The sequence below is a fragment of the Styela clava genome, chromosome 2 (assembly GCF_964204865.1).
Source record: "Styela clava chromosome 2, kaStyClav1.hap1.2, whole genome shotgun sequence".
Classification (NCBI taxonomy): Eukaryota; Metazoa; Chordata; class Ascidiacea; order Stolidobranchia; family Styelidae; genus Styela; species Styela clava.
The window spans coordinates 26621722-26693810 of NC_135251.1; the positions used below are offsets into that span (position 1 = coordinate 26621722).

The 72089-nt window shown below is 33.9% G+C and overlaps 3 protein-coding genes across 10 annotated transcripts; 1 reads left to right on the top strand and 2 right to left on the bottom strand.

Annotated features, from left to right (window-relative positions):
* Nucleotides 1-2798: 2798 nt before the first annotated feature.
* On the bottom strand, nucleotides 2799-31227 carry LOC120335290 (uncharacterized). 8 transcript variants are annotated; one of them, XM_078110009.1, is made up of 46 exons: nucleotides 31158-31227; nucleotides 29158-29175; nucleotides 28598-28609; nucleotides 28180-28206; nucleotides 27757-27777; nucleotides 27454-27489; nucleotides 27223-27243; nucleotides 26786-26818; nucleotides 26532-26552; nucleotides 25782-25808; nucleotides 25335-25355; nucleotides 25032-25067; nucleotides 24784-24804; nucleotides 24347-24379; nucleotides 24095-24115; nucleotides 22205-22243; nucleotides 21771-21833; nucleotides 20692-20730; nucleotides 20263-20322; nucleotides 19322-19473; nucleotides 19136-19194; nucleotides 18951-19053; nucleotides 18390-18542; nucleotides 17635-17753; nucleotides 15682-15767; nucleotides 15041-15166; nucleotides 14649-14797; nucleotides 14133-14188; nucleotides 13782-13884; nucleotides 13321-13473; nucleotides 12869-12996; nucleotides 12400-12482; nucleotides 11122-11331; nucleotides 10173-10400; nucleotides 9731-9845; nucleotides 9262-9376; nucleotides 8730-8989; nucleotides 8087-8256; nucleotides 7824-7859; nucleotides 7272-7380; nucleotides 6402-6510; nucleotides 5790-6067; nucleotides 5311-5483; nucleotides 5035-5146; nucleotides 4170-4315; nucleotides 2799-3461 (listed from the first exon to the last, which is right to left on the bottom strand). In XM_078110009.1, exons 1-46 carry the CDS (start codon nucleotides 31210-31212, stop codon nucleotides 3352-3354), a joined length of 4245 nt encoding a protein of 1414 aa, XP_077966135.1. In that variant the 5' UTR covers nucleotides 31213-31227; the 3' UTR covers nucleotides 2799-3351. The 8 variants fall into 8 exon arrangements, with proteins under 8 accessions (XP_077966135.1, XP_077966136.1, XP_077966137.1 ...); XM_078110010.1 differs by lacking the exons at nucleotides 27223-27243; nucleotides 27454-27489; XM_078110011.1 differs by lacking the exons at nucleotides 24784-24804; nucleotides 25032-25067.
* A 6884-nt stretch (nucleotides 31228-38111) lies between these two features.
* On the top strand, nucleotides 38112-44607 carry LOC120335299 (serine-threonine kinase receptor-associated protein-like). Its single transcript, XM_039402791.2, has 8 exons — nucleotides 38112-38556; nucleotides 38698-38833; nucleotides 39393-39547; nucleotides 39993-40089; nucleotides 40469-40606; nucleotides 42382-42518; nucleotides 42877-43026; nucleotides 43815-44607. Exons 1-8 carry the CDS (start codon nucleotides 38448-38450, stop codon nucleotides 43871-43873), a joined length of 981 nt encoding a protein of 326 aa, XP_039258725.2. The 5' UTR covers nucleotides 38112-38447; the 3' UTR covers nucleotides 43874-44607.
* Nucleotides 44608-47830: 3223 nt separating this feature from the next.
* Nucleotides 47831-60452, bottom strand: LOC120335293 (frizzled-2-like). Its single transcript, XM_078110017.1, has 12 exons — nucleotides 59683-60452; nucleotides 57463-57632; nucleotides 55799-55960; nucleotides 55616-55727; nucleotides 55330-55435; nucleotides 52158-52340; nucleotides 51922-52023; nucleotides 51722-51840; nucleotides 51317-51455; nucleotides 49997-50135; nucleotides 49470-49555; nucleotides 47831-49241 (listed from the first exon to the last, which is right to left on the bottom strand). Exons 1-12 carry the CDS (start codon nucleotides 60328-60330, stop codon nucleotides 48556-48558), a joined length of 2652 nt encoding a protein of 883 aa, XP_077966143.1. The 5' UTR covers nucleotides 60331-60452; the 3' UTR covers nucleotides 47831-48555.
* Nucleotides 60453-72089: the final 11637 nt, after the last annotated feature.

Below are 72089 nucleotides of genomic sequence, written 5' to 3' on the forward strand. Positions count from 1 at the left end.
TGTATGACAACGCTTAAATGCCTTTATAAGCACACAGAATTGACGATACATATATATATGGAAGTGTCTGATTGGGTACACAATTTGAGTGGCTATGGTATATTACGTAGTCTCTATGGCAGTGGTTCTCAACCTGTGGTACGCGTACCACTAGTGGTACGCGGAACATGTTCAGGTGGTACGCGAGCAGTTTTGAATTATTGCAACAATTAAACTTTTGAGTTCGCTAAAATATGCCGACAACGCTTTATCTTCCATACCATATGTATTCGCTGTACGCCTTTATGCATCTTTTCCCGGGCATCAATTACCTTGTTTATTTCCATAACCATAACCAATCAACAAAAAGTCAACAAAGATGTAACAATTGCAATTTTTGCAGCCGTTCAGACACTTCTGTCCTCCAGGCAGATATTTAAGTATGGTTGTAAAGTAAACATTTGCCTCGTTTTTGTAGATTTGGGGGTTATTTGTCAGTTTTCAGTCGTGTTTCGAAAAAAAATTTGTGAATTAAATATCTTGATTATGTCTTCAAAGAAGCATTAATTTAGTTGCTGTAATCAAAAATGAGTCTCGCAAATGCTGCGATAGACTAGTCTAAACTATCAGTGCCTGTAAGTGTCACGTAATTGATTTATTTTAATGAAAGTGAGGGTTATAAACACGTAAACAAGCGCCAACACATCAAAACATTCTCAAAATAAGTATAAGATTTTTTGCAGTACAGAAAGAATTTGTCTGGGGTCAAGGATCGGAGAAACGTTCTATGGACCAGCCTAGTCTTTAAAAACCGCCTTCTATTGTTCACGAACGAATAGAGATGGGCATGTTTTCGTCGTCTTGCGAATTAGATCACAAAAATGTAGTGTCACATTAATAAATGCTCCCATAGAACGTGTCTTGTGCCATTGTTCCCCACGCCAAAAAGTTTTTTTTTTGATGGTACGCGGACAGAGTAAAATCAGTAAAGTGGTACGCGGTCAGTAAAAGGTTGAGAACCACTGCTCTATGGGCTTATTGCCTTGAGTGTGTATGTAAATTACTCGATTGGCTGTATATGTATAATTATTTGGCTGTATATGCATGTGATATTGACTTTTGTATGTGCATCACTTTCACATATATTTATGTGTAGTGTGGGGTTATGTACGTAATATGTATTGAATTGGGTGTATATGCATATGACATAGGCTGTAAATACATATTTAGTTGGCGCTATATGTATAGTTTTGGCTGTATATTATTATCACGTTACCAACCCCACTCGCAAGTGGGAGTGGAATTGATAACAATATATAAATATAGGCTACATCCAATTGCATATGCACATACAGCCAACCCAATGTAAACTTAGCAAATAGATTTTATATGTACGCATGAACGTGCGTTTGATGTGTAACGTTGCCTTTGGTGCTCATTTATACCTCAAGGTTATACGTACCAAGTGAGTAAATGCGCCTTACCTATAGTTTACAAATGCGTTTACTGTAACTTGGAATTTTGAAGAGGCGAGTGCTAGCATAGGTTTTGTCATGGTCATTGCGTTTCACACAACGCAAATCTATCAGTCGCTTGCTTGCTCGTTTCACTGATGTAAAGCAATAGGTCAGTGGTTCCCAAATTCTTTAATATTGTTATCCCTAAATCGAATTACCAAGAGCTCGATAACTACTTCCAAAATTTCTGGCGCGCAATTCATCTAATTCAATAGCAACAATAACATAGGAATCCATAAACACAAAGAAAACCCTCCTTATTAATTCTTTCTGGAAAGAGAGGCACTGTTTCTTCGATATCAAATCTGTTGAAGTTGATGACAAACGACATCACTCATATCATCGTTTGTCATATAGTTGCTGCTTTATTTTATTTTAATGGATGCCATTACGGAGAGTCCTACTCAATAGCAAAAAATTGAAGGAAATTGAATCAAAAATATTAAAGCATTATTGGGAAGGGGGGATATTCTCGATGAAGGCACGGACAGGGATTACAAAAAAATCTGTTAAAACAGTGAACATATGAATTAACCCCTAAATAGTTTCAAATAACCCCATTTAGGGGTATATAACAACCCCCAGTTTGTGAACCACTGCAATAGGTGTTTGCTGGAGGAGATGCAGTCAAAACATTGTAAGATTAGACGTGAGTACAAACAGAATGAATTCAAGTACTGAAATTGATGTACTGAACAGAGGGAATTAACATGTGTTTGTAGCATTCACGCCCGCACGAAAAAGTCCTTGAAGGTATCTCTCTACAAAACGTAATTCAAGCTATATATCAAGCGCTAGTCTTGGCGGCGCTAGAGTTTTATATTGACATAAATAATTTGGATGGGTTTGAGGCATATCTGAATATGTTTTTTTGCACGTTACATTCGAGTGCGGATAATACGTAGGTAACTACGATATTTGTTTCAGTCGACGATTCGGTATTTTCATTGATATTTTCGGAAATTATATTCATAAATTCAGCAGGGTCAAGTGGGCCGGATGAAGCACTTCGGTGGGTCGTATCCGGCCCGAAGGCCGTAATTCGCTCACCCCGGGGGCAGATGATCTCTATGACGAAATGCAGTCGTGTCCATGCTAAAATTTACCATCATTTTGAAATACCAGATTAACCTACAAACTTTATGTGGGGTTGTAATGCTCAGTATAGAGAACTCAAGAGAGAGGGTTTGGCGCCTATGTCGAATCGATAGAAGTTCACATTTGTAGTCCATGTATTCAATATTATGGTGTATGCATAATTTCATTAGTGGATCCCATGTAATTCCTCAGAACTCAAATAGATCTTTGCAGCTTATAATGTATTTTCAAATTTACCCACGAAAATGAAGAGGAAAACGTAATCGGGCAAACTACAAACCGAATCGTCTTTTACTAAACTACTCAGTCGCGTGCGCATCTCACAGCGGTATATTTGAAGAAATGGATTATCTACAAAGTGCAAATTTTTGGCTAAATATTTGAAGATTGAAGGCACTATTAAACATACTGCAAGTACAAACATTTGTGCGTACACACAAAGGCAACTGTTGAAATGATTTACAGTAAGGCAGAGTGGAATGTACAGGGATGTGTCATAATTTCACTGGCAAAACATTTCAGAAAACAATGATCGCATATCGATGTCGTAGTTCATAAATGTTCGTAGCATTCTCTAAAGTGATTTTGTTAATAGCTTAGCACATTAATACCCTTCTACAAATATGTCTTATTAGTTACTAAATACTTTTTGTTACTTGAAGAAAAATCATGATTACAATTTATGAAGTCAAAAGTCACTAATTAATCTTTCAATGCCAATCACATAAAATATCGATGTGCGAGCATGGTTCATCTTCTAGTAATTGTTGTCCTCCCAGTCAGTGTAACCGTCGTCCCACTGTGACTGGAAATCTTCCCAAATTTCATAGTCCTGTATATACGGCTGCATGAACTGACTTGTGAGTCCTGTGATAAATAATGCATGTAACAATGAATGTTCACGATATTTTGATTATTCTTGAAGTTAACAGTTTGATTTTAGAATAGTCGTAAACGTTCATGTAAACCACTGATGAATAAAATAGGTTTATTACTACAAATTATTACAAATATTTACCCTTTCTTCCCTGACATACCCGAGTAATGAGTGTGTATATAACTTCTATGCATGAAATATCTATATAATGATATTGATCTATATCAGGGTGGTCCAAGATTGGCAGCTCCGCGGGCCACAAAATTACTTTCGCATTGTCCGCGGGCCACAATAGTGCCAAGAACGTCGCTCGTTTAACTTCGGTGGTTGCCTCAGCAGGCCATAACACTAGTCAATCCAGTGACATTAGGGATGCAACAATATGTCAGAAGATTTTTTGGTTAATTTTATGACGAAACAACACGAAATGCAATTTTTTAATTCCTCTCCGAATGTGACGCGGGCCACAGATAATAGAGCAGCGGGCCACATGTGGCCCGCGGGCCTGAGTAAAAACTGAATAAATATAAGAGTAAATATGAGGTCATAAATACGATTTTATCCCGAAAGCAGTATCAGATAATACAAAGTTCCGGGAATCAACTAACGAGGGCTTATATAATTTCTTTTTAGAACAATTTTTACAGTTTAATACTTTTTTTATTTTCTTGACTTTTTATGCAACGTTCGGGGATTACCTAGATATTTGTGATCCAAACAAGAACAAAATCCACATCCGAAATAATCGCTCTCGCAGGTCATCATGGCAGGATTTCTGCAACGGATTCCAGTGAAATCAAGGCATTTTGGAAGTTCTATTGTCTCTCCTTGACCAGTTTCGGATCTAAAAATTACTTTATATATTAAAGATTTATTTTACCTCAACATCACACTTAACTTCGGAATGAAACGGTTCAACGAACGTTGCTTTGGGGGCCACGAGCAAAGACTTTCGCGAGGCACCATCCGCGATACCTTCATTTATTTAATGTATATTGATTTAGATTTGACTGTGTTATTTGACTTTAATGTATTTCATTATTTAAATATCGTTTGTTGACTTTTTATTATCCAACTTGGCAGACAAAATAACTGGTGGAAACTCTTCAATAGCAAGGCTACGTATCTTCATTCACGAGCAGTCTTTGGAAGTGACGAAAGTATCGTGGGACACAACACATTTGAAAAAAAACACGCACCTGCGACATACAGTCATAAAATAACTTGTATCATTATTGACGAATTTTAATCTCAAAAGCGTGGTTTTATGTGAAACGCGTCATTTGGTTAACATTCCATTTTTCTATTCAAACATTACTATTAATTATGCATAACTGACGTAGTGGGCTCTTTTATTGAGTTTGTTTAATGATACTCTTAGAGACCAAAAAAATTGCCACAAGGTCTCATATGTCACGCTGTTTTGCAAATATGCAACTTTATTAAATATTTTTTCGAATATATGATTAATTGTAACAAAGAACTTATCGCATTGTTTGTATATATTTTACGTTAATTTATTAATTAATATAATTACAAAATAAATAAATAAGATTTGCATACCTCCATTTGTCAAAGCCAGCTTGCCATTTAGGCAAAGTGTAAGATCTCCATTTTGCGTACATTTTCAACCATTTTGTCGCTGTAGATGTCTCATTTCCACTTGGCGGTAGCGCTGAAGTATAATTAACGATTAGCAAAACGGTCTTAAGGTCTATAATATATATCATATTCAATTTTAGTGAATCAATTCCTCATTTTGAAATAAGATATGAACACAATAATTTCAAAGCATTCAGTTTAACGTCTCGCTTTCTCTAGTTACAGTAAAAGACTAACCTTTTGGACATACAGATATTTCCAAGGTTGGAAGCACTTTCAAAATAATGTTCACCCCGATATCAAAAGCACGGCGAAGCGGAGAAGTTACAGGAAGAAAATACTTGATGAAAGTGATATCACATTGATTTTGGAATACGTCAACGATCGTATCTCTAGCAGAACGGAACGCCCTGTACATAACAAGATAATGTTTAATGATGACCACTGTCGTCAATTCGTCAAGTTGCTTAGTTACTTGACCAATTGGACGTCATTTTGTGTTTTCCTAACATGTAATAGTTAGTGAGAAAAAAATGATGATGAGCATTCCTCTCCTTTCATATTTTTCTCCAAATTGTTAGCGTACAAAAAAGTTCTCGGTAGCCTAAAATTCGTTTGATTCCTGATGTATTATCTCAAGTTCCACCAAGGATGTTGGAATAAATAATTGTAAATGCGATTTCAAGTTGTAGATAATATATTTTCAACCAACTTACATACAAACGTCTGCTGCGTTTCTAGCTCCCAAAAAGTTGTAGTATGCTTGAACTATTTTTTTGGCAATACCATAGGTACTGTTCGGTCTACAAATTCCTACGAAATTTCTCATGTAGTACTCAATCGAAGATGCAGATATCGGGCCACCGCTGCATATCATATCGTTAAAGTTGGGAGAAGGTCTGGCTCCATGATAACCATAATTGCCATAATTACCGTAATAAAAACCATCATTACGACGAGGTGTTGCAAGAAATCTAATGCCTTGGATTATGTCCTGAAAAAGACCAGGATATACTTGTTACAATTTTTACATGAATTACTAGAATATTGAAAAGATACTATATAGGTCAGATAATTTATGTTAATAAAATAATTCTTCTCGTATTTGATTTCATTCTGAATCAACTTCTGATGTTGTTTCTGTACGTTGTACATCAGTATATGACGTCACAATAGAAAAATATTTTTTAAATATATTTTAAAATATACCAATTAAATACCTTTGAAGTTGGCTAATTCAGTTACTTACTACGATGCAAGTCTATTTTGAACTGTACACAAATTAGTATAAATAAAAATAAAATATTTTATACAATAAAACGTCATACCTCAAAACGCGTATACGGACTTAAGGTATCAAATACATTTACTCCATCTCCCTTAGCGCATTCTTGAAGTCGATTTGCAACGCAATGTAAAACACGATTGACGTTGCTTCTGTAAGAAAATGATTTTAATGAAAAATTGATTTTGTTTCAATAAAAATCGAACAACACTATTCACAATACCAAAACGAATGGTCGGGATGGGCACTAGGTCGCCAATTCAAGACAAAAGTCTGTCACTGACAGCATAACATTTATTTTTTTACTTGTTTGATACCGTTTCACTTTGGCAACGAGTATCGGCAAATTATATTTTTATGACGTATTTTTACTCCAAATAACGCTCTGATCTAAACAAACGTACACTCTGCAATATGTACCAAGCAACTACTTTCAAAAAAAATGAAATGTTTCTGGATCGTAATTGCGTAATGGATTTATATAGATCGCTAACTTGCAATTCCAATCAACATGGTTAATCCCAAAGCTTTATCATTACGCACATGACCAGTTGTGTGGTAAGTATATCTATAATAATAATGGCGTTCCAGAAGTGTGTGTACCAATATGGAGGTAACTAATTTTGTTCGCCTATTTACATCAAGTTGTGTAAAGGGACTGAAAACTGTGGGCAAGGGGTATACTCACTTGGCTAACACAGACAGTCCCCGAACTCGTAATAGAACCAAAATAAGGAAAATCGGAATAAAATTATGCCCTACCCTAACCTGGTACACACACTACGAGAGTGCCATATAATAATAATATATAAACTCCATGCGTTAGTTATATAAGATTTTTCAACTTTGTAATTAACTGGGTATGTGCTCGCACACACACAAAATTTCACAGAAATCAATGAAAAACACTTACTTGCACATGTTTGAATCAGAATATGGAGTTTCTTTAGTAAAAATACTTTCACAGCTCCAAACCGCTTTAATAGTTTGACGAAGAGTACATGAAGGAAGGAAAGGAATGTCTGAAAATAACGGTGCTTTATTTAATTTTGCATTCGCTTTCAATCTCGATTTATATAAAAATATGATGCAAAAACAAAAGAGCTATGTTCAATATGTGGACACGGAACGCAAAACTAAATATTTTATCATCAATTGCCCGAAAATCATGTGCGGTAGCTTACCAGTAGTCGTATCGGGATACGGGCAACTCACAAATATTCGAAACAAATGAAAATATTAGCGTTCTAGCGGAAAATACAATCTTTCATCACAGAAAATTTCAAGCAATTGGTCGATTAATTGCAAAAAAATTTTTTTCCATAACGATAAAAAGAAAAATACCAAGAACATGAACAACATAATAACAAAACGATCCACGCATCCACTGCATGTCCAACTTCATATATTTCACATATAACTTTATGAAAAATGATAATTAAGCGATAAAAAAACGTAATCTTACCGTCTGGATGCTCAGGCTCGGTAGGTGGTTCCACTCCTGAAAACAGATATGAATATGTATTATATCTTTAAAAATAATTTTAATAAAATAATATAATACGCAATAAGAAATACAATGATGATAGTATCATATTGAAAAAGTCCAATAAGTTGTCAATGGCCGCGTATAGTTTTGGCGTATTGAGAAAAAAAATTCAGATAAACAAGTTCTGCAGAGCCAGATACATAATCGCCTTGTTTCTTGATATTTATTAAATACCTTACCCTCACAATAGTCAGGTGCAATCTTCGGTATCATCGCCTTGGCTTGAACAATGAGCGCACGAATTTGATTTCTCAAAACTGAATCACAAGGAAAATGTGAAGCAATCATTTCCAGATTACATCTACTATTTACTGCATCCAATACTTTATTTATCAACCCTTTCAATGAGCTAAGAACGAAAAAATAAAAGTTACAATTGATTGAAATCGTACGCAGATTCTGAATAAAGTATAAGCAGCAATTGGCAAAGGCATTGTCTGTGATATTTAATTTTCTCGTCAGGTATCATGTGGTGTTGTGATAATGAAATATAGGTACTCTCGTAGTGTGTGTACCAGGTTAGGGTTACCGTTAGACCATAATTTTATTCCGATTTTTCTTATCTTAGTTCTATCACAAGTTCTGGGACTGTCTGTGTTAGCCAAGTGAATATACCCCCTGCCCATAGGCTTCAGTCCCTTAACACAACTTGATATAAATTAGGCGAACAAAATTAGGTACCTCCATATTGGTACACACTTCTGGAGCGCCGAAATAGAAACCTGGGTTTCACTATGGACATATAGGTACATTATGCTTGGGGATGTAAGTGGGTAATTTCAGTTAAAAGGTAATTTTTTAAAATAGTCTTTCAAATCTCACCTGCACATTTCATTTCTGCTTGTTGATGATTTTAGAACAAGCAAATACTCCATTCCCCAGTCCAAAAGGCTATCGAGAATAAATCTATCACAATATGGATTTCCAAAGTGGATAGGCGCAGGAAGTTGATTTAGTCCGAATGAAAAATTGTATGAGTAAGGACCGGTATCCCAGAAATGGAACGAGGCGTTGAAAAGATCTCTTGTTGGTACACTACATAGCAAATCTAATATATTTGTTTGCTGTAGGTATATAAGCGACTGAAAAAAATATTATATATTTCATTAACCAGTAGAAAGATATGGAAAGTAACAATACGCACCCTCAAAATTATCGGGTGCTGCTGTCTAATTTTTTTACTTTTTGCACTAGGACGCTGAATCTCATCAAGTGAGATTATAAAATAGGAAGCAATAGATTAAGTTAATTCGATGACAAATTAAAAAAATGGCGTTACTGAGATGTGGTAAATGTAACGGAACTTAATTTAAAGTCAACCAAAACTGAAGATTTTCAACTACGAATGACTTACTATATTCAGATTAGTATTTGAAGGAAGTTGTATCATCGCTGAAGAAAATAATTCTGATGTCTTACATTGTCCAATCTTTTTCAGAGTACAGTGGAATGAAGACATTATTTTATTTCTGTGCAAAAATACAACAAAAATCATGTTAGGTACCTGAAGACACTATTTCGGATATACAAAATGTGCTGTAGGGCCTGGTATTAATATTTGTTGATTTGAGTCAATGGAGTGGATGTATATTATATATGTTAGAGTTCTTTGCCATTTGTTAGATTTCATGACATCGTAATAATAAAGTTGTTGGTGTTTATATTTTCATGGGGAGACCGTGTAAGATATAGGGATTGATTTATGGCACCTTCAAGCGTATGAATGAACTAATTAATACCTTGCTAATAACCAACATCACAATAACGAATATTTTCTTTATGAATTATACATACATTCTACATACTTTTATTTTTATGCTTACTTGCATTGTCCAGGACTGTCGAATGGCCAGGCATCAAATATCTGATCAACACACGTCTTTAGTTGGGGAGCAAACGTTTTAAACACACAGTTCGGCAAAACTTCCACTTGTGCATCTGTGAAATCGAGTAAAAAACACGAATTTGTCAGAACATAGAAATTCAAGATCATTTGCAATAACCTTGTTTACGGCCGACTGCAAAGCGATGGCAAAAGCATTGAAACGATGAAAAGCATATATATATTAAAGATATGCAAAATGTCAATATGATGACATTTATTACCATTTTCAATACACCGATAACACTGTAGGTATATCTACCACAGTGCCGAGTCAAAAACGTCTTTAATATTAGTAATATATATACATGAGACATATTGACATAACTAAAAGATATAATAAGAAATAATACAAATAAAAAGTTTCAGATAATATTCATTACCTGGCAGTTGAGATTCTGGCAACGTGATATTTGGTGGAGTATAATTCCCATAATTCCGAAAATAATTATAATCGTAATGGTATGAATAAAATGAGTTGCAATAGCTGTAAGAACAGCATGTCGTCTGACAGTCAAGTACTTTCAAATCCCCGACTAATTCTTTTGTGTTATTGCATCCAGAATAACATGTATTGCTGTCGTTACTGCAACTTGAAAAGGCTCCGACAGCTGCACAGATAAAAATATGCATGGATGAAGAAGTACAAAGAGCTGACTGACTGACTGACCCTCTAAGCCTGAGCAAACTATGGGCCGCGGCCAAAAACTGGGTAATTCAATCTGGCCCACGTGATGCTGCCACAACCAAAATAAAACCAAATTTCGATGTTTTATCTAAGGAATTTGTTGGAGTTACGATTAAATTAGTTTTTGCGCAAGGCTCGTTGTTTTTCTTATTTGCTTTTGTAACACTGTAAATAAAATGTAACATTTTACTTCACACTCACATGGCCCATCAGTCTAAGTTGGCAAAACTTTTGGCCACCGGTCCCTTGCCCTGCTCTAAGCCATGTTTATTATAACATTAAGACATAATAGCAAGGCTTTGATACCTGGTTAAACAATTGTATTTATTAGTCAATTCATTCCTTGCGTAGCGAAATATATCTGGTAAAAAATTACAAACATATTTGGTGCAGTCTTATTTGGCGCGCGGAGTTAAGATGGGGTTTTTAATTTTATAAATCAAAGTGGAAGGTTTTCGTGAATGTACAAATTTAATCCTGAGTTAAAAAAGATACTACCTGAACTAAATAAAATTTTATTTACTCACAGTGTGTTTTCTATTTTGTACGACATTTTTGAACAATTTTATTTCTACTCGTATAATTACTATATCCTACGAAATCTTTTTTATAATATTGCATTTGACTGTTGCTATATTACCTACCAGTGTTGTTGTATCCAAGCAATGATGGAAATTCCACAGTAACTTTCACGAGAGTTGGGGTTCGAATCCCACCGCATTGAGTTGTGTTTTGAGCATAATATTTCTGGTTGTTGCATACACGATATTGAAATCCCTCATAAGCATACCTGAAGTAATACGCTGTTGTCGTCTGAGGTATAACGGTGGGAGTAATGGCGAAATTGAACGGAACTGAAATACAATTGGAGCTGGTTAAAAATGAATATATAAATAGTTGATTTATTAAACCTGTGATGTGTATTATTATATACAAATGTCTAATTTTTTTTTAGTACATATTTCCTAACAAAAATGACGATTTTGTATTGAGTTTAAAACTGAGGTCCAGCTTGCGTTAAGAAATGATGTAAAAAAGAGCGATGAGAGGGTGGGATTAATTTTGAACTTTAAAAATTTCTAGTCTAAATCTATTTCTAAGCCCAAAATTGGAAAGACGATTATCTCCCATACAAGGTTAGTTTCACTTCCTTCGCCGCGTTAAAGTGCTCAAGTATATCAAACAATAAATTCCTACAGTTCAGTAGGAGTTTCATAAGTTATGCTTCATATCATTTTCAAAGTATTCCGCCTGAAACCAGAAATCTAAAGATAGCCGGTAAAGAAGCACAATTTATTCAGCAGAATTATATATGTGTCTGGTTAGACAGAAAGCATCCCACCAATTTGCTATTCTAGGGTGTGTATACAAGAGGCACTGTTACACAAACCGCATCATTCAGTCAATACAAACAATTTTGGGTGCTTGTGCACGTCAGTACGCATTCATCGATCCATCCGTCCTCATGGAGCAACATCACCATCCGGGCAATTTGCAATTACTGGGAGTGCGCGTACGGGCATATCGTTAGTATTCGTCCTGCGCTATTCTGAAATGTCTTGGTCACATTAAAATTGTCATCTATCACATGTTATTTTGAAAAGCGATTTTGCGTCATTTGCAGTTAGACACAAACTCGTACGTATATCTCAACACTATTTTCTTCCATTCGCTAGCAATTCACTAAAAACTGGTAACCCGGCGTTTTTGGCTTGTAAGCTTCATTCAAATGAATCAACGGATATAAATAAGGTGAGAGCGAGGTAAGTCTGGTAGAAATCATCATCAGGGTGCTTGTACCTAGACTTGGATTAAAGAAAATGGCCACCCCCCTCAAACATTTACGGCTGGCTACGCCCTTGCTATGTTAGTACCATAGAACCACTAAGCATCTCGAAAATTTAAAAATGGAAATAACTCACTGTAATTGTAGTTGAATAATGCGCTGACAATTGTCGTCACTGCTTGATTCACTTCATATTGAGATATGAATCTCCCTTGTGATCTAAAGTAATAAATAACAAAAACACATCAGCATTTCAAATTAAATAATTCTGTATATATATAAAGCTGAAACTAAGGAGGCTAAGCTAAAAAGTTTTCAGATGCTGTAAGACATAGACATAATTACAGAGGTCCAAGAAAGTTCAAGAAATTCTATGAGCTCTTTTCACCCACATCGAGCAGTGGTTACCCTTTCATTATGCATACCTATGAGAAAATAAGCTATACACCAATGTCATATTTTGAGTAATTCTGCTGCTTTTTTACTACTTAATGGTTATTGCTTTTCATGCAATTTGCAGCAGAAACTGATTCTTAATGCTACACTGCTAACTAATCGCTTCTAAATGTTATGCAAGTAAACTGTATTACGGATGGTAGATTTACCTGGACAGTAACATGTATCCGATCCATATATCACGCGGATAATTGCCTACGCTCACTCCAGAATCAAGATCGTTCGTGCTAGGCGATGTTCTTCGTGGTTCAAAATGGGATAACGATTCATTACCCGACTGCAAAAAATAGATGATTAAGGTATTAGAAACAAGACTTTAAATTATAGAGGTCCCTTAGTGCAAGGGTTCTTAAACGTTTGGTGTTATGGATAATGTGATTTTTGAATTACTGCTTCGTTGGCATATTTCGACGTTACCGCCGTTGTCAGATTTTATGGTGCCATTATCGCTTCTATGGGCAGTTATAAATTAGCCATGGCAATATTTTAATGAGTAAACAAATAGCTCGCGGAGTTTCCGGTTTTCTCTTATGTAGCCCTGGGTTCCCGTATGGAGCATTGAGAACATATGCCATAGTGTATGCAAAAGTTACGCACTAACCTTCGAACAAGCAAAGAACACTTCACATATTGTAGGATCGCTGGTCCCATAAACTTGTGTAACAGTATATTTCACCTCAATACCATCCATTGAGGCACTGCTATTGAAATAAACTTTGTTCCCGCGTCCATCCGCACCGGCATCACCTGTCACCTGCGTAATATTATTATCAATCAAGGTAAATTCATTAAACAAAATGTTTTTTAAATTCTATTTTGCAAATGTAGGTTCCCTGTGTTTCTGTGCACATTTTCATTTCAAACCTCATTTCAATTGATCGATGTACGTATAATTCATATTAAAAAACATTTTTAATAGTTGTTTTAGATTATTCACGACTCTTTATGAACCGATCATGTACTGTTTTAATTCATATGGTGTTTGTTAACACTGACTTTCCTATTTATTGCGTTGATAATTTAATTAAACATTACATTTTTACATTACATTATTCTACTTACACGGATTGAAAAAGAATTTTTCGCGTAATTCGTATTGTTCACATACATCAAAGCAATGAATGGCCATCCTTTGTAACTGACAAATTCATATTCATATTCTTTCCTGTATAATGTGACAATGAAGTATAATAATTGAAAAAAAAACATTACTGAAAACATTTAAAAGATATTTTGTTGCGTGTATTGGTAAAATGTGTGGTTGGTATATAGTTTATGGCATTGTTTCTCTCTGGCAGTTCTGTTTTATATAATTTTTTTATTGACAATATCATGAAATTGCCAGTGCTGTATAGACGGAAAATACCACTGTAGGTAAAATATTCATTTCTGGATAACATTAAGTATACTCACAAATAGTATTGATCATAGACAATCTGTGGCCCTCCTCCATTGGTATTGATAAACACCTAAAAATGATCGAAAATCATATTTAATAATTTATTATGAATATCCATATAGGGAAATCATAATGACACGTTGTAAGTAATATAGGGCAATGGCGCTGAAAACGAGCGAGATTCTGAAATGAATGACTTCCTGTAATGGCTCTAAAAAGCGAGTCTGTTAGTCTCTAGAATCTATAGAATTGGATACAAAGTATGCAAATTGGCGGAAACTATAGACATGATTATAAAAGGATGTGATGGCGTGGTCTCAAATCTAATTTCTGTAAATATTGTTCGAATTGATTCTATTTAGACTCGATTTGTTGCAATTGTTCATGAATTTACCAGAACACTCGCTGTCTAGTCCCTCAATGTTTCTAAAATTATGTATTATACAAGTCAATGCTATAATACAGAGGAAAAGACGACTTTTAATCTGTATATTAGATATAGATTATTATATGTAAACAAATTGTCGAACCATGTTTCCATTATCATACATGTCGTTTCCACCATCACCGATATACGTACTTCCATCATAATTGTAATAGTAGAAGTCATAGATTGTATTTCGTATTTCACTTATTCTGTCAACAATTCGGTTGATTGGTTGTCGAAGTTGACTGTGGACTGTAAATGGAATATTTGAATACTTAATATCGCTGGCTGTGCTATGTTGAGTAGGTCCTTTTAAACACACATATCTATGCGTTGATAATGGATTTTTCTTTAAAGTTTTTAAAGATCTTGCGATATGCTTTGTAAAGGGTTAAGTATTGTATCCGATTGGGAAGTTGATGAGAATCAGAAAATATAGGAATGTACGGAAAAGTAGTATTAATTAGTACATAATTATAGTCACTAACTATTTACCGGGTATTTCTGGAATTGATGCATTTCTTGATGTATTGTATGCCGTTGTATGAGGCGTAGGAATGGCTGTTGTGGAAACATTGGAATGGAGATATTCTATTGGTGCATATGGGAAGTTGAACGGAGCTGTGATAAATAAAAAATAAATTAGGACTTTAAAAATGTAATTTTGCATGTTTAATGTGGCGGATTGTTTTTTTGTTGCATTTATAAAAAAAAATAGGTTACATGTAGAAATGCGTTTGAATAAAATTTGCAGTAAGAATATTACGATTTAAATATTTTGTAATCTGTCTCAGTGTATGGCGATATTTATATATATATTTATTTATTTTCTATTCAAACTTGATCAATGAAAGACCATACCCCACCACTTTCAAATAAAAATAAATGCTAACAAAACACTATGAAAACAACTATTTTATTGTTCTACTCGAAACCGGTGGCGGTATTCAAAATTTTGACAATAGCTTCTCATTTTGTACTTTCTGCCTTTTTCCACAGTAGTAAATGACTCAATGAAGAAGCCATTTCCAACAGTTACTTCGAAAAGTGTTTATAAAACTGTATTTAGCTTATAAAGCTCGTATGCCATCAATACCACAACTAATAAAAACGAGAATAAACAGAAAATGACTTACGCGACTCGATCCTGCCATACAGTAAGCCGATCAACCTTTTCGTTGCTGTAAACACGTGGTATTGACTCATATACCTTCCGTCTCGACTATATGTTATGTTAAAAAAAGTTTCATTTTTTGTAAAGATTTGTGGTGGCCTTGAGGTGATATTAATAATTTCACTCAATGCCTTAGAAAACATTTCGCGGGTGGCAAGAAGCTACTATATGGAAGCTAAGCGATATTCCCGGTTAGGCTTAGTCCACCTACAGTAATAGAGCCTTTGTGTGAGGAGGTTATTGATCACAACGTCACTCACAAATAATAAAAGCGTTACGATTAAAATTACTAATATGAGATAAAGAATCACAATTGGTGGCTCATCAGAAAAAAAGGAAAGAAAACGTCAGAAAACCTGGTTTTTGAAAGAACGTCACTTTTTAATGCTGAATTTTGGAAACTGATCTTACACCTACTTAAAATATATGCCGATTTGATTGAGCACTCAAAAATATTCATAGTAATCATCTTTTTCTTGGATAACCACAAGCAATGAAGCAATACTGGTGTTAAATAGCGTGTTGGTTACTATTTGTTTCCTTGATATGACGGCTCGGTGATATGGAGCATTGTGCTAAGCGTTAGGAATACGCTTGCCAACGCATCTCTGACTACCCTGCGTGGGTTCGCAGTTTCAAATCCCATGCGGGGATGGTTATGTGCGGGAGGATTGCCGGACTCGTAATCGCTGGTCGGTTACGGCTTCCTCTACCATCAAGTCCATGTTCCGAAAACAAATAACTAACTAATCCCATACCCGACCTGGACTGGTAAACGGACGAGAGGCCGTGGTTCGCCATATGATTAATTCGTTTTATCAGCTTCCTTCTCCCCCGGGAGAAATCTGTAAATCCTATCCCATCCTATGAAAAGAGGAAACATAATCGGCCAATTTCACTCAGAATTTGACCGATAAAAAACGCCATGACGCATATCCATAGGAAACAACAATAATGATACTTTACATCAGGGTGGTCCAAGGTTGCGAGGTTGAAAGGCCGCAAATTTTTTTAAGGAGGTATCGCGGGCCGCAGTAGGAGAAAACCCCAAAGTGATCAAAACATCGCGAGTTTACTCATTTTATATATATTTAAGAATGAGAATTTATCGATCTAATCAGTTTTCCGAGGAAACTATATAAAGCGTTTAGTTATTTTAAAATTGCTTTTCGAGAAATATCGTGGTATTTTCGGCATCTTATCTTGTGTTTGGTTTTGTGATGTTGCTTAAAATTATATTCTTTTGTAACGGATATTACTTGAAACACACCAGGCACTATGGTTTAACAACATTGTTGTGGGCAAGGAAATACGTTTCCTCCCATTTACGGCGGTCACCTTTTTTCTACACTCATTGTATGATGAATTGTTATATTTGAAAAAATGTATTACTTGTAGCGTGAACAGGCCTAGTGCTTACATAAAAAAGCAACCCAGTCCGTCTGAGTTGGGACCTCGGACCTAAATAATAATAAAAAATGAATCGGGCGGCGCGGAGCCATCTCGGCGGTTCGTCACTGCTGTCACATGGCCAACGCTTGAAAATTTAGAGGTGTTTTGACTAAAATAAAGACACAAAAAGGTTTCTTCAAATGAGGAGTTATTTCTTAACGCGAGCTCATCTCATCGGCTTGGTCTCGTCTGCAAGACAATTAATTATTCTTCTACCGATCACAGTACGACATTCTCATATAGGCATCGTTTGACGTTTATAGATACAACAATAAAATTCCATGATTTAAAAAAAAAATTAATCCCGGGATTAGGAAAAGGAGTTGGAATAGTAAAAATAAATCAAAATTGTTTTGCTAATAAATACAATATCTGCCAATGGTTTAGTATTGTACGCTAAAATTGTTCTGCGGGCCGCGGTCCGCAATTTGGACCACCCTACTTTATATTATTCAAAAATTACCTCGACAGCAACATATATCCAATCCATGCATCTTTTGGAGAATTGTAAATTTTGATACCGGACGCCAAGGAATCAGAGTCGGAGGTTTCTCGAATCGGATACGTTTTTGGTGGACCGGACTAAAAAAAACATCAGTTTTACTACTGTAATTCAAAGTTAAACCACAAATCGGACAATGAATTATTAGGTAAAATAGGTAATTACTCTTTACCGGCTTCACTGGGTATTGCAAAACCTAGGATCCACTAAAAACAGCCCAAATGTATTAAAATGTAACGCAAATGGGTAGAAAAATGTTAATTCGGTCGGTGACCGTACATTTGAACCCATGTACATTTGAACCCATGTGTATATCCACGGGTTCAATCTATATGCGGGTGCTAAAACCCATGGGTTAGGGTTAGTATGGGTTTAACTATCCGTGAAACAAAAAAAATTCCATAGGTGCAATAGCATACTGGTGCAATTGTCATGGGTTCAAATGTACGTGGGTTCAAATGTAATGGAACCAATTCGGTCAATATACTGGATAAATGATAATATAGTCAATGAATATTATTTTCCCTGTTTTAATTGCGAAAATTATTCCAGGGTAATACATTCACGGGTAGCGTATCAATTGACAACGATTGGGGTTTAATAATTTATTTGGTTATAGCTAATTGGATGCAGAGGTATTTGACACACCTATAGTCACAATACATGATGTAATGCCAAGGTTACATATTAGTGTGATGAAAGTACAATATATTCACCTGACTTGCAGCAAAGTACACTTGACATATAGATGGATCTTCTGTACCGTAGACATGTTCAACATAAATTGTTACGTAAATACCGTATACGGAGGCACTGCTATTATAATAGGCCACTGTGCCTCCTCCATCGGCACCCGCATTACTGGCAACCTAGTACATATAAGATATAGAGAATGAATAAATGTTTGAATTCAGTGGATATAGTTTGTTCTAATTATATATAATATATTAGTCTGATTAATTTGCCTATCTGCTTTCAAACCCTGTTTTGTCAGACACCACTAGTTTCATAGCCCAATTCCGTCAATCATTTATCTCTTTAAAACAGAAATTAATACATTATAAAAATAAGAATTTTTGTTTTGTTTGTCATAGAAAAGTCCTCAAATAAAAATATCAATTTGAATGTAAATTTAACACAGTTACTTCAGACTAGTTGCATCTCCGTGATATATTTTTGTCTTAATTAACTGATTATTATTTCTTGAATCGTTCCAAGTAACATAAACTAACAATAGGTTCACACAGAGTAGGTATATAACAAGATAATATTTGTACCTTCAGACTATAAAAATCGTATGTTGAGAACGTGTTGTTCACATAAACGAGAGTGATGAAAGGATGTCCAGTTGAACTGCTAACTTCATAGTTATCTTCGGCACTGTACAAAAATATATAAATTATTGTGGTTTTGTTAAGTTTTGATGATTTAGTGTTATATCTATATAAACAAATTCACTTACCGGTAATATTGACCATATCTTATTTGGGTCGGTGTTGTTTCTCCGGATTGAAAGGAAACCTGAGATATATAAAAATATAATATGAATAAAAACGTAGAATTAAGTTATGAAAATTGGAGACAATCTCAAATGATTATATTCTAATGAGATTTTTAACAACGCCTAGAAAGTTGTAATGAGTCTCACCTGGTTTCCACCATCGTACATGTCGTTTCCTCCATCACTAATATAATAACCGTTGCCATCGTAGGAATAGTAATAGAAATCGGGGACATTTGCTGCTATCGCCCGCTTATTGGATAATACAAACGAATTTGCTCGTGCAATAGCAGATCCATCTTTAAATATAAAGTATATATGTTCCGTACAACTAAACATATCAATTATCCAGATGTTTTACTTGTGAAGAAGCGTTTCATGACATGTTTTATACATTTAGGGTAATTAATATTAGCTTACTCACATTATTAATTTAACCTTTATTTTATGGGGCACTTGACGAGTAAAGGCATTCCAGATGACATTGTTCATATTTTGTAAAATATGTGGAAAAAAGGATTTTAAATTTAAATTTGAAAGCGTTCAAATACATACAAATATTTATATAAATAATAGAACACTGAAAGGTGTTATCGAAATATCTTATATTTCATTAAGGCGAGTTGTCGCAGCTCAGTAATGAATTGAATACCCTGGAGGGAGTAGGTAAGAAAACGACTGATATAGTGCTCCATAGTTGTCTCGTGGAAAAGGAGTACAATTCACAAAGTGAAATGAGTTATTGATTAAATAGTTCTCTCACTATACTGATTCCTAATTTATTGCTCCCTATTACCAACTCTTAATATCGTTTTTAAATCTACATCACTACTTGTTTTAAATTTTTTTTTTTTTTTATATATAATAAATAATTTTCACTATTAATTCGCATGACAACAAAAGACCATCATATTTTTAACGACTACAGATCACATATTTTAAGAATCTCTTCATTTTGAGAATTTCATATTAAAAATGCCATCTTTTAGTGTTTAAGAAAAGTTACAGAAAGTAATGTATAAAAAGTAGGTTAGGTAAATAAGACAACTCGTTACATCAATACTAGTGGCATAGAATATATGTCTTACCTGGTGGTGTAGTGAAGTTTGTAAACAGGGGACCCGTTGAGTTCATGTAACTGTCAGTATCTTGATAAATAAAACAACAGTTACGTATGATTGTCACTTAGCATAACAGAAGTTTTCTTGGAGGAGTTTTATTATGTTTTACTCAATTAAATTGGAAATTTTAAGCATACTAAAACTGGAAAAGGCCTTCTTCCTACTTTACTTGAGTTTTTAGTTGTGAAACATTTTATTGCCACCATACATGGTGGACCGTAACAGACCAGCTCAGTCACAACTCATCTACGGCGTATTTGAAACTAATGTTATATAGCAGAGCCACAACGTGATAGTAAAAGTAGAATAAATCACTCAAAATTACATTTGTATTATATTTATTTTGATCCCCAGTTAATGATTTTTGAAATCTAGTGAATGATAAAAAATACTCACAATTTTGTGTATAAAGTATCGCTGTTGTATTCGAATGCCCTGAAATGCAAAAACCAAGTAAATAAATATTGAATTGCTCTTGATTTTTATTTACGATATTAGAGAATTTGTAGAATTTGAATTAAATTCGCTCAAATATGAACTTATTAAAAATGAGATGTATTGCATGTGTGAAATGTTTTCATATGGCAGCTCAGTAGTTTTCTACTGAGATGTTAATTAAAATGGCGATTGGGAAAAATAGCCATCTCTATGCCCAGGGGCTGAGAAGTGTCGAGTCAAATGACTCGCTTGATCAGAATCTCAATGTCAATGTGATTTATATTTATTCATTTTTAGCTGCGACTCGACTTGGGACTTAAAATTGCAATGACTCAACACGACTTGGAAAAAAGACCTTAATATTTTCTGCGATACGGACTTGACTCGAAATTCGAATGACCCGTGACTCGATTTGACACGAACCTCGAGGTTTAGGGCCTGTATACAACATTGTCAATTTTGAGCTGGAATTTGTTTATCGAAAATTTTAATACAAACAGGTGGGTGAGGATATATTGTCCCTAATTGATGATGAATCCCAAGGTGTGGTGTGTCCTAAGCCCGTGATGTTTATTTTGGCGCAACTCTTGCGGTAACACACCGTTATTTTGAAAGTCAACCCACGATAAACTCCAACTCTTTCCGTTTGAATGACTCACTTCACTTTGAGTCGTTGAACAATTCCCTCTTTCAATAAGAAATCGTTTTCTGACGAAACTTCATAATGTATTAAAAATTCTCATATATGTTTTGACAAGATCGTTCCTAAAGGCATTGTAAGCACCAATTGGATTACTTTGTTTTTATTTTTATGTGATTTACATTTTATACTTTCACAATCTAGTTAGTTGTTTTTTATTTCTATTTCTATATTATATATTAAATGTGCCAATGAATCCACATTGGGAAAACAAAAATGTTAGTCTTTGGCGAAAAACTTTACAATGAATAACGTTACAATAAATAACGTATGAATATCGGTTTGATATGTAGCGCAACTTGTTTGCACATCAATATATTTTCATATAAAGTCTTACCAGAGGGTTTGGTTGCGTTGAGAAATTGGGGTTTTGTAGTTGGCTTTGTGTAACTAGCAGTGTCTGAAGAAAAGAACAACAACAGTTAACTGTGCGTGTCGTTTTACATAACATATGTTGAACCAGCGTTTCTCATGTAAAACTATTCTATTGGACGAAATATACTAGAATTTATGAATATTCCATAACAAAAACAAACAGGTTTTTCCATTTCATTCATAATATCGTGAAAACATAATATTGCCTTTTTTTGTGGTTGCCTGGTACATACCAGCTAGGTGACTGCTCATCTATAACATAGAATAGAAATATCGATATCTGGTAAAAGCAAAACTATGGTAGTTGGAATAAAGTATAAACTACTCAACGTTATTGTTAGCATAGTTTTATTATATTCATTTTGATCGCTGGTATGAAGTTTAAAAAATACTTACAATTGTATTTATGCGGAGTCCCAGTTTTATTCAAATGCACTGAAAAGTGAAAACCAAGTGAAGATTTAATCGTTTTATATACACTATACCCGTAAAAGTACGACATTACAAAGAATTTTGTAGGAATAAAATTACATTTTGTAAAGTTATTCAAGTGTAACTTTTATTAAAAATCAGAAGCATACTGTCTATATGGCAGCACACAGGCAGAAACCTACAGTTAAAATATTTCGTAAGTGATGATGAATTTCAGGGTATGAATAATTAAATAATATGCATTTTGTGATTTCTATCACGGTGCCACTTCCAAGGGACACAAAAGATAGTATGCAATACCGTAAAGTACAGAAATTCATCTGGTTGAAGGAATAAATAATAATATCCGCTATTCACCGCGCGTGTTGTTGTTTTTGTCGCTATTAATTTTCTATTTCAATAAAGGAACATTTTATGACGTCGCCTACTAGTATATTAAAAACAGTAAATGTGAATTTATATCGCCGGTGTCGTTTTTAATAAGCTTTGAAATTAAAAGAACTCTGGCGGAATCTTCGTATCCAAACATTGTATTAACATCATAGTACTCGGATGAGACCACATGATATAGCTGAAAATTCTATGTAAGATTAACAACTCACCCCAATTAGGCGCAAATTAAGTACCTATCTATGGTTCATCCCTAATCCTCCTATGATTATTGCTGTTAGATACAAGCAATAGAGTTGGGGGGAAATGCACGTGATCTCATAACTAAGCTAAGCAAACACAAATAGGAAAGCACCCATGATAGAATAACAAATGTTTTGCGATAGATAGTGAGAAAGCTCCTAATTCATTGTGTCGTTGACTGAAAACAAGTTAGGATGACATTACCTAACACAATGAAATACTGACATAATAAAAACACGTCGTGATTATTTTATTGACGACAAAATATTTTTATACGAAGGAGGTTATGTCAGATATTTTGATCTTATTGCGCATATATTGAGTGTTTTCGAATGATTGTATTTAAAAAAATTTCAGTGTAATATTTTTGAAGTCCTTATTTAAGTAGCCTAACCGCTCCATGTGATTGCTGACGGATGAAAATACTTGAAGTTTATTTTCAACATCTGCGCATCTTTCCTATATATATATATCACGCTTCCTTGTTGTTTATAAGCGAGAACAAAAAGTACCAATACCAACCCACCAAAATGACTGAACAATATTTACAAATTCAAGTCTAGTTGAGAACTTTGGTAAAATTATTCATCTTTATTAAATTTCGAAATCGTATTCAACTTCTATCTGTTTTTTTTACAAGCGACACACACACGCAGGACTAAATAAAACAATTTTTCTTTGAGTAAATCACGCAAACTCACACAAACTTTTGAACAAAATATTTCGATTACCTCAATTGAAGTAAAACATGGTCACGTGTTTTTACCTCAGTTTTGCGCTCGGGTTGATGTGTTTATATTTAACATCTTATTTTTTCAAAGTCATGCACTCAGTGAAAGCGAAAAATTAAAAATACAGTAATAACAGGACCAACGAAACAAAATGTAAGAGATACTATTTTTAAAACATGGTTGAGATTGGCAGATTTAAAAATTAGACATCTTTCAAATGAATTATATTTTTTGTTGTTGTTGTTGTTTACATCATCGATTCAAACCAAGTCTCGTGATAAATTCAGTACTGATGTTCCGAAATATGATTTGTTTTCTCTGCAAACATAGCCCATATATTATGTACGCTGAACAAACTAAATTTTAAACCCTACATCTCTCATCTATGTTATTTTGTTATTTAGAACAAACAATTTTTCAAAGTCCCCCAGTACAGAAATTAAAATGAAACAAATGTTAGGAATGACAAAACTTCAAAATTATGACTTACTCGGTGGTGTCCATTCTGGGCCTGTTCAATGGAATAGAAAAAAACATATTTTTTTTTGGCACTTCTAATTCCAATATGACCGAAATTTAGTTAAGTTGAGTAATTATTCATTCAACAACATAATTCGTTGTTTCAAAAGTACTTTTGTCGCATTTTCTCAAACTTTGCATCAAAATGTTGTGATAGATAAAAGAAAAACACATAAAAATATATAAGAAGTAATTCAAGCAAATACAGCAAAAGTTAACAAACCTGGTGTACCAGTCGCTCCATCGGCATTGTTTGCTAAAAAAGTTGATGAATCATTATAATTACAGAAGTACGTAAATCATTAAAATGATATCAATGTAATTTTATCAGAAAAAATTTTTATGACCTGACACTGACGATCTGATCAATAACTGAACATCCTGCTTGTGCAATTACATTAAAAAATTCCCGGATAATTGTTAGCAATACCATGCGAGAAAGAAAGTGGTAGTTAAACTTTTCATTTACCAGGACTTGGCAAGCTTGTTTGGTATTTGGTATTTCTCTAAAACATCAACAAAACGGCAGCAATGTACAAATACATGTACTTAAAATTAAATGATCGTTTACCACGAAACGGTCAAAGTTATACTGAGAAAAATGAACGTGGTTTCATTTCGTTTTCAAATATTCAGAAACTTATACAAGTATCGACTTACGAGGTGGCGTCCATTCGGCCTCTAAAAATATCAAGAAAAATGAGAAATACATGTTGCTGAATATTATTATAATGCTTTGATTACTGACTACTGAATTCCATTTTTCTTTGACTCTTTATTGAACAAGTGATATTTTAATATTAAATTCACATTTAAAATTAAATACTCTATTTGGGTTTATTCATAAATGCGATTTATTAAAATAAAACTCTGAGACTGAGAGAGAATGAACATAAAATTTTTCTTACCGGGTATAGCAGTCGCTTCTTCGTTAATAACATGTGCTAGAGACAGAGCAAACAAATAAAATAATTGGTTTCAAGTCGAATTAATGAGGGTCGTATTAATAAATTACTTGGACAGAACTGAAATTCAAAATGGCCTCGAATTTTGTAAGTCTTCGAACAACCTCAAGTTTACAAGAAGAAAAGGTAAAAAAACCAACGTACGGGACGTTTTTAATTCGAAGCATGGAATAACTTTATTTGAATGAAACCACTTAGAAATGCTGATTTAATGACATATTTATTATATACAGTATAGAAACTTACGCGGCGGGCTCCATTCTGCTTCTGGAATAAAATTGCTTTATTTATTTATATACATTTGTTGTCGCCGACATGATTCTAGATTGATTAAAGATAGCTGTTCTATTCGTTTTTTTGAAAATCATATTAAAGTGTGAGGTAATCCAATATTTGAGCTTTTTGAAAATTCAGTTACCAAGCGATTCGTTTCCAACAGTTTTAATTTATTGTGATTCATTATGAACATTGGCAATGGCATGAAAGTTGGCATTTTCTGACTCTACCTCCATTTTCTATGACTTAAAAAGTCATAATTTTGATTTGAAAAGCTACTCTGAAGTTCTTAAATGAACCACAGAACCGCTAGCTGTAACGTTCTAATTTGGCAATTGAAAATTTCAGAACCCCCTTCCCTAGAAAATTCCCTGAGTACGATCAAACGAAATACCATTAATAAAACATTTTTCGTACCTGGTGTTCCTCCAGGTCCACCGATTGCTAAAACGACATTAAATAAAATTACACATAAAAATAGGTTCCCGATGGTGTAATAAACACCGTCTCGTAGAAGGAATGACTCTCCCCATTTACCCAGAAGAATATTTCGTGGCGTGTGATTAGGAAATAAAATTATTAATATATCGAGCATCAGTATCAGATTGTGTCTAAATTTTTCTTTGAGTAAATCACGCAAACTCATATTTCCTTTTGAACAAAATATTTCTATTACCTCAATTGAAGCAAAACATGGTCACGTGTTTTTACCTCAGTTTTGCACTCGGGTTGATGTGTTTAGATTTAACATCTTATTTTCCAAAGTCATGCACTCAGTGAAAGCGGAAAATTAAAAATACATTAATAACAGGACCAACGAAAACAAAATGTAAAAGCTATTATAATCAAAACATGGTTGAGATTGGCAGATTTGAAAATAAGACATCTTTCAAATGAATTATATATTTTGTTGTTGTTGTTGTTTACATCATCGATTCAAACCGAGTCTCGTGATAAATTCAGTACTAATGTTCCGAAATATGAATTTTTTTTCTCTGCAAACATAGCCCATATATTATGTACGCTGAACAAACTAAATTTTAAACTCTACATCTCTCATCTATGTTATTTTGTTATTCAGAACAAACAATTTTTTAAAGTCCTCCAGTACAGACATTAAAATGAAACAAATGTTAGGAATGACAAAACTTCCAAATTATGACTTACTCGGTGGTATCCATTCTGGGCCTGTTCAATGGAATAAAAAAAAAACATATTTTCTTTTTGCACTTCTAATTCGAATATGACCGAAATTTAGTAAAGTTGAGTAATTATTCATCCAACAACATAATTCGTTATTTCAAAAGTACTTTTGCCGCATTTTCTCAAACTTTGCATCAAAATGTTGTGATAGGTAAAAGACAAACCACACGAAAATATATAAGAAGTAATTCAAGCAAATACAGCAAAAGTTAACAAACCTGGTGTACCAGTCGCTCCATCGGCATTGTTTGCTAAAAAAGTTGATGAATCATTATAATTACAGAAGTACTTAAATCAGTAAAATGATATCAATGTAATTTTATCAGAAAACACTTTTATGACATGACACTGACGATCTGATCAATAACTGAACATCCTGCTTGTGTAATTACATTTAAAAATTCCCGGATAATTGTTAGCAATACCATGCGAGAAAGAAAATGGTAGTTAAACTTTTCATTTACCAGGACTTGGCAAGCTTGTTTGGTATTTGGTATTTCTCTAAAACATCAACAAAACGGCAGCAATGTACAAATACATATACTTAAAATTATATGATCGTTTACCACGACACGGTCAAAATTATACTGAGAAAAATGAACGTGATTTCATTTCGTTTTCAAATACTCAGAAACTTATACAAGTATCGACTTACGAGGTGGCGTCCATTCGGCCTCTAAAAATATCAAGAAAAATGAGAAATGAATGCTGCTGAAGATTTGATTACTGACTACTGAATTCCATTTTTCTTTAACTCTTTATTGAACAAGTGAAATTTTAAAATTCATATTGAAAATTAAATACTCTATTTGGGTTTATTTATAAATGCGATTTATTAAAATAAGACTCTGAGAGTGAGAGGGAATGAACATAACATATTTCTTACCTGGTATAGCAGTCGCTCCTTCGTTAATAACATGTGCTAGAGACAGAGCAAACAAATAAAATAATTGGTTTCAAGTCGAATTAACGAGGGTCGTATTAATAAATTACTTGGACATAACTGAAATTCAAAATGGCCTCGAATTTTGTAAGTCTTCGAACAACCTCAAGTTTACACGAAGAAAAGGTAAAAAAACCAACGTACGGGACGTTTTTAATTCGAAGCATGGAATAACTTTATTCGAATGAAACCACTTAGAAATGCTGATTTAATGACATATTTATTATATACAGTATATAAACTTACGCGGCGGGCTCCATTCTGCTTCTGGAATAAAATTGCTTTATTTATTTATATACATTTGTTGTCGCCTACATGATTCTAGATCAATTAAAGATAGCTGTTCTATTCGTTTATTTGAAAATCATAATAAAATGTGAGGTAATCCAATATTTGAGCTTTTTGGAAATTCAGTTACCAAGCGATTCATTTCCAACAGTTTTAATTTATTGTGATTCATTATGAACATTGGCATGGGCATGAAAGTTGGCATTTTCAGATTCTGGTTTCATTTTCTATGACTTAAAAAGTCATAATTTTGATTTGAAAAGCTACTCTAAAGTTCTTAAATTAACCACAGAACCGCTAGCTGTTACGTTCTAATTCGGCAATTAAAGTACCCCCTGAGTACGATCAAACGAAATACCAATAATAAAACATTTTCCGTACCTGATGTTCCTCCAGTTCCGTCGATTGCTAAAACGACATTAAATAAAATTACACATAAAAATAGGTTCCCGATGATGTAATAAACACCGTCTCGTAGATGGAATGTCTTTCCCCATTTACTCAGAAGAATCTTTCGTGGCGTGTGATTAAGAGATAAAACTATTAATATATCGATCATCAGTATCAGATTTTGTCTAAATATTACAAATACTATATTATGATGTTATGAAAAAGTTGAGTAAATGCGTACTATTTGATTTAAAATTTGTAGCAGACGGAAAGAAAAGTTCCGACAATTTTATTTAGGAAAAAACAGTGATATTTTGTTTCGTCGATGAATATATATATTTTCTAATATCCATGATCTAAAAAGAATACGGAACAGCCAAAATGAAAATATATTACTGAATGAACTTACGCGCTGTGGTCACTAAAAAAGAAGAATTAATACATAAATTATATATATGTTATGGGGTGATAAATCGAGGGATGATTCTTTATGTTGCACGCTATTTGAAGCTAACTTGCTCAAATTAATAAGTATATGAGTGCATAATTTAGCATAAATACGTATGACATGACATATATTTTGATACTTTAATACAACTACCCATCACTCCTTATGGAAAAATCAAAACGTACTTCAAGAGTCAACAATTAGCATACAAGACAGGAACCTTCAGACGAGTAACATATTTCACAAACAATGAAGATTCAGTTATTCAGAACAACAGGAATTTAGTATAGATAATTGAGAAAGTTTAGTTCATGTGCAATTATTATTTTTTTTTCGAATGAAAATTACAGTTCCATATATAGTTTCAACAGAAATGTCGAATCATGTTATGTTTAATCATGTTTTTTTTTGCTTGGAATTACTAAAGACATTGACAAATTTAATTTCTAAATATATGTTTACGTTAATTGGATCAACCGAAATATTTATAAATACTGTGCATATATATTAAATATTAAAACCTGGCTCACCATCGGCAGCTGTGAAAACAAAAACAAATCTTAAGTTGAAGAAGGTATTGATGTGGAATTATAAGTGTTTACGTGGATTTGTAAATGTGCTGAACAGGCTGAAGTAAATGCTGTTTATCAAAGTTATTTAATCTATAAAACAAAGTCGTCCTGATTAGAAATTGTCGTTAAATTCAACCAAATCATACCATCTATTGCCCGGTAAAACAGAAAAATAAATGTCAAATTCGAGTGCAATTGCTTATTGTACAGCGATTCGCAATACAATATCATACGCAAGAATCGTTTATTAAATCATTTATTAAATCATAACACAAATTTCAAATACTAAAATACTACCATTTTGACAAACAATATCGCGCTCCAGAATTATGTGTACCCATGTGGAAGTTACTAATTTTGTTCGCCTACTTTACATCAAGTTGTGTAAAGAGACTGGAACCTATGGGCATGGGGTATGTATATTCACTTTAGCTAACACAGGCAGTCCCTGAACTCGTAATAGAATTAAAATAGGGGAAATCGGAATAAAATTATGCATGGCCTAACTCGTAACCTGGTACTACGGGAGTACCAAAATATATGTATATATTCCAAGTAAAATTGAGATTTCAAAGCCGAAAATTTATTTTATATATATATTGATCTTATATATACTTGGAATTATCGAAGTATTTGAATTTCCATTATATAGAAATGAAGTATAATGGAAAAGTGGTGTTTTTGATTTTTTTGTTTAAACATAAGTGGTTCTGTACTTAGAATGAAGATTAGGATAACAAAAGTTTTCCAAATCTGTATTCAATTGAATAAAAATAAAGGTATTTACTTAAATCATTTGTTCAAACTGAAATGCAAATTGAAGTGGAACTAGTATTTTACATTCTATTATAAAAATGCTCGTGGAAGATTTGAGTAATCCCCTTTTAATGAATTTTGGAGTCGTAATGGGATGCATCGTGAAATATATAAAATAATGTATCGCGTATTTCAAATATATATTCATAATCTAAAATTTAAAAATTTGGTGGACTGGTGTGATTTGCCAGTTTGGCTTTGGGAAAATTTTCTGGAGTATGTTTGAGTATTATTTTTTCCGGGTTTTGCTCAATTTACTTTCGAACATAATTTCTAAATGATAAAGCTGTTTTTTTTTAGTATAAAACCTTTTCCATCAAAATGCCTACAACGATTTTTAAGTTATCGCGACTCAGTGATTTTCATGGCCCAAAAAAGAAAAAAAAAATCAGTAAAGAGTGCCGTTGTCATCCACACACGAAACGCTCGACTGCCCTCAAACACTGTTTTTTTAACGGCGATATTCAACCTAAATTAACAAATCATTCCATGTGTCACGCAGCAATACCGATGTTAAAATATCTCTACGTTATATTTTTGTGATTATTAATGGTTGTTTATTTTTAAAATTGCAGCTCCATTGACGACACGGCTCGAAATGTCTTTACAAGAAAAGACCAGACACGTTCTAGCGATTGTACGGAATGGTGGCGTCAGCTTTTGTAAAATTGAAATGCAATTGAGGCGTGAAACACTGAATTTTAATTTCGAATTCAACCCAATTTCATATGTTTGCGAATTTTGTGCAGTGCTCACTAATATTCCTAACCAGCTTTCCAATTACTTTCAATTTCAATCATTTACAAAAGGAAATTCGTCGCTGTTTAAAATATATCTTTATTAGTGAACAGGATATGGCTGTCATTTCTGCGAAAAGTACAAAAAACATTGAGTAATATATCAGGCTGGTTATAAAATCAAAGGTTTTGAAGGCTTTACCGCAAAACATCATCAAAAGAATTCACAATATTTTTTGAATAATTCTTGACTAGAGCACGCCATTTTGATTTACATCAAATTAAGTAGCCTCCAGAAAACGTAAAATCAATGTTAAATCTACATTATATAAAATATGTATGATCTTTTCGAAATTATGTTGCCATTAACACATAATAAAATGATAATATTCTTACCTGCTAGTGCTTTGAGAATCAAAAGAGCGGCAAATATCTTCCAATATATAATCATTTTATCATTAGCATAAAGGCAAGTGAAGTACTGGAATAACAAAATGATAATAGTTCGTCGTTGAATCTTAAAAATTTTAGCTCAGCTTTACGAGAATATTAGCCCAAATGTTTATTATTTCGTGGTGTTGAAATGTGGACTAACGTGTGTTAGCCTAAATTTGGCTCCAATCCACAAAGTCAAGAAAAAAATCGACCTAAACCAGTAATTGATTTTATTTGAATTTATATATATATTCCATTCTTTCGCTGGATTGACATTACTGTTCCATAATTTAAAACCATTAATTCGCGTTAATTTTAACTCTTTCTCTGACCCGAATCGAGCTCACGACTTACGTCACTGCTTCATGCGAAAGTTAACCTGCATCAATCTGGCAAAGCGAGAGGAGATCCATATTTTATATAGAAATTTTATAGAAAAAGAGAAAATGTTGGAGATCAAATAAATAATCTAAGGCTTCCAATTTGTTTTCATCGGAGTTTGATGATCAAGTATAGGCGAGTACGGACCTGTAGCCCCTTACGACTAATCGTATTCTTAATTTAATCTGACCCCCCACGGTCATGTGCCACTTTATTTATAAAGCGGACTGAACAAAGAGATATTTGTACGAAAACCTTTTTTAGTTGAAATAAAAAAAAATCATTTACCAGTGTATGAATTTAAAAAGTCATGCGCATTTCAACTGCTCTTTCGAGCCTTCTTTTGTTTTTGCAAAATACCACGAAGTTGTTTGCGCCGATTTGGGGGGTTCGGAAAGTACCGAATGAGCGATTATGGTGCTCGCACGTGAAGATGTCGTAATGAAACCTAGCCAGAAAGTTGGGCTTCTCTATGGTATAATTAAACGACAAATATCAGATCTTACAATTAATTTATATAGACCTATGTAAGACCAGATTCTTAGCCATCATCATCATCGCCATTCCTACCTCTCTATTAGTAATAAATAATCTTGCACTACGAATCGATTTCATAATAATACATAAACGTCCTATGCTACTTACTACCCTTCTTCCCGAAACAATTATATCAGCCATGTACACTATAAATTCTGATGTTCGTTCATTTCACGTGAGTATTGTTCAATGCTTAAAAACCCGATAGCTCGTTTGTACGCTTCGCCAACCATTAACGTTTCTCCGTACCGACGAACAAAAGATATTTATATATGTTGGGGTCTTTGGGAAATGCCTGTACGGCGCGCTGTGAAGCGTGTGATCATTGAGTGAAGGTTTAACAAACCGCTTCAGTGCGACATATTTCTGTCTCATAATATACGAATATACCGTATAAGTCGTTTTCAATCAATAAGAATAATTTCAAATTTATTCGATGAAGTATGACTTGAGGAAACAGAGTGATAACAATTTGATATACAAATATAAAGTAAATTTTATCTTTTTTTAATATTATAGTTTGAGTTAATGATTTCATTTTTGAACTTTTTTTCGCAGAAAAACTCAGAACTAAAAGGTGTCGGTGGGCATACGATGAAATATATTTCATACGATGTTTTCACGCCTTCACCCTGAACGAGGTTCTATGCAATAACAATTGGGTTCTTTCCGTTTACCTTACCCCATTACCTATCCTACTTTTGACACACTGGCGGGCATCCACCCATGGCCATTGACAAGTATTATAAAATGGCGGCTTTTCATTGCATGTCTTATAGATTATACCCTGGCAATTATGTTTTAGATAAAAAAAAAAAACTGCATTTCCTATTCCCTATCACCCAACCAGAAATTTTCTATTTTCACCGTCTGAAGCAATTAAGGTCGAAATATGCACTAGCAATTATCCATTACCTTGGTAATTGCCTTACTTAAAAAGGTATAAAATATTTCATAAAAATTAAACAACAAAACACAATGTCAAACTGTCATAGCGTTGTGTTGATACTTCAAAGCATTGATTTTTAGAGTCGCAATCCAAACAGAAATTTCCGAGTCTGAATAAATTAAATCAACGCTTCTTCGACATGAGCCACGCCCTATTTTTGAATCGCATGTTTGGATATTCAGCAAACATCGTTCTTTTGTGCATTTGCATTTTATGTGAGGGCACACTGTTCTTGGAATTTTCGCTTGCGTATAATCGTACTTCTCAAAAACTGTATTGTTCGTATTATTTGTTTCATTTTCAAAGATAAATAGAATTAAAATCTAGGCCTATTCAATAGTGCCATAGCTAAATTCCAAGAATATTACCAACGTATAAAGATCATCGAATGGTTGCGATCATTCTTCTATAGGTTTTCGATTTCGAATTAAAACCATAACCATAACCATAAACTACAAATATTAACATTAATGGTTCGGATCTATGGAAAGCTTTTCGTTGTAATAGTTGGTTCCATTACATTTGCACCCACGTACATTTGCACCCGTATTTTGAACCCACGACAGTTGCACCTGCATACTATTGCACCTATGGACATTTATTTTACGGATATTTGAACCCATAATAACCCTAACCCATGGATGTTAGCACACGCATATAGATTGAACCCGCAGATATACCGATGCAAATGTATGGGTTCAAATGAACGTGGGTGCAAATGGACGGTCATCTAATAGTAGTATGTCACATTGCTAGTGTTAATGGAATATGTTTTTTTGGATGATAGTTGAATCAGTCCAATCTACGTCAGTCTAATCTCAGTCTGCGTTTCTTTCCTTCGAAGAACATTTCATACCTATTTCAATGTCTTCAAATATGTTGCTTTCCTGAACGATCATCAAATTGTAAAACTAGCGAATAGTCGCGAATAATTTTAATAGCGAGGATTACTGCATTACTAAATATGAGTTTCTTTTGAGTGCTGTTAACGAAATGACAACAATTTCACAACAATATAATGGAAGAATGAGAAAAACAACAGACTTAATAAATACATTACCTTTGTTAAAGTTTAAAAATTGTGGCTTGGTACCCCTGGTAGTTGTAAACAACTTCATCGCGTGTGTTGCGGACACACTGTCGGAGTAAATGTTGCCATACAGATGGAAGGGAGACTATCATACTAAGTTGTAATCTTACCCCGAATGAACAACAGGCGCCAGCACTGAATGGTATTTGAGAATGTTCTGTCATATTGCTGGTTGAGAGTATGGCGATTTCGCCCACGCGGAATTCCAACAATGTAAGATTAATGTATTTATAACAACGTTGGAAAGTACCTCAACAAGTAAAAAATAAAAAACAGGTAAAGATAATATAGCTCAAGTGAAGCAGAAACGAAATTACAATGCACCAAATTCGCGTGAGATATTAGTTTTGTGCTTTTTTAAATTAAAAAAAAAAAAAAAAATTGTTTTTAAACATGGGGGTATGATATAAAATTTAAACATCTAAAAACTGCATGATGTTAAGTTTTAGTGGAGTAGATATTTGCTATCAATTAGGTTAGAACAAGAGAAACGTTTATAATTCTGGCGCGCGTTGCCATAATTTGTCGTAATGTACTAATTCATCCAATACAATGAAACGTGTATTCAAATTAAAACTAGTTATAATATTATCAATTAGTTTTGCGGAAATTATTCATACCGTTCAAAATGTATTATTTATAAATTACCATATGTAACTACATGGGTATAGATACAAAATATGGGGTTCGGCTTTGTCGAGATATTGGAGGTTTGTGAGTTGAAACATTGATAATATTCATGTCATGATACAGAACTTCTGTTGTTTAGTGAAAATTTACACATAAGTTTTTGGATATAATAAATTTTATCGGAAAAAACCTACCCGCCTAATTAGACCACATTATACAACTGTACCATAGCGAGGCTAATTATATCATTCTGATCAAATTATTAAAAATTATCTGAATATGAATAAATTACCACGCTCTCCCGAAGAATTGCCCGTTCCTTGGTATTCCTTAAGATACTATACCATATTGATAAAGAAATTCAGGTCTAATAGTATAACAGTAAATTTATTAAATATTTTTATAGGCTAAACGCAAATTCTGTTCATTCTTTATATATATGATCTTATTGATTTTTTTGCCATTCTACGGAAAACTGAATCAAACACTTAGACTGCAAGACGACTTCTCAAATTATTTTTGTAAACTATAATTGAAGCTAGAATGATATGAAATTTGATGGCTGATGCTATACCTGAATGTGGATATTGCTCAGGTCATAAATATGATTTTTATATTTATAAATCGCAAATCCTCTATATGAAACAAAATAATATACGTGATAAATCATGAGAAACATATATCATTTTTGGGTGATGTGGTTATTTCACGCGGATGCTTAACAGACGAATATCCGTACCAGTTAATATAATTTTCTGATAGTAGATAATATTGGACCATTAATCGACCTAACTACCTTAACGATGAAAATTTTCTATGCATTTGATCTTTATTTTACTTCCCAGCTCAAGATCGACATTTTCTCTCGAACTCTTGAAAGTTAATGAGTCAGAATCCACATACTATGACTACAACATTTTCGCCCAAATTGTTCAAGTTCAAAACATTTTTGCAGCCGGAATTTATAAATATATCCTACAACACTAATGGAATATACAAATTTGGTTGTCGGTAAAGGATTTTCTGGATTCCGTTTGGGTATTATCTTTAGGGTTTTGCTCAATTTACTTCAATAGATAAAACCCATATTTTTGAATGAGCTAACCAGTTTCATCAACAAAATTTATAGATGCTTATATATATATAAGTTCAAAAACGTTGAAGAAATTTCAGACAGAGCCAAGTTAAAAGTAACCTGAAACAACGCATATTGAATTATCGTAGAACCATAGGTCTTTGTAAAGTTCCTAAATATATTGGGAGTTGAAACATTTTGCAACGCACCATTATAATTAGTATATATATATAATTTAATTATAAAATAGATGATAGAGTTGATTTTTGAGAAGTTTCAAATTTTGGTTTTCAGCCTCTCAGTACTAACATTCAATACTGAAATATACTAATACTAAACTTAATCAGCGTTTCCATAAAACGTGTCACTCCATACTCCTGAATATCATCTCTCACGTTTTTTTATATTCAGAAAACATCTTACTTTTGTACATTTGTAAAAAATTCTTCTTTGGGAATTTTCCCTAGCATAAAGATAATCGTATTTTTTGAGAACTGAATTGTTTGCAGTATTTGATTTATTTTCAAAAAAAAAAAATCGAATTAAAAACTATTGGAGTAACTTGATTTTCAATACGCAACAATATCATCTTGACTGAGTGCAAATAAATTAATGTGGTTGCGATTGTTTACCTTTTCGTTTTCAATCCCAAATTGAACTTGAGACATCTTGTAGTTTCCCACTGTATCAGTACTATATTGAATTGATAATTCAAATTTTTTCCTGAATGAGATTAGAATCATCGAATCTAAGAACATTCCATGGCAATTTCGTGAATTTACATAATAAAATATGTAGCATACTAAAATATGTGTTTTTTCTTGAACAATGGGACAACTGCAATGTAAGAATCGCGGCTGATCGAGAATATTTGCAAATGATTTCTAAATGGGGACGGTGAGGTTTATTACAAAAATTACTAAACAAAGATTTTATTTTGAACTTAATATGAGTTTTTTCTGTTTTCTGTTAAAAAAATCACATTCGATTATCACTTAGTGTAACTGACAAATAACAAAGCGCCCGTAAAAATTATATTGGTATCGCTAAGCTTAAAAGTCAAAGACAATTTGGTCGATATTTGTTGAATAAGTTTATAAATTGCCGGAGTCAATGTCACCACACATATAGATAGAAGAATATCATACCTACTAAGTTTTAATTGATAATTTAAAAATAGGATCTTACTTCAAAAAATTGGCATTGGTACTGCATAGTATTTGAGAATATTCCGCCATATTGTTGTAGGCTATCTAGGTATGACGATTCCGCCCACGCGGAATGTAGGATCAATGTAGGCTATTGATAAAAAAAAAACATTGGAAAGTACCTAGAAAACAAGTAAAAAACGTAGAATGCGACAAGAAAAGCGAAAACTAAATAACCTGATATATCTTGAACAGTTACGGAAGGTGGATCAGTATTGGGTTTTATGCTTTTTTAACTTCAAAAACAGCTAGTTTTTTGGGGTATTACTGAAATTATTTGATACTTGAAATAATCAGGTTAAAACAAGGGAAAAGGCCAATCGACTACTTCACATATTAGTTTCGCAAATCATAATTGAACATTATGAAACTTGGTATCTGAATGTCTTAAAACACCTGAATGTCTTAAAACGCAAAAATTGAGTTTTATCATTTATAAATACACATCCTTTATGTAATATAAATTTTGTAGCGAAGATTTATATTTTCTATTTTCTGGTGTTGTTGATTTGTCTTGTTGGTTATTTTCCGAACAGTTTATATTCAACCCAGTTATCTATGTGGTCTTACTAGTGAACTTACTACTGAATTATATTAACACCATTGGCCAACCTGTCAAGCGTTGGGAATAAGCTTGTCACCGCAGCTCTGATCGCTCTGCATGGGTTCGCAGGTTCGAATCCCGTAGGGGTTGATTATGTGAGAGGAGATTGCTGGACTACTCGCTGACGTATTGTGGTTCACGTGATGGCTGGTCGGTTCAGCTTCCTTCACCATCAAGTCCATGCATCTGGAACAAATAACTGGCTAACAAACTAATCTCATACCCGACATGGACTGGTAACCAGATAGAAGGCCGTGATTTGCTCTATGATTAAACTGTCTTATCGGCTTTCTACTCCACCGAGATAAATATGTAACTAAATCCTAACGATATGATATTAACTCGATGATTCGATCGCCGGATTTGTTGCTGCAGACTCGGTACCACTCAACGTGCTGTTTTTCGATTCTTCCATAGTTTACTGAGATTCTTGACTGTGTCCTTATTGCTGTATTGTGAGTCGACGCAGCTCTCGTCTTCTTCTTCCCACCAGCGTTCAGTACAGTGTGAGTGGTGCAGTGTTTGCAACGTGCCGTACCGTATCCTTCGACATTATTCAGTCAGTCTGTGCTGCGCACCAAACCGTGTGGTCGCTGATCGGGCGTAAAAGGTGGACCTGTAGGCCGTAGGGTAGGCTACGTTGTCGCTTTTATTGCTCACTGGCTGACTGGTGTTGTTGACACTGATATAGCCTAATTTGAATTAGTTGTGCACAGTAAATTAAACTGTACTGGTACCAAGATATTCTAACTGTTCCACCGTTCAGCGATAAAAAGGATGACAAAGCAGACACCTCTAACATGCAGTGGCCATACTCGCCCTGTCGTGGACTTGGCTTTCAGCGATATAACTGAAGATGGCTATTTCTTGATCAGCGCATGCAAGGGTGGGTTCATATTAGTTAATAAGCAGTTGGGTTAATTTGCAATGCTTAAAGCACTAACTGAGCAAGGGTTGAATAAAATGAAAAATTTATCTTTTATTCTATATTCTGGTAAGATTGTAATATTGTTACTGTATTATCCAGATGGAAAGCCGATGTTGCGACAAGGACATACAGGAGATTGGGTTGGTACATTCCAGGGACATCATGGTGCAATATGGGCTGCTACTTTGAATAAAGATGCAACAAAAGCAGCAACTGGAGCAGCTGATTTCACTGCGTATGATGCTAACGGATTATATTTTTTTATATATTTGAAATCTTTGACAAGAACATACTCCCATATAAAAATACAGAAGCATGTATTCCATATAGACTTATTTTTAAAAGGTGTTAAATATAGTCTTATAAAACGATGTAGATGAAAAAGATCATCATATGAATTCAGATATGTATGTGATATTTTAGAACACTTAAGCATCCACCACCAAAGTTTGTTCAAAGCACAATCTTGCAGTTTTATTCTAAGATGAGGCAAATGCAGCAATGCAGAGTTAAATTAGGTCTAGTTGACTTAAGTAGAACTTAAGCTAAACATAACTCAATAATCAATTTTGTGTAGGAACATCTGCAATGATACTTTTTACAACAAGATCACATTATACTGATGGGTCATAACTCAATGATTCTAATCCGTAGCGAACTAAATTCGGGCAATTGATGATCTATCAGAAATGATTCAAATTTAAATTTTGAATTCATTGACTGGCTGTTTGTTTCTGATTAATTAGACAAACATTGTTTTCTATTATCTGTTAATCATTTGTTTTTTTATACAGTAAACTCTGGAATGCTGTCACTGGTGATGTTGACGCATCATTTCCACATAAACATATTGTCAAAGCTGTATCATTTTCTCCAGATGGATCAAGGTTATTAACAGGAGGTCAAGAAAAAACACTTCGTTGCTTCAATATTGAGAAAACAGATGCAGGTTGTAAATATTGGTTGAATACCTTCATTTAAAATATCTAGTAATTCATTTAAAATAAATAGTGATATGCCCTCACGAAAGCATGACAGTTTTCAACAGTATGTCAGATGAAATTACTTACGTTCGAAAGTAAAATAATACTCAAAACCTCTAGAAATTAATATAAATTAGTAGTTTCTATATTTGTTATTCAGTGAATTTAAAACAGGTATGTGGTAGCCTACTATTTTGTTGTAGAAATACTAGTTTATATGATTTCTTAAATATTATTAATCAAGAAAAAGAATTGTACTTTCAGGTCCTTATAGGGATGAAAAATATCTGAGGAATATTTCATGTAGATTGATAGCATATTTTAATTTTTAAGTCTTATTTAATCCAAACTTTAAAAGTGAAAAAAAAACTACCCATTCAACATTTGAAAATGCTTGTTTTAAATTGTTAGATCCAGAGGAAATAGGGAAACATGAGGGAAGTATAAAGAAAACGTTATGGATTGATGAAAAGATTGTTTTAAGTGCGTCAGAGGATAAAACAATAAGGTTTGTTGTATTTTAGCACCATTAAATGGGTTATTTGATGCAATATAGGTAGAATTTAGTTTCTGTTGAGGGGGTCATTTTTTTGTATTTTACTTTTGAGCTATTGGAGTATCATCCAATGTAGGGGTGTGCAATATTTTTGTCGATGGGCCATATAACCAACTTCACACATCTAGATGGGCCTCACGAAAAAAAGAATTCATGCATGCAACGAAATAAAAAATTCTTCTAATGCAAATTTTTTTTTCAACATTTTAGTGGGGCACTTGAAATATGTTTGTGAACATCAGCTTTACTTTGGATTTGTTTATGTAAATTTTTATTTTACTTTGGGCATTCTCATAACTGCAACAAAGTAAAAAAAACTAATATTTTGCAGGAAGTGGGATACATCAACCAATAGTGAAGTTCAACAAGTTAAACTAGATTCAACAGTAACAGATATTGAACTGTCGCAAGATAAAACAACACTTCTTGTCACCAATAATAAAACCATATCTATATTCGATGTCGAAAGGTTTGTTTCCTTCTATACTCTTGTTATCTTTTGTTATATACTATTTTTATATATATGTTTTGGCCAAATTGGTGGCATCAATATTGTGTGGACGATTTCAGTACCAGATATAACCAATTTTAAAACGTTATAATGGGAATTTAATAAAGTTCTGTACAACAAAACTTGTCATTAAAGCTTGTCATGTTTGAATTAATCATTAGTTAATTAATATTGCAATATTTCTCTTATTTTTTTGTATTGAATCGAGTATTATTACATCCTTATTTGATTGTTAACATGTCTTGTTTTGTTTGTTGTATTGTCCTGTTGTTATTATTAAGATCACAGTTCAGTTGGTTGACTTCATAATATCATTAATAGTTTCAAAAGTTTCTTTCCCAGGCGCTATTCAATTAATGGTACTCCTGAAGTATGCGCACCAAGATGTCGCACAACCTGAACCCTAACCTGATACACAACCTGAGTTCAAGTTGTGCGCCATCTTGGTGCGAATACTTCAGGAGGTCCCAAATAATAGTGGTAAATTTAGTCCATATATTGCTGGGTCAAGTTTGACTCAGTATTATGAATATTTTTTATCCTACACCGAATTTTTGCCATGATTTCGATAATGTGATTGTTTCAACACATTTTACTTTTTCACCAATTTTATTCCAAAAAGTTGTTGAACATTAGTAATGATAGCACATAGCAGTTTAGGCCCTTTCAACAATTATGTAATCATCATAATCATTATAATGTACCATCTGGACAAGCAATTACTCACCTAACTAATTTACTATAATTCATCATATTCCATATGGATACATGATTTCCTGAAATTCATAGGTAAAATATTTAATTCAGTATTAATTATGGGGGGAACCTCATTGTTGGCAACGTTGAGTGCGTTTCAGTGCATTTTTCAGTTCACCTGTAAGAGTTGCACATAGATGTGAAGTTGCAATAAAGGCAATGATTTCTGTTGTTTGGCTTTTTAAACAGTAGATTTTTTACCATATCTACACATTTCTTCAGTTACTTTTCATTATAAATAATAAAATTACGTACTTTGCCAACAACACAACCCATTCTGATGAATGTTATGTCACATACAAATTGATGTAACTACTGAAATCAATGCAATATCAACTGGAAATGAATTTGCATGAGTAGGCAATCTGGGCATCTGGCTATGTATTAGGTATACATACACTTGCTAATTATCTCAGTGCAAATATCTTGATGCAGCAATTCTTTTTGTAAGCTTCATCAAATACTCAAGTGGGGAAATAGTATTCTATTTCATTTATATATTTCTAGAGTAAATATCTCTAGTATTTGGAAAACCTAAAATTATATAAATTGTAGTCTAAATGCATATTTTTAACCTTTCATGTTTAGTTTTCAGTTTCAAAGCAATAATGACAATTTCTTTTTGATAATTCCACCTTGAGGATGAGAATTGTTTTGTAAATACCAATACATTTCTTTCCATTGTGCTATTCTAATTTCATTTAGTTATTTTATGTAACAGAATCAAAGACTTTTAGATCCTTAAATTCCTACAGTATAAAATGCCTAAATAGCGCAGGATTTCCACCAGGCCAATTCATATTGATGATAAATAAAGCACCAACAGGTGTTAGCAAAACGATTTAATTTGCTGACATTCCGAATTTAAATCGTTTTGCTAACACTGGTTGTGCCTTATTTGTCATCGATATAAAATGCCTATTTTGCCATTTTGTTGCAAAAAATCTTGTTTATGCATGTCAATAAATTATATTCAGGTTAGACAAGCAGAGAGATTTCACTCTTCCAACTCAAGTATATTCAGCAAGTTTGCATCCACACAAAAAATATATTGTTGCAGGAGGAGATGATTTCAAACTGTATAAATATGATTTTAATACTTTGAAGGAACAAGGTAATTAAAATATTTAAAAATAAATGCATTGAGTGATATACAATTAATTTAGGTACTCCCGTAGTATGTGAACCAAGATAGCGGACATCGAAATGTAGTATGTGTACCAGGTCAGGGTTAGGCTATAATTTCAGGTAGAAATACTACGGGAGTCTCTTGTCTAGTCCCTGAACTCGTAATAGAACTAAAATAAAGAAAATTGAAGTAAAATTATGGCATAACCCTAACCTGGTACACATACTATGTTCAAGTGTCCGCCATCTTGATGCACATACTACAGGAGCACCTTAATTTATGATAAATTTTAATGTTACTACACTATACTTTTTTGATGGAAGAATATTATTTTGAATTGCAGATTCATACAAAGGGCATTTTGGACCTGTTCATGCTGTAAGGTTTTCTCCTGATGGTGAATTATATGCAAGTGGTAGTGAGGATGGCACAGTACGGTTGTGGCAAACTAATGTCGGCACAAATTATGGATTGTGGAGATGTGTACAACCAGGTGAGCCATGCATTTTTTCTCGGCTATTTTAAATAATTTTTATGGTATCTATGTATGAATTATGCACACATAGTTTGTGAAAATCCTTGTTCTTGGGTTGCACACGACACTGTCAAACATGCTGTTATTGTTTGTTTGTCTGCAGTAGTTTTAGTTTTGTCTATACATCGAATTATCAAGGGTAACTAATTGTACTTTACCGGTACTTTTTATAATAAAAATCAAGCAGTGATATTTCTCTCGAATAGAATATAGATTTATTTCCTCATTTCATTGCATCTCGAAAAATTCCATTTGTATTTTTCGGCGCCATTGAACCCTTTGCAATTTGAAATAAAATAAATGTACCAAACAATCAAACACTTTTTGTTACAGTCGTCACAAAAAATGTGAATTATATCAAAATTTCTACATTTCAGGTCATTTTGTGTAAACCATTAAACACCTGAATGAAATTTTAACTTTTTCCATGAAATGAATGCAGTCCAAAAAAATTCAAGTGGCTTTTGATATAAAAAATACAAAACAATTACTTTTACTGCACATTTTCAAAATTTGATGAAATGCAACATTTGCTTGGAATGGCCCATATAAATTATAAAATAAATAATAATAATGAAATAGAAATGTATTATGTGTATTATGTAGCTTCTTCCAGACTAATACATTTACATTTGAGTAATTCAGTTTAAGTTATATTTTACAGTAGTTCTGATCTGGACACGGCGTATGTTCTAGTTTTTTATCGGACTCTAGTGTAGGGGTGAGTTAAGTGTCTTTGTTTTCAGGAGAAGATGAAGCTGTCCCAGTCACCAACTCATCTTCTGAAATAAAATGCATGCCTTGAAAAAGATGTTCAAGGTTTCAGGTGTTCTATATTATCAAGATATGATAGAAGATACCTTGGAGTATAGGGTTTATGTTGGCTCTGAATCGACCGGTTGATGATATATTTTATTTTCTCTTTTGATCATGAAAAGGAATAGGAAATTTATGACTTATTTTTTTTTTCTTTTTTTAAGTTAGCCTGTGATTAGAGTAATGTTCACTGATAACATTACTCTATCTCCATGCTTCTTGTGTGCGTAATACACTGCCCTTTATAGTGATAAATCTTGTAAAGTTTATACGAGGGAAGTGTGGGTCAAAAATTTCACTTATTTAAAAGCATTGTGCCCCGATATCTTATTCATTGAAACTGTAACAAAACAAGTGCCAACAGTTTTCTGGGAGGATGACCTGGTCATCTGGATTCTACCAGATCTGTCTATCCAGGGGTGGGCAACCTTTTTCAGCTCGCGTGCCAAAATCGGCTGAACTTAACGACAGAATTCTTCTGCGTGCCGACCAAAATTAAAAACAATGCTTCGCTACTTTAAAAGCAAAAATATACAATAATAAACCTTTTAAACATGTACAGACTGATTCAATATTCGGATAAATATCAGATCGACAAATAGATTTCATTCTTTTCCTATTCTATATACGTGAGACTTCTGCTGCTGCATTCCAGTTGATAGCGGTTTTACGTTGGGTTTATATTTTATAACTTACAAAGAAATACACGATCTACTGGCTTCATCTTTCGGACTACTCCCATTACGAGACTTAATAAAATCCGCAACTGAGAACATGGATTCACAAGCATATGTAGATGAAAACATTGAGAGTAATGGAGTACTTCTCTCTTGTATTCCCTGCCCTAATCGCTTATATTCCTTTCGAAATCAATTTATAAGTTAGCAAGTAACTCAAACCAACAGGAGCTGTAGGACTTCATAAATCAAGCGAAAATGAAGAAAAAGTGTGGCACAGACGGAACTATATTAGTAACGTGTAGTCAAATGAATGCTGCGCCCTTCTCGACAAAATTTCTCGAAAGCTCACTAATTTGTTACGTCATAATGTATTTGTAGCCATATGCCATGAAAGGAAAAAAAGAGTTTAAATAAATAACGAATTGTTAAAATATGAATAAATGAACACCTAGTTTTATCAGATAATTCGGAGTCAATTTTTTATCTGAAGTATAATGAACGCGTTTCCGAGGCCTTGCCGAATAAATGGGCTCGCGTGCCAGGGGTTGCCCACCCCAGGTCTATCCGATTAAAAAGTTGTGAACAGTGCTTGGAGTTTAGGCTTCCTTTTTCGTCCAAAGTTCATGCATTTGGAACGAATGAGTGATTGACTATTTTCCACGACCAACATGAACAGGTAACCGAACAACCGGCATGTTTCATCCCCAGATAATATGAAAAAAAATGATATACATATACCTGTATGGAGCAACCGACAAGGATGCTATTACAACTTTTATGACATCACAATACAATTGATAATCCCAGATTGTCTTGTTTACAGCGATTTCCTTTCGGAGGTGACTGGGCCGAAGGGGAGAGGAGATGCGAGAACTGTTATGTTAATATGTGAATTTAATGTGGTTGAGAGCCTAGCGAAAACTATAGTTCTGTAGGGATGTAATTCCTTTCCAAACTCTTGTAAAACCATGAAAAGAAAAGACTTGCCGTTGCATTATAAACATTTTGGTACTCCTGAAGTATGCGCACTAAAATGTCGCATAACCTGAGCCCTAACCTGGTACACAACCTGAGTTCAGGCTGTGCGCCATCTTGGTGCGCAAACTTCAGGAGGTCCAACATTTTCTGGTAACTCGTATACATGCGAATCCTTGTTTACACAGACGAATTTTATAAAATCGAGTAATACTACTCCCCTCAGTCCTGATATAAGTGCAGCAGCAAGCTCAAAACTACACAATGCCAACCCAAGTATATGCCTACTTGTCCCTGTAGGCAAGGAATATTATATAAAACAGCTGGAATCATCTCCCCGGGATAAATATGTAAATCCTATCATAGGTACATGGGTCATCGCAGCGATTGAGATTCCATATCAGGGTATGGGAATTACTTGAGGTGCACAGGCGTACATGGCCGAGAAAGCCTCCACTGTCCACCGGATACATGAAACAACCCACGGTGATAAAAACTTCCTAGCAGTCCTCTAACATTAATTTATCTCGTCTTGTGTTGCTGTTGTAGTCTATTCGCCTTCATCAGTGGCGTAGCAAGACTCTCGTGCCCCCCCCCCCCCCCCCCCCGCAAAAATATTTCGTGGAAATGACCCTAAAAACTCTCGGACATAAGCTAAAACAACGCTTTTTTATTTCGTCAAAGAGCATAACATGTCGCCAATAAATGGCAATGGTAACCTAAAATTTGCCGTTTATCTTGGTTACTTTAATTTTCATCATACGGGCTTCCTCTTCTGCGTTTCTGTGCCCCACTGAGAGGTTTTGCTTTCGACATCATTATGACAGCCTTCGTAATTTTGCCGGTGCGATCAAACCACGAGACGCGGAAAATCAACGACTCCCTGACATTGTTACGTAACAAAACAATTTGAGCAGAACTAACATCAACGTTATAAGATGTGCATTACTGGTTTTGCAATGCAGCTTTTGGTTTTGCAGCTTAAATTTCTAAATTCTAACCGCTTGGGCCCCTTTGTGCTGTGGGCCCTCCCGCGACCGCGGGGGTTGCGGGGGTGGATGCTACGCCACTGGCCTTCATACTCAATGGGATCTATCATGCAATGGTTGATACCAATATATATTTTCTATCTTCAGCCCCACTTTTTAAAAATAATGACTATTACAGCAGACCACTAATAGCCACATAACGCGCTTTTTGCAATTTACTATTGGTATTGTACCAGAAACGCTCTTCTATTGCAGACTATCAAATGCTTTGCTATATTAGGTATACGGTATATACACTTCAGAACGATAAAAGGTGAGCATAATAACCTAGTTTTATTTAGTCGCATTCTGTGCCATACTTTTTCGTTTCTGGCGAGACCACCACAACAATCGATTTCAAAATATCATCACGCTAATGACCGAATTGCGTAAGTCATTTTTAGCAGTTTTGAGAAAAAAGTAAAAAACTTCCTAATGATATTGTTATGCCATTGAGAGTCAATAATTTGCCATGGTTCAATTTTTTGATTGTAGCCGGATTTAAGTTAATTTTTATGACGCAGTTAAGTGACGTCATAATGGCGCACGGTGACTTAGGCAGAAATGTGTCTGTGACTTGGGGACATACGCAATTTTGCAACTTTACTATATGCACCAGTCCTGATAACTAAACATTCCAAAAACGAATGTAATTCTCATTATCTACAATGTCTGGTCCCCAAAATAGCTAATCAGTTTCAATTACATTATTTTTTATGTTTAAAAATATATATTTCATGAATATAACACGTTTTGCACACCCACCGAAATAAGACTAAGATTGAATATAAAGAATAAAACAGCGATGCACCCAATATAAAAGATGACCAAGGTGAATTGGACTCGGACAGTGAATATCACAAGTGCACGTCTTCCTATACTGTAGTATAAATTCAAATTAATACGCGCTGAGCTAGAATCCGAGATGCAAAAACTCGAAAATACTTCGCAGAGGTTATTTTGCCTTTGTGACGTCACAATAGTCCTACGGTAACAATGATAATTCATTATGACGAACCAATTGCACAAATGTGCATGTCATACTAAATCTCCATTTTTATGGGTTTCGGAATTCTTGAAATAAAATTAGAGTTATCAGACAGGTGCGCAGCATTACATAAATACCTATTCTATAAAAAAAACTCAAAATCGCCAAAAATGACTTACGCAATTCGGTTATTAGCGTGACGATATCCAATGTCAATCTATGAATTTACTTAATGAGTTTTCTATGAATTAAAGTTGATTTGAAGCCAACACGCGTCAATGATTTAAAGTTTATTCAAAAAATTAATTTAAATTCAAACGAAAACTATAAATGCAGGTAAACGAAAATAGAAAATAAAAAACACGCCATCACTTTTCAGTTATAACTGTCTCAGCATATCTACTCAAAACCTATATATATATTTGCCGAAACGCACATGGTGTCGAAAAATCGGTGGAGATTACTACCGCAGGTTATTAGGATTATCATATAAAATGAAATCCGAAGAGTAGTTTTCAAAAGTATACATGACGACCATATACATAAAACGGATATTTTTCCACGTTGTCTGAAAATCGAGCGTAATTCTTTCCCTCAATCGGGTAAGATTACCGATATTGTTAATTTTTACGAAAAATCTGTAATACTATAGTACCAATCGCCCAAACGTATAGGTATAGTTAACATACTTATATATGGAACATACAGTGATCAATCTTGAAGATTTAGTAACTATAGTTTTATTTCCTGCTCGTTCTCGCCTCCAATCCCTAACATCATTCGTTTGAAGCTACTTAGATGCATACAGGTAATGCTGTTTCCGGATCAGTATCATCCGTTAAAGCTCTTCGACAGTTTATTTGCTTTTTTGCACAATTGAAACTTCTCGTATCGACGCGCAAATTCAGCAATTTTTGCCTGAATCTCATCGTCTATCCATCTCTTTGCTCTGATGTAATTGATGCAACTATTTCGACTTCACATCTAGTTGATAAATCAATCAGACCTCAACTGTGCTTTCGTAGTTAGCTTGAGCAGATGTAGCTATAGATGTTTCTGGTGGACCCTCCTGGGATGGGGTTTCCATTGGTTCCGTAGAAGCAACATTTGAATGAGATGTCGTGGGCACATCTGGCGTCTTTGGCGATATTGATCTTAATTTTTTTCTAAGGTCATTGACAAGTTCATCTTTTGGCAGTGTTTTACTAAGGGAGTAGCTAGGCAAGGCAGACTGTTGTATAATATGTGTATCACGCTTATTATGCATGGAATGCTGCGCAGATGTTGATGAGGACATCGATGAAGGTTTGTGTATTGATGACGTTTTTCCGCGTGATGACGTAGATGGTGATGACGCCGATCGTCGTTGTTTTCGTTTTTCTGGAAATTGTTTTTTCAATTCAGTTTTCTTCCGCACTGAAGGGCCTGCTTGTATAACGGGCGGTGGAGGCGGCGGAAGAGGAGGTGCATTTGAATCTTCTATGACTTTATGCTGCAAAATTTCGTTTTGCCGTGAATTTCTTTCTTCCGTAATCTTAGCACGAGCTGTCACAGAAGCAGACGACCCGTGCAATTTTGAAGCGCTTTCTAGTCCGACAAAAACGTCATCGCTACCGATTCCGCCATCTCCAAGAGATCTTGGACGGTGATTCCTTGCACGATGCTGCTTAGAATTCTGCGAAATTTCTGAAATCAACAAGAAATAGAATGTTAGGTATTATTTTATTATATATCATATTATATATGTATTGTGTATATATACAATATGTATATAATTTTTTTAATGAGGGAAAGAAATGAACATATATAAGCGTTAAAATTTTAATTGAACACCAATAATAGGAAAATGTATAGATAAAAAAAGGTATTGTATTAGCATACACAACTTGAAACAATTAATTTTTTATTATTTACCATTTCCTAGAAGTGCTCTTCTTGATAAATTCTGACCTCGAGAGTTGTTCTGGTTGTGGTTACTTGAAACAATCGGCGGTTGGTTCCTGCAATTGGTAACAATAGTTATATGGATGGGGATAGTGGAAAAAACGAAAAATTTATGGTAAAAAACATACTTTGAAGACAACCATTTACCTCGCCAATTTGTAAAACGCTATAATAATTCTATCCAAGATGAGTACTCATAGTATACATACAGGATATATAAATGATACATTTTTAAATTATTACAGACATCAATAAATAGCGAATGCAATTCTTTGTGCAGGACAAAACTATTTTACGATTCATCAACTGTTTTTAAATGAAACTCCAAATGATATTTTAATTAGACACCTGTCATGGAAATTTACAATGGAAAATGAAAATTTGTGCATACTGAACTATATAAACATATCTGCACTTTGTAAATAACACTAAGTTCGTATATATATCAAGACTGCAGTTGAAACAACATCGTCGAATATAAATAACATGGTGGATACCTTCTCTTTTTACGACAGCAAAATAGTTGCCACGACAGTAGAGTCTTCTTTGAGGCTACCCAAAAGAGTGGAGGGAGAGCAACAATTAATGTCATGAAATATTTGACGCAGAATATCATAACATGAGGTTGGAGATCACCTGGATAAAAGAGACGTTATGAATGAGTTGGCTACAATAAATCAATCATTTTTTTATTAGCCATTCAGGAAATGCACAATAATATGGAAGCAAGTCACGAGTGTATTTATCCATGTCTTTGTCCGGAATGGACAGGATAACCGCAAACTAGGGATACAAAATTCCCACAACGCTTTTATTGAAGATCAGCATCGCCTCGACAGCTCAAAGTAAAACATAAGCAACGAACTTTACAGCTAAATGAGTTAACGATAAATATCAACGGACTTAATTCAACTTGTTTTAATTCGGTGTCTGGCAATTTTTAAGCACGTGGCAAGACACATCTCCGCTTTGTTATCAAGATTCTCAAAAGTTCTTTAAGAACTAAATTTAGTAGCGTATAATAACAGAACAAAGAGGTGTATTGACATTACTACTGCATATTTGAACGACAACTCGTTCATCCACGATTCATTGTAACTGAAGATAGTTTTGTGCGTCAATACTTGACCACACAATTTAGGCTGACGTACTCTTATAGCATGAACACCTATCATTATACGCACAGTGAGCTTATTTCAAGGCTTTAATAAATTTTGCTTATTGAGATAATTTGCCGAAAGCTTGGTGACATATATTTGCCACTAAATGACACCAGCATTCTTTGTTTTATTCTTCATATCTCTCCAATTCAAGATTTTGACTAGGTTTCAAAATAGCTTTTTTGAGGAAGAAATCAATCATAAAAGTAACGTGTAGGGCAGGAGTGGGCAATTACTTTCCTAAGTGGGCCACATACAGATGATAGACTTGGTTACTGGGCCGGATGTTCAAACCTCAATATGAAAATATAAATGAAAAACAGTTTTTTTCAAATAACTAGCCTCGACAACACTCGCAGCTATTTGTAAAAACTAAAATCCATAAAAACTGTAGTCGTAATTTCAGCAGGCACAAGTGGGCCGGGTAAACACTTTGGTGGGCCAGATCCGGGCCGCGAGCCGTAATTTGCCCATCTTTGGATTAGGGTCTTCTTGTTAATTTAAAAAATAACCATCACGTAAATACCAATTTTGTATTGCTGGCTTTTACTGTCGAAAGCTAGATGTGTTTGTCTCTTAATACAATATAGTACTGTATAAATGGTTTTGCAGGCATCATGAGTTCGTTTGAGATTTCAGAACAAAATAGACAAGTACCTTCACCAGCTGTTACAGAAACATTTGAATCCAATGCAGGGCATGGAACTCGATAGTCTTCACAGGATTTTAGAAACCAAGTTGCTTCCCATCTTGTTCGGTATGAGTCTTCGACAATGTATATCGTAAACAAAATAACCTAAAACAACAGAATGAATCAGAAATTTCGCATTCTCGTAGTAACTCATCGTATATGAGTATTGTAATTGAAAAACAATATCAATTTGGATCTTCCTATTCCCAGATATATTGTAATTGCCGGATTCTAAGCTAGAATAGCAAAAATGATAAAGAAGAACTATTTGAAATTAATTCCTATTTTGACATTCATTCGATTTATTGATTGACCCAAATTGTATGCAATCGAGTTTTTGCCTAGCATTAGCATGCAAATATAAATCCCACCTGTGGCACGATGTACATCACACTGAACACTCCAATCCTGAGCATAAACTGGGAAAGTTTCTTCTTATTCACCTCATCATTTCTTAATTTAATTCGAACTCGATTTAAACAACAGAAACCTGTTTGATAAATAAAATACAAAGTTAAAAAGTTTTTTCAAATGACTTTGCTCTACATTTTTAAAATCAACCAGTACTTACCGGTACACAATATCGTTGTTCCAATGAATAAATAAACGCACAAAGGAGTCAATAATAAATATCGCAGAGCTTGAGAATCGTATAAACCGAGAAAACAAACACCTGAATAGAAATAAACACAGATTTTAATTCAAAGTTGTTTTACTCGAAACCTTGAAGTAAATTTCGAAAGATATATTTTTGTAAGAAAAGAGGTTTCTGAAAATGACACAAATTTTCTTGATGTTAAAAAAAACCTGAAATGTTGTCTCCCTCTATTTTGCTGAAAGTCACCACAACCATAGTCTGAATAGCTGGAATTCCCCATGCAATTGCATGATAATATATCGAATACTTTTCAATGGCTTCAGTTCCCCACTTGAATCCCGCTGCCAGTAACCAGGTAATGGTGAGAATCAACCACCAGATTGTACCATTCACTGAAAAAGAATTATTGTCAATTTTAAAATTTAAAACAGCTTAAATAGGTTTAATCCAAGATATGACTAGAAACCGGTGACAAATGTTCGCTGGTCACACGAATGAAACTTCACGGTTCTGTGTAACCACCTCACTTTGCTACACTCTCTTGAATTACTAGAGTGTTATGGCGAGATCAACTAACTATTTGAAAACCCGTAATTTTCCAATCGGTGTATTAAAAATGAATGTAATTCGAAGTACTGGAGTACAATTTTATTGTATTAGATTTGGTTATTGTTTTATCAAAATATCTGACCTTCGCATTGTTTGTCAGTGAATAATTTTCACTTTATTTGTTGAAGCAAACACTTATCTTTATCTGTCGTTCAATAATTTGTTGAGTCATTAATATTGATTTCTAAGTAATATTTCAATTGAACGTCACGCAAGGCTGCTTACCTCAAGCCATCAGTATTTATCAAAAGCCTATTCTAATTTGGAGCTGTATTAAAATGTGTTGACAGTGGTTGATAATGACATTATGACAAGAAAAACGATTTGTACCGGCTGTTTCTGTAAGTTTCTCAAAAACATTCTACAGAAATGGTTGGGTTCCGTGGATAAGTGAAATCATCTTCGAAATCAAATTCCTTTTTATTTATATCATAGGATTAGTGCTTTTAACGTTCCATGCCTAACAGCTGCGTCCTTTTAATCCCCCAAAAATCATTCTGTTGCCGAAGCCACTTCATGCCATATCTTCGTTTTCAAATAGCATTAAAGAGAATGTTCCAGTAATCACAGCATACTGTTTGCCGAGGTTGGGCCTTAAAAAAACGACCACTCAATACATATTTCTAAAAAAACTTCGCTCCGCGATAAATCGTTTTCAAGTAAAATCCCTCCTCAACTTGGTTCTTTATTCTACTTATGGTATGGAATTAAGTAGAATACCTTCCTACTTTATTCGTATTAAAAATTTCGCGAAAAGATTATGGTTTTTAACCCTTGATAAAATTGAGATTTTGTTGTGGGAAAATTGCGGTACTCCAATAAAAGTTTTGATTTACGGCTCATCTAGTTATTATAAAAGTTGTTTTGTCTGGACGTTAAGCAGCAATAAAAACTCATGTGTTTTAAAACAAAGAAGTTTTGTTTTCTGCAAAGATAGAAATTGTTTTCAACATCTGGCGCTTCAATAAATGTTATTCGAACCAGAAACACAGTGACAAAACAGTTACTCATGCATACAGGAACTACACATAACTTACGAATTTATTGACTAACAGCCAAGATGAGTTAAGAATGGCAAATTTATGAGGTTGGTATGAATGGTGGTTACAAATCTTGTCCACAAGTTCAATAAAACCCGATATTCCATACATCATAAATCGTCAATATTTGAAGCAAATAAGGCTTACAATTGCATTAGTTTCATGAGTTAAAATTTTGTTATATCAAGTTGATTCAAACGAATGACCAATTTGACCAACCTGGCATTTTAATAGTAATTAATTACAATGCTTCACAGTTACATACTTTATGATATTCATTATCGAAATATAAGATGAAAAATAATTTGTTTCAGTTTATATATCTATAGTCAAATAGTACTTATACTTATATGAACATATTTCAAAATGACAACGGTTGTCGACTTCAGTCATTTGTGTGGAAAAAAGTTCAGATACAAATGGTTAAAAATTAACAGAATTTACAAATATCATTCGTTTTTGATAACATAGGTACACATTACATAGTTTATTCATGCCATAAAATTAATCCCTTTTCCCGTAAATTGGTAATTAAGCAAGTGAATACATAACCAGATCCTTCCCGCACGATCGTGCTTGTACTATATAATAGATCACGTATCTATCCAGAACAATGTGTGATTCCATTCAGAAGACCATTGCTTATGCAGCTATCGGTCTTGTGTATTTATGCTAGTCTATATATAAATAAATACACTCATTTGAGCACAGAAAAAGCGCTAATTTAGATTCGAGGCTTTAGGTAGCCCCCACCTATTCCTAGCTTTTGATTTTGATGCTTTTACCTTTGGAGACGTATCCCCCATAATCTGATTATATTTGTTCTTCCATTCGCGCGTTTCCTAAATATCGTGATGTGGGTTATAGATAAAAAGCCCCACCCTGCATATGTTGAAACATCCATTAAATCAAAATTAAACGAGAGAAAATTCAAACAACTGGTGCGACATAATGTCTATATGCTCTTGTCAAAATTATTAAATTTTAATGAGATATAATGACGCATCCTACAGGTAGTAAATCAAGACAAAAATCTGATTTTTTTTATGCGAGTTGACAAATTCGACCCCTAATTTGATACACACGACGTGTATGGACTGCGTTTCCTAAAATTCATTGCTATGTAAAGACAAGTGTTTGTAATAGTTACTTATAGACTAAGCGTTGGAGAAGGAGAGTTAGTCATGTTTTACTTTCCACGATTAACTGACATCACCGAGAAAAAATCACGTTGCTCATAAATTTTATGGGCGATTATTAGTGTTTTTACATCATTAAATGATATAACGGACAAGTTTGGCGCTTAAATAAAGGGTAGAAGAGCTTGTTTAGACTTGATTAGTATTTTTATGTTTCTCAGCCCCAAAGCAAAGCAATATAAATCACGATTCAGCACATAGTATGAACACAGCAATAGTATGAGCAATATATTAATGAATACAACAATCTATAATCTATTCTAATTATAGACTGTCGTCGGACCTCCTGAAGTATGCGCACCAAGATGGCGCACAACCTGAACTCAAGTTGTGTACCAGGTTAGGGTTCAGGTTATGCGACATCTTGGTGCGCATACTTCAGGATTACTCTGTCGTCAATATTGGACAATGGAATATGTATACGTCCAAATCATTACGATCTCTCTAATATTGACCTTCCAACCCAACCAGACAAATCACAAATGTTAGTTAATGAATACATTATCGTTACGTCTTCACATATGATGACTTACCAGTGAAATAGTACAGGATCATGAAGATTATAGTACAAGACTGCCTATGATCTCCTTTGACAACTGTAAATCCTTGCACGATATCGTTGGTATGTTTATCTCGTATCTAAATCCAAGGCAAAGCAAGGTGACTTTTGTTAATGAAACATATTCTTTGATACTACAATAAAAGCGTCAATCTTTGAATATATTTTGGATTTATGGTCATACTCATAAATCTAAGTCAAACTTAAACTAAGCAAATGAGCAACAATTTTCTTAAGTTAAGGAAGATATTATTCCATACCTCTCCATTACAAGCTGCATTCTCTTTCAAAAGGTATCCAGTCATGAAAACAAGAGAGACGATGAAATAGGAGAAAGCATAGAATACAATCGGCCTTTCCGGGTAGCGAAACCTGAGCGAAAAGATATAATTATTACGAATACAGCTAGAAAACAGCAATAATTCTAAAAATGAAAATCGTACCTTTTTGTGTCTATCAAAAATGTACAAAGAGTGAAAAATGTCACAATAATGCAGAGTGTTGACATAAATATTATCAAATGACGAACTCCTGATAATTCTCCATCACTCAAATACATGTTTGGACATGGCGGAGAACAATTTTGCATTCCAAGAAAAGAATACCTGTAAACATGGCAAATACAAATAGGTTAAGAACCATGCCATATATATCATGCCTTTTAATGTAAAAAAAACGAATTTTTGATGTGGTGAAGTTGTGGTCAATTTTCATTTTTAAACATTTATGCTTGATCAGGTATGGACATGATATTTCATTACAGTTTTGTACCCGCATGGTAGTTGATTGGTTATTTTTTTTAAGCTTTGGTTCACTGGCTCTTGAAAATTTCAAAGTCGTTAATATTTGACTATAATAATTTTATTGTCGTATAAAGAGTTGATGAAAAATGATGCATATCTACTTATTTTAGTTCCTTCATTGGAACATTTAAGTCAAGCAATTGGAGAAGAAAAGTTATTTACATTTACGCCAGTTATATTTAATCCATTCTACAATAATACCTTTGATATTACTTTTCCTGGCTCATTGATTCAGTACAGCTTATTCTTTTTATACTAAGTTGGGCATAAAATTATTTTTAATGCCAACGAGGCATCCTATATCACAATGAGCTTTTGCACAAAAGAAAATCATATTTACTTAGAAAAGTCGACAGTTGTAAAGTAGCGTGTGTCCGGGGTAACCTTATCCTTCTCGTGACCCCCATTTAGTTGAACATGCGACCGCGATTAGGGTACGCCTTCGATAAGTTCTGATAACCCCATATAAAAGATTTGTCATATCCGGGGATTTGGAGATGAATTTTGGTAGACTCGTATCGTGGTTATTCGCAATCCGTTGGTCCAAATTCACAGATAATGTTTTTGTTATAAGATTTGTATCGATGGAAAAGTAACATTTGTCACTTCTTAAATAGAACTACTTTATTTCTAATATTCTTTATAAAATTTCTTCAAAATATCACATGATTGATTTTCTTTTAAGCTACAACATCAATAATTGTATTTCATTTTTATTATTATTTGTAAAAAGCACTTTAAAATATTATCGAAATCAAATCTATAATATTTATACATGATTTATTTCTTCTTTACATGAGTTCATTGGAGCTACTTCGAATGGCGGTAAAACGTAATATTTTGTGTCAGAGTTGCCGTTTGTATGTACAAAGACTCACTCTCACTGAACATGCTACAATAATACGCGTTTTTATTGTATATCATTATTGGAAATTTTCAATTTGATATTTTGAACCTCACAAAAGTTCATGCCGTTGAAAGTTTTATATTACCATATCCGTGGACTGGAACCATTTATTAGCGAGTGAGGTAACAAAATAGGATGTTTTGATTTGGTTGTTTAACGCAACTCGCGTGCACGAAGGCAACTTGCTGGAATATTCGACTGCAAAAGGTCAAATCTTAAATATGAAGGTCGTCGCATTTACGTGCCGTTGGAAAAACAAATACCTCCTTCTTATAAGCCGATCGTGTATATTTATTGTCACAAGATCACGGGTCTTGAAGTATGACGTAATTTTACTATTCTTACTTACTGTTTCAAAGACTAATCGGAAAAAGGAAAATTTGAGAAAAATTCTTACCCGGGTTGACCCTCAGGTGCTCTCATTTCAGCTGGACAGCGTAGGCCGAATTGGTGATTGTCTTTTGTTATCGTGTAGTTGAGTTTATGATTGGGTCGCTTATCAATGTTTTGCTTTAGGAGTTCTAACTGGGGTGTAATCACGTCTTCTTCAATCGGTGGTATACAAATCTAAATTAAAGAAAAATTATAGGTATAAAGCATCTTATGTGCTGAAGTACGATTTATATTGCTTTGGGGCTACGAAACATGAAAGTACTAATCAAGTTTGAACAAGCCCTTCTATACCCTTTATTTGAGCATTATAGAGAGTGTGGTGGCCACCTGAACCATTTATTTACGTTAGATTACATGCTGTCATTCAACGACAAACTCTTGTCAGTGAAATTGACACCAAAACCCTATTCTGCTATAATTGATCCAATTATGTTGAATCCCATGTATGCTAAATATACCCTTATGTAAATAATATAAACGAAATTGTTCGGTGTCTGTGAAAATGAACTTAACGTTATATAAAATGCGTCTTTCTCAAAAATTTGCAAACTGTGTGGCATACTATATGAATATTTTTTTACAATAAGCCAAGCAAGGTACAGGTTGCATGAAATTCCTTCGCTGTCAAAACTTGGCCGATTGAATAGCAGATGTGCAGTCGTATTCATCACGGAATAATATCTGTTTTCATAACTTGTAGCGTAGAATAAATAGCTATGTGCTTGTAAAAATAAACAGTGTCGATAAGTTGGATCATTAAATATGTTTTGTAAAGTATTGCGTATTGACTTCATATTTCCACAATCAATCTTAAATAACATACGTGACAAGTTTAAAATATAATAAATTACTTTCTTTACAACTCCATGTCACGCTGGAGTGCAAATTTATGATAATTTATATTGAAGACCAGGTAGGCATTGAGAACTGTGAATGGAAAATAGTATTGTAGACAGGTTAACTAATAAAATCAAGGTTTTCTATATGTAGGCGCTGTAGCATAATTCATAGATAAAAAAAATAGGCCAAAATATTTCTGACGAAATTCAATTCAACTTGTCAGAACGAAGGATAAACTATGTTCTTTGGCATATTAGACATCTTGGCAACAACCATTCATGGTGTAATGAATACGGCAGCTATGCTTTCTTTTTGGGTAAAATATGTAATAAAATATGTTACTGGCTAGAACTAAAAAATTATAAAACATCTATATATAGCATTACTTGCGTCGTACAAAATATTTGCTTATTATTTACATTCGCTATTTTAATATACAAAAATCAACAGTTTTATGACCCCGACAGTAAAATATTTAGCCGACATTCATATTTGAAAATATTCATTCTAAATTAGACCACCCCGAATTGTCTGGCATGTGTTATATTTGATCAGGCATAAACCAGTATAATCCAAGCTGCAATGTGATCCATACTTGGTTTCAATGCCCATCTTTGTGACTCGTTTGCGCGACGGCTAAACTATAACGGCATTCCCAGGTCTAGGAGAGATACACTTGACATGGGGCATTTCAAACACATCTGAAATCTCAGTCACAAATTTAATACGTGCGCGTTGGCAGTCCTAGTTCGAATTTTCTGCGCGCGATATAATTAGCTAATTGTTTTAATGGCAAGGCAACCTTTATAACTCAAGTGCTCCGTTCGAAAATATCACTTAAATATTTCCTATCTCATATAGAGATAAGCGAAAATTTACCGCGAGTTAAACAATAGAATGCCATCCTATAATGACTTTCAAAACGCAATAGAACAGATACATCCTATACATGAGTAGTGTGTATATATGGATGATCGTGTGCTTTGGCATTTGCGTTATAAGGGACATAAAAGGTGGCAAAGGCCTGTCGCAACGCGAAGTTGCGGAGATGTGTCGTGCATGTAAAAATTATTACTAAAATACGTAAATCAATGTTATTACAAATATTTCGGAAGATTTCTCGAGCCTCCACACAGGTGTTTCATGATAGATAGAGTACTAGCGCTGTGGGAATCAATAAAATCTTAAAAAGCTATGATTTAATATTCAATTAATAAAATTCAAGGTTACTGTTCACAACTTCGAATTTGGTTGCTGCAAAATTCAATCTACGGTCTGAATGTGTGATAAATATTAGTGTTTGAAAAAAGTATTGGCTTTGATATTTCATAGCAAATATTTCTAATAATATGGGCAAATTATTTATCAATATATAAGTGAGTACCTTTCCGTCTGCCACCAATGCTTCCATCCAAGCTAGCGACGCAGAACGTTGAATTAGCATCGTGTTTTCGTCATTCTGTGACGTCACCGCTCCGACTAATAAAGAGTCATTAATTACGTCACCAGTTGTCCCGTACGCAGGGAATATATCACATTGCACACTATCAGGCCACTGAATTCCAAATTCTTTTATTGTTCTCGAACAATCCGACATTACTTTCTCGCACAGTTCCTTGCATGGAGGCACAACACCAAATTCTGTACAAACGGGAGAATACACTGAACACAAAAACAGTCTGACAAATTTGGAACATTCCGTTGCTACCATTGGATGGAGCTTTCGTAAAGAATCGATGACGTCATCAGGAGTGACGTCATTTGCAAACGTTGGAAAGGTAGTTGAATTATATCTCCAATTAATTTGTTTAGACACACGTTCCGTTAGAACTGATCTGCGATTTCTTCTTCCTTGTGGCGATGGTATTGCAGTTATAATGTCGTCAGTAACAGGAAGGCACATAGGTGTCGAGACTTTCTCGCATGTTGGATTGATTCCCTCTACTCGATAAGACTCACAGGTGGTCCATATGAAAATCACAAGTAGCGTTAATGTGGTCGACATTTCATACGAAATTTTGTTTACTTTCATATCTTTAGACACTCAATATTTTTTTCCAATTCGATCGAATTATTCAAAAAAATGCGTATGAATCCATCCGAAAATCTACAATGAAAGTTAAATTACTCAAAGTGAACCACAATAAACATCTGTAAACATATCATAAAATAGACGTTATTAATATTCCTGAATTAAAAATTGGTTGTCAATCTGAAATTATTTCTTGGATACATCGGACATTCGTTGTTGGGCATAAATCAATCAGATAGGAGTCCACGTACAAGGTATGGTTAACCCCAGAGCGAAAGTAATTATAATTTTTATGTGAAGTATCCTGAAACGAATTAACTGGAGTCAGGACAAACTGCGTCAGAACAGACTAAACATCAGTTGTTACGTATAACTTCTTATCATACCCTTTCCTAAATTTGATAAGGTCTTGTGTAATGCAATACTTGTGCCATTGTTAAAGTGCCGTTATCCATGAGTAACATGTCACTTTATATATTTCTGACTGTCCTTGTTTTTACCTTTTTCATTGAATTTTCAATTTTACTCACGATATTGCTACCTCATATTAATCTTTGCCCGTGTCGGTCTATAAGAAGAACGTTAAATTTCTCTGTTTTACACTAGGACATGCATACACCGTGGAATTTACAACTTGTCATAGGAGACACATTTGTCCTTTGAGAAATGATTCTAATATTAATATTAATATAATTAACATAAGCTACAAATCAACATAGTAACGGATATGTGTCATAAATCATAATTTACACCGAAGAAAATAAACTGATAACGACAGAGATAATCTCTGCTATCAAATGTAATATGGCGCGTGTAAACACTCGTCCCATTTGACCGGCATATTGTCAGATAACAATATGCTGGACTTGTCATTTTCTTGCAGTCTTGTCAGGATTATTTCCTTCTGCAAATTTGCGATAGCTTTATTTTTTGTTGATAATGCCGGATGCAATCAATAAAACGTGACTGTCGTAGAAAAACACGAATTGTTATGCAGAAATTCCTAAATCTGTCAATCATGAGTAGGTATGTATGCATCAAAAGACTTTTGACAAAATCGGACAACATATTTAAAAATGTCAAAAGTCACAGATTTCAATAGAGGTAACTACCAAAGTAGGCACTAGATTTTTACTTATGGTCCGCTTTTAAAAGTACACGTCGACACGAATTCAAAGTATGCATGAACTAATAGAAACGGTTTCGATCACCACGAATTGCGAATGTCCTGCTTTTTGAAATTTCAAGTGATTAAATATTCAGTGAATCTCAATTGTGGTTAGTGATTACACACGAAAACAACCTTATCTGGCAATCATTACGTAAAATAAATAGACGAAGAAGCAACAACTATCAAAAGTTTTACGTCCTTGACCTACTGCATGAGTATCCCACGCAAAAGTGAAAAACAGCAAATATTATACTGCCTGCAATATTGACTATAAGAAATATGTGAACTCGAGTATTTACCATTTCGATCACTAAAAGAGGTTAGCAATACAAAAATGAACTGTAAATAAGAGCGATATAATATGTTGTGGGTTAAATATCGGTTAATGAATTTGGTATGAAATATCTCGGAGGCACAACCGTGCACTAATATTCATCATTTCAATAAGAAATCATTTTCTATTTCTGGTACCATTATTGTTGTAAAAACCTAAAGCTAAATTTTTAAACTTTCTTCGGCTTCCAAACATGTAACGCAGAAATGAAATATCCCCCTAGGCCCATGGGCCCTATTCTGCAACGCTAAATTCATTATTGCAGATGTTATTCCTATAGCAATCGGTGGGATTCAAGCAAACTCGTGCGCTCTATTGGTACATATATAGACAGAGGCATTAGAACGGTAAGAGGATATATTTAATAGTTCAGTACATCAAAAGTTGAATATGAATATATTCATTTAAATTCCATTTATGAAGATGAAAGTATAGGCCAGCTACATAATTAAACGGAAGGAAATATTCATCTTTGATCAAAAAGAATCAAGTCCCGACAAGTCTCATAATTATGGTTCACGTTAGTTTGTACTGTATAGAACTCTATATGTGATCTCATTCTTTGAATACGTTTCTTGACGGTTCTGTTTTTAAATTAGCATAGAGCACATTTTTACATTAAACAATATGATTAATATACATAAATCGAATAAGTGATTTTAGATATCAGTGTCTGGTTGTACCTTGTTTTGAGCGAAATACGTGAATAAACGTCGTATAGGGAAAAGGATCTGTACGAGTGTGGCAAAAGAATCGTATTGCTTTTATGTTTCGCTACATTAACCCATATTACCAGAATACATTAATCACTCACAGCGAATATTATTGTTACATGAGCATATTGACAAAATGTTGATTTTGGTTCATTTTGCGTTAACTTATGTCTTTCAAGTTGTTAAACAATCTGAGATAATTCTACGAATTTATCAAAGAGTTGGATCGGATTGGTCGCTTGGGTGGAAAACAATCGGTTATGTGCTTGGATACGAATAATGACAATCACGATGCGCATAGGAAAGTATATTATTAAAACAGAAAATAATCAATCATGTACAAACGCGTCAATAAATAGGGTCAAGCGAGGTCAAAAGACATTAAATTTTATGATATTTATTTTCAAAACAAATTTCTATTATAACAAAACAAATAACCTCTGTCCCATCACTCAAGTTCGTGATATATATTTGGATAGTACTGATACTACTGATATTCCATTAGAGTTTCAATTTAGAAATAGATTTACGAGCAAATACACGGGATTCCTTCCACTTGATAAGATAGTCATTATGTCATTTATAACGACACCATCGTTGACGATTCAGTACAAAACCTTTCAAATGCTCCAAAATTTTATTAATGTATCTACTAGTAGTTTATTCACATTAGAATCAAACTTTTCTGGGACAAACTTAAGAAGCGTTTAACTACCTGCGCAGACGCTTGGTACATTATGACTCATCACATAATTCACATTATCTTGGAGGCACGCCATGTAAATATTATACCTTGACATTGTTTGCATATTGAATAAGTCTACATATCGTTTGCTAACACTTCAAATAAAAATGATTATATCGTTGCACGTTGCTTGCCCATATATTTCCTAGATCGAAAAAAGCTAATGGTGAATTAGTCCTGGTTTAAAATACCCATGTTCCAACTATGCGTTGCTGCTTAACCATAAGACTGAAGTAGTTAGCGTGTGGACAAATGAATATTTTCCGACTGGGGTAAGCATTACAGTACCTCATTTCAGACTTGAACATCTAAATTGATTTTTCTTTTACAAACAAGATCATCAATTAGCGGACATGATATTTTTTATAACCTTTTTCAATGTTTACAACAAATACACATCTATGCATTCTCACGTCTAAAATTACTTCACCTACATTACTTTAATCCTGGTTTTATGATTACCAAACTGGCAGCTGGCTTATGAAGACATCAGAATATACATATCGACTGCTTATACATTTTGACAGCGGAATGACAAGCAAGCATACAAGAAGATAAACAACTCCTAGATTTTTAGAAATAAAATGCAATTAAAATGGATTGAATGGCATTATCTAAGCTGGCCTTTTAGATTTATCTACTATTTTATTATTCCCAAAACAAGATTATCTCAAGTCCGAAGCAACGTGAAGGCATTTCTGTGGTAGATAATTGAACTCCTGCGTCGATACCGCGCTGAAAGCATGGATAATCCATACATAGACTAAACATAATGAGATGACATCAGAGAGCAGAACAAATACATGTGGGATACAATAAAATTCCAATGACAATTTAGTAGTCATAGAATTAAAAATACAAATTGATAAATTAGATGACAAATTTTTATATTTGATATTGATTTTTGTTTGCTTCAACTGCAAACTTTGAATTTAGGCCACTGTATATTAAAGGCCTAGTCGCTTCAAATCAATTATATAAAATATAATAAATAGTGACTAATCATAAAAAGATTCGAAGATAATTTTCGTTTCTCAAAAGCGAAAGGATATCTTTTGCTAACAACAGTGGATACTATTCTCAAATTATCCCGTTATCCGTTAGTCATAACCTACCAAGCATTCTAACTAATCCCAATTTTCTAAATCTAATCTTGGCGAGAAAATAAGATGCAAATGTAAATTTCGGAGCACTTCTAATTCTGAAAACATACATTTCGATTTGCATTGCATTGCATCATTTCAGTGTACTTCCGTGGGATTTGATTTCGCTTATAGTTATTCCTGAATGTGGAAAAGATCTTTATATTCAATCGAATTGGTTTTGCGCAACTTCTTTGCATTTGTACTTATCTCAGAATCTGTACAGATACGAATACATACGAAGGTCACCTTAACATACATTTATAGCGATGAATAATTCACTCACAATGTTACCGTGACCTAAGTTTGACATCGTAGCATGACATCCACTAACGGGGTTCAAGCAATGCATTTTCAGATGCTGATAACCTTGTCGAAATATTGCGTTCTATTCACCGCATAAACTGTTTTTAACCCATAAACCCATTTCGCTATACTACAATAAGACAACCATCGAAGCTGAACTGTGGGAATTGGTTCGATTCTGAATATGAAAGCTTGTTATTACGATTAGTGAATAACTAAAATATATACAGTTACGTACATCGGTTGTCTTTCACACCGTTACTAACGTTTTCTACACTATGTGCAAGTTGATTATATACCCAAGTTGAGCCGTACATCATAACACGCGTCCGAGTGTTTAATGTAAACAAATATTAACAAAAGAAACCTAGTAGGTCGCGCTTAATGACAAGGTGTCGCAGCATTGTCTCGCTACCTTGGATATAGAAGGCGGTCATTAACTTGTTTCTATCCAGCACACTGCGACATCTAGACTAGATCGTGAGGGTTGAACACAATGGATTCAGGGTTTAAATCATCTAAAAATAACAAAACTCAATGATTATTGGCTCTGCCTCATATCAAAAGCTTTCCTCGAGTTTCATATTAATGATCAAGTTGTTAACATTAGGGATAATCCGAAAACTAACATTTCTAATGATAAAGTTAATACTCCCAACTTTTTTCGTCTGAAAATAAACTAGATTTTGTTTTATATCGCTTGCCCTGTAATATTCTCCAAGTCTCCCATGCGCAAGTTCGTAAACTCGGAGAAGAATCCGTCACATTTCGTTTTTTTGACAAGTTTTTAAAAATTGCTCAAAATCAATGTCTATTTGTTTTACATCAGCGTCGTTGAATACTACCAAATATCACTTCGTATCTGAAAGATGGAATAGGTCCCTGCTCTGATAATGTAGTTCCTGTCGACAAGGTCGAAATGACGAACAGTCCAATATTTAGTCTCTCATGAATTTTTAAACCTTTGGCTATATGTGACATCTGGGAGGCGGGAAATGGGAATGACGTAATTAATAAGCACGTGACAGAGAACTGCAGACTTTTAAATTTTCACACTAAGTATATTATATTGCTGTATCTTACGATGGGAAATTTCGCATCTGTAAGAAGTGCAAGACTGGGAATAGCATATTTTCATAAAGATCAACATCGCGTGAGGGTATGCCGTATAATACCACAGAAAGTATTCGTAGTATGGGCCATGCATGTCGCCGACCAATAAGTATAAAAATTCGAATTATTTTATCTGTAAAAATCGCTTTTTTCATGTTTTTATTGAACATTCCGAGCAAGAAGTTCCAACAAAAGCGCAGAGAGCTTCTCTGTTTGAAAGTAGAGTAAGAATTTAGTTTTTGTCTATACTAAATTCAATAAGACGTAGGAATACGTTGTGGGATCGGTGTCTTTAGCTAGCGACATCAACATAGAGAGGGTTGCAGTGCGGTACTAAATTGGCCATCGTACTTCTTTTTAATTGTGAGTCAACTATTTCGAAATTTGAGCGATGAACCTCGATATAGTTTGTTTTTGAAGTGCTAAGGCATTGGCTTTAAAAGTAGCCTACTTGGTCAAGAGATTACGTTGAGAAAATTGAAAAAAAAACTACGACAAAAGTTACAATTATGACAATTCTTACCACAATTTGGTTAATGAACTTAATTATCGATAACTAGATAACTAGATAACTAGATAAATGTGATTAATTGTTCTCTTCGTTGGGGGCATGATTGAGCGAACGTAATCAACCATATTCTCTAACAATAATAAACGAGTACTTCAATATTGCAACCAGATGGGTAACTGAATAAATTATAGCAAATCTAGGCCATCCTTTTGGTGGCATACTGTGTACTGTTAGAATTCCATTTTGCTCAAGCTAAATTTGAGTTTTACTGTTACACGTCTCTACGACATTCAATCTACACCACGTGCGCGATGTTTATCAATCTAATTTGCCTCCTTACTTTTACTTTCATATAAACCTAATTCGATAGTTTTGCTTCAACGAAAGTAAGGTTAGCAAAATTGCAAATGTCTTACCATACAAATAATTAATTGGCTGTATTACTAGCCATTAAAAAAGCTGCAATTCTTAGTTGTAGCCAAAATATTTTTGAAATAAATTCCCTTCTCCATACCAGAAATATACGCATTTTTTTTCAAGGCGCACGCGTAATTTTCTTTCAGGTGCCGATTGAACTAATTTCGGAGCATCGGCACACGGCTCAAATTACGATGTAAAAGCCTTTTCGATTGCCCTTGGCGTTTTAAGCATCCTTCCCATGGGAGATTGATGTCTTGTTTGACGTTTGGTTAAAATTATTAAGTAAACCTTATTAGGGTTTTGCAAACTAAATGCCATCAAACGTTTTAAGTACCGCACAAGGTTTCATTCCGATATATACCGGAATGCAGCCAGGTAAATCAAACGTATGCAATGTTTGGTCGTACCTTGCATATATACGTTTTTATTAAGAATAACACTCGCTTTGTATCAACTCAATACATAAAATTTAGTTTGCAAACTGATACTTTGCAAACATCTCGGATATTGCCAAATTACCGCTGGCTACAATTTTTGTTTAATAAAACTGCATACTGATCATAAAATATGTATAATTACCAAGCTAGGTAAAATATTATACAGTGCGTGTTTGCGAATAAGTATATTTATATGGAAAAAATGGTAAAATGTAAGAATTATATTGACAAGCAGCAAAATCGGAAAAGAAAACATATAGCGAATGCGATATAACAAATGAATAAAACCCTGAATATTTCCACTGGCTATAGCCCTGACGTCCTCGACTATAATTCAGTATTTCTCTCCAAACTATCGTTAAGATACCGTAGCTAATGTGAAAATGTTAATTCGGTCTCCGTAACCAATTCACATTTCACGCCCAGTATATTTAATTTATATTTTCTCAGTGAGTTTTTGAATTCAATTGTTTGGAAGGAGTTCCATACTGTATATGTGTATTTCAGAATTTCTTCAATCTTATGTCTAGCGCGGAAGACACATAAAGACATTGAATGAGTGTGTATTATAAATACGCCAGGTCTAAAAATTTATAAATTTATCTGATCTGATTTTTTATTTATTTTCACACTGAAAGAATTCATGTAAAATCACACAGAAGTTTAACGTATGTGTGTTGTCATGTAGGTGAATCTATCATCTCTTGCTTTTATCTGACTCAGATAACAATAACCACAGCATGGGAGTGAATCGAACACATGTTTTGAAAGCACTATATTCATTCCAATTCACTGAAATTCACGATCAATATCAGACTACATTGTATACTTAAACACTGCATCAATCATCTGACCACAAAAGATTCGGAATGGAAGATAACGTGTACATAGCAGTAGTAAAATGACAACAGGATTAAAATATAAAACAAGATTGGTCTGTGATAAATGTAAAATGACACAACAGATAGCGATACAACTACAAATCTTTTTTGAAACCCTGGAATATTGCTAGAAAACAGATAGAGAATGAAACAACACATATGGGTTTTGCTACCCTACTGCGATCGCGTCAATATCGCGTTAAGAGTAATCAATCTAAAAAGTACGTTAATTTTATAATTTCACTCTAACATAGGTAAGGAGTCTTTATTTGACATTTTCAAACACTCTTATTTTAATCCTTGTCTTTGAAGTAAATAAAATTTGGTACAGTTACCTGCATACACCGCGGCTACGCTAAATGCTACTATTCACTCCCTTCGAGAAATTATTAGACATATAACCAAAAGAAATTTCATCAAATACCTCGTTCTTGAAAAACTCACATGGATGTAATTGATCCACAACGACCTATGAACTTCTTGCTCTCAGATAAAGGTTTTAGCGTAAGTGATAACAGATATCACAGTTCAGACGAAAAGTCTCGCCGCTGATAAACCCTGCCATCATTTTGGTGCGTGTGTGACGTCATTCACATGCGAACTACAAGGTCAAGTATAAGTCAGGGTAGCTAGCTTCATTGAACGCTATATCTACATTCATGAAGGGTGTAGGTACAGATAAGCTTTGAAAATCACAAAATATCGCACTTGTTTTCACGTATTTTTCACACTATAAAAGTTTCGATTGTGGGCAGCGGGAAGCGACACATTTCAATGGTTTCTATATCTGCGATATATTTGCTAAAAGTAAAGACATGCAACTAAAACTTTACTAAGAAAAAGCGCCAAAATATCAAAGTGGATGTGGAACTCTTTGATATACCGCATGGTTACAAGTTCAAATAAGTTCATCGGATTGATACCGTGTATTATCCATTGTTGCGCGCTTTCATTCTCTCACTACTTTGGAGTCTTTTCATGTTGTTGTTTGTGCTCGATAGCTAATCTGCAGTAACTCACAAGACGGCTGTGTATTCATAATACGTGCAATTGTCCAGTCATACATTGGAAAATTTTTACAAAAGTACGCACTAATAACTAAAATTCATCTATTTTGTTTCCTAATTCGAAATATTGCAAAGTATGGTCCAAAAAAACACAATTTATTTAAATATTACCGAGTTTGAGACTTGAACTGAAACTGTCGAATAGGTTTGAAAGTACAATCTAACTTTTGAGGAGATGAGCGATTTAATTGGTTCTAGTCGTTTGGTGTGAAATATCAGAAGAAAATGAATAATACATGACGAGATGAATCATATCGAAAACAGCAATGTTATCTTTCATACTGACTCAGTTGATTTTGTGAAAAACCACCGCTAATTTTTCTTTTCTAATTTGTGAAATGAAATATTCAGAAAACCAGACGTCAAATCTTACTAAATAGATTAAAAACACACACTCCGATGTATATGACAAAAAGAGACCTCAAAGCAACCTGTCTTATCTGACTTGCTCAGCATATTAAAACAGAAAAATGTTTGAATTTTCTGGGACTAATAGTGTGATTTCATTCCTTACCCGCAAACTTTTTATTCCATACATTATCACCTTGCAATACTATTGTCCAGGCTTATAAAGAAATCCAATGTTGGATAAGGTTTCATTGTATTTCCAATTTCACGTCTATTATGAAAAAAATAATTCAAAATTATGACATGACAAGCATGTGCCACATTTCATCTCCGCCTCCTAGATATAAAGCCCATGTTTGATATGAGAAACGTTAATGACACGAGATTTGTGTCCCACAAAAGTATGTTCCGCTAATGTATAATGTTTCAACACCAAGCTCAAATTGACACGGTATTTGAAAACACAAAAGTTCAAATTGCGAGGTAAAAATAAAATATTTAAAATATCTTTTAAAACTATACGACAACGTGATTGCTTGTTTTTAATACTTTTTCGAAACAAGCGATTATAGATATTACCGCGCAAATGAGAATAGCAATAAAACAATTGACCTGGATAAGAATTACAAACAAAACACAAATCATTATTTCGCCGGACCTGAGAATTACAAGTCGAACTTTATATCCTCCTCAGAAAATAAAATTAAAAGTATCAGATTAGAATGAACAATGGATACGGAGAGTGATAAGTCTCTCTCGATTTTTATCGTAAATATCTGAACTATTTTCGTGATATTTGTTCTTAATTTGAATTGCAACCTTGAATCTACCCCGATTAAAATTTATTTATCTGAAATATTGAATATGCAAAACAACCGAGTGCTGGAAATCGACGTCGACAATGTGTAGTAATTTGCTATGCTACACGATGATGTTTTCAACAAATTGTTTGCTCAGAATGTTTTCCGTCCTACTGTTTCGAAACACATCATACAGATACACATGTTGGCGTGTATTGATTTGAACCTTAACACAACAATTATTAAATATAAATTTTGTTAGCTTCAAAGTAAATAATATTCTGATTCACACCTGTGTATATACATATTATCAAACAAATTAAGTTTAATTTCCGCTAAAACTTCTTTTACTTGTCCAGACATCCATCAGCAAGCAATAACTATGGTGGGAGTTGAAACACATATTGTTTGATATCCATAGAAACTTTTCTACACTTTTTAAAAAACCGAAAAGTGCCGCTCATTTTAGTACAATGCCGTCGAGTTTGACATTGATTTAGCAGGATTGAAGAATTCATAAATATGGCCAGTTAAATATGGATAGATCATGCCATCAACGGTTATTTTTGTTATTACTTGTTCGAATTGCCCAAGAAAATCATATGATAACTCAATTTGAATATCTCCTATTTTATTCAACAGTGTTTGCTACTATGATGATGAATCTATTGAGCCATATTACTCACTAAAGCTAGATTTTCGACAAACAGTCTTCATTTCATTTGAATGTAATGTTTACTTTCAACCGACATCAAAAGTACATAAAACGGAAACAAGACATGTAATTTAATAAAAGATTACAGTGTTGCTCCTAGTATGGCAGGGTCATGACGTCATTATAAAACTAACCAAGCATATCACGAAAGAAAAGATAACAAAACAAAATATAAAAATGATTTTAACATCAATAAAATCTATATTTAAATCAATCGAACAAAGTATGTAAATGATTCATGGTATGACTGCCTATCAGTCAAATGCTTACGCTGAACGCATCAAATGTACATCATTTTAGAGTTAGACTAAGCTATCATACTAATCGCGTGGCTTATATATCTTCAAAAATGGTGACAAGTAACAGAGGATATTATTGTGACACATTTTTAACAAAAAAGAATTCCTTCAAAAATGTGGAAGTTTAGCATATTTCGTTAATTAAGTAATTACGTTATAGTGAAGTCTACCCAAAAGGCTAACTACCCAGGTGTATGCATAAATCTGCCTGATGATAACTCCATATTTCCCACTAAGCCTATCTTTTGAAGTATAATCCTCCGCAAACTACTACAAACACGAATGTAGTCAGATAAACCTGGGTATTATCACGAACTCGTTAATTATATTCCACGTAGTACTCGCTATGCGCAACGACGCACTGTGTCGTACGTCGCTGGGAAAGTTTGTTCGGGTTGATTTTATTGTTTGTCATAAAATTGTCCTGCCTCGCCTGGGAAAAAAATTCCAAATTGTTCTATCTATTACAGAATACATGAGTTGTAATTCTGTCACTGCAACCATTGCATGGAAGTATTGACTGCACGTGCTCCCACAAGCGTCAATCTGTGGCAATACTAAAAACCCCGTGAAGTACACTAAGACTCGAATGCGATTGCAATAACGATTTAAATCTTTGGATCAACCTCCATGATTGAAATACGATTATGTGCAGTATTATTATATAATTGCTGAAAACTTAGAAACTCACATACAACAAAAATCAAACGAGTCTACTTTGGGGTTTGGTTCACTACTGTATTTTCATCATATAAAG

Coding starts and splice junctions, on each gene's coding strand:
- LOC120335293 (XM_078110017.1), bottom strand. CDS start 60,330: ATGAAAGTAAACAAAATTTCGTATGAAATGTCGACCACATTAACGCTA. Junction 55,436..55,615: donor ATGCAGCTTGTAATGGAGAG/GTATGGAATAAT, acceptor CCTTGGATTTAG/ATACGAGATAAACATACCAA. Junction 51,841..51,921: donor AACAACGATATTGTGTACCG/GTAAGTACTGGT, acceptor TTTATCAAACAG/GTTTCTGTTGTTTAAATCGA.
- LOC120335290 (XM_078110009.1), bottom strand. CDS start 31,212: ATGATTATATATTGGAAGATATTTGCCGCTCTTTTGATTCTCAAAGCA. Junction 25,356..25,781: donor TGGACCTGGAGGAACACCAG/GTACGAAAAATG, acceptor ATTTTATTCCAG/AAGCAGAATGGAGCCCGCCG. Junction 19,195..19,321: donor TGTACGATGGTGGAAACCAG/GTGAGACTCATT, acceptor TATATATCTCAG/GTTTCCTTTCAATCCGGAGA.
- LOC120335299 (XM_039402791.2), top strand. CDS start 38,448: ATGACAAAGCAGACACCTCTAACATGCAGTGGCCATACTCGCCCTGTC. Junction 39,548..39,992: donor TATTGAGAAAACAGATGCAG/GTTGTAAATATT, acceptor TTAAATTGTTAG/ATCCAGAGGAAATAGGGAAA. Junction 42,519..42,876: donor TAATACTTTGAAGGAACAAG/GTAATTAAAATA, acceptor TTTGAATTGCAG/ATTCATACAAAGGGCATTTT.